General features: G+C 39.6%; 2 protein-coding genes across 3 annotated transcripts in view; both read right to left on the bottom strand.

The window, feature by feature from the left end:
- Nucleotides 1–7,025, bottom strand: part of slc5a1 (solute carrier family 5 member 1) — a 7,878-nt gene extending 853 nt beyond the window's left edge. Inside the window, exons 1-15 of the mRNA XM_031278123.2 lie at nucleotides 6,651–7,025; nucleotides 6,120–6,191; nucleotides 5,792–5,896; nucleotides 4,943–5,002; nucleotides 4,714–4,818; nucleotides 4,500–4,605; nucleotides 4,059–4,139; nucleotides 3,726–3,934; nucleotides 3,066–3,201; nucleotides 2,803–2,910; nucleotides 2,548–2,698; nucleotides 2,288–2,456; nucleotides 373–588; nucleotides 127–232; nucleotides 1–48 (exon numbers count right to left, since the gene is read on the bottom strand). The exon at nucleotides 1–48 is cut by the window's left edge and continues 165 nt beyond it. Coding sequence (XP_031133983.1) covers nucleotides 1–48; nucleotides 127–232; nucleotides 373–588; nucleotides 2,288–2,456; nucleotides 2,548–2,698; nucleotides 2,803–2,910; nucleotides 3,066–3,201; nucleotides 3,726–3,934; nucleotides 4,059–4,139; nucleotides 4,500–4,605; nucleotides 4,714–4,818; nucleotides 4,943–5,002; nucleotides 5,792–5,896; nucleotides 6,120–6,191; nucleotides 6,651–6,788 — 1,810 coding nt within the window. The 5' untranslated portion in view covers nucleotides 6,789–7,025. The remainder of the gene's footprint in view (nucleotides 49–126; nucleotides 233–372; nucleotides 589–2,287; nucleotides 2,457–2,547; nucleotides 2,699–2,802; nucleotides 2,911–3,065; nucleotides 3,202–3,725; nucleotides 3,935–4,058; nucleotides 4,140–4,499; nucleotides 4,606–4,713; nucleotides 4,819–4,942; nucleotides 5,003–5,791; nucleotides 5,897–6,119; nucleotides 6,192–6,650) is intronic.
- A 26,016-nt stretch (nucleotides 7,026–33,041) lies between these two features.
- gnaz (guanine nucleotide binding protein (G protein), alpha z polypeptide) lies at nucleotides 33,042–65,691 on the bottom strand. Of its 2 annotated transcripts, none has more exons than XM_031277915.2 (3): nucleotides 65,412–65,691; nucleotides 46,400–47,732; nucleotides 33,042–35,040 (listed from the first exon to the last, which is right to left on the bottom strand). In XM_031277915.2, the coding sequence occupies exons 2-3, from the start codon at nucleotides 47,120–47,122 to the stop codon at nucleotides 34,696–34,698; spliced, it is 1,068 nt and encodes a 355-aa protein (XP_031133775.1). In that variant the 5' UTR covers nucleotides 47,123–47,732; nucleotides 65,412–65,691; the 3' UTR covers nucleotides 33,042–34,695. The 2 variants fall into 2 exon arrangements, with proteins under 2 accessions (XP_031133775.1, XP_031133776.1); XM_031277916.2 differs by lacking the exon at nucleotides 65,412–65,691 and adding an exon at nucleotides 50,056–50,148.
- Nucleotides 65,692–72,089: the final 6,398 nt, after the last annotated feature.

Raw genomic sequence — 72,089 nt, 5'->3', positions numbered from 1 at the left:
AGAAGGACATCACCGCCTTCTTGCACCAGCCTGGCTCCTCCTCGGGCTCTGTGATGGAAGATCAAGGCAATGAAGAAAATCTGCTTGTCTGTCTGCATATGTTTATTTTGTACGTCTGCTGCTTACCTTCTATGTCCATATTATTGGACTCTTGGTTATCAAGCCAATCATCCTGTTCAAGGTCCACCCTTTCCTCCGTACAGTTCCTTAGGCTCCAGCACAGTCGATACAACTAGAGCAACAGAGCAACAGAGCAACACAACACGTGGGTTGAAACAAATGATCTATACAGTTGGTTATTGCATTGTCCTTCAGTGGTGTTTGGGAGATGATTTTTTTTTTATTCAGCCTTATCTCACTGCTGTCACGTACATGCTTGTCGTCAATGGGTTTGGTCATGAGAGAGACTCCCACGATGATGATACAGGAGGTAACAAACAGGATGATGGAGAAGTAGAGGTAGTGGACTCCACATATGATGGTTGGACAGCTACTGGGGTTAACACAGCTGCCTGTCCCATAAGCAAATTCAGCAATCATCCTGGACAGGCCAATTAACAGGCCAATCGTGAGGCCATAAAACGCACCCTGAGGAATGAAAAGGGTAGGACAAGCTGTCAGTATACGGATTAGATAGGAGTCTTCGGCAACATGCCCACATTGACAATGCTAACATGCTGATTGTTAGGAAGTATGATGTTTACTTTGTTCACCATCTTAGTCAAGTACAGCTGAGGCTGATGGGAATGTCAAAAATAGTTTTACACCGTACAGGTTTTTGGTCATAAACCAAAGTATTGGACAAAATAATAATCATGATCTGATAATGGTGCTAGATGAAAAGTCATAGGATCACCTAAATTATTACAATTTGTCCAGAGGGGGACGTGAATGTGTGTATCAAATTTAATAAGAATCCATCCAACAGCTAACAAGAAACCAGGGCAGGAGGAACTAAAGCTAGAGAAATGAGCTGAGACAGTAATAGCAGCAGCATGAGTGAGAGTGAGTTTTTCAGATTATAAAATCCTCCGCACTGGCTTGTATAAATGTGACTGGTGATTGTGTGAATCGGCTGATAACTGATGACGGTTTGGCCTTAACTAATGTGATGATCATGAGAGTAAGAACCATTTTAACATGTGGTCCACATTTACGCCACCTTTTAAAAGAAAGTCTTTTGACCCCAGCAACACTTTTGCAGATCACGTAACCCATGTGCAGTGATTCAATTACTTTATGGTCAGAAGAAAGCACATTACAGAGGAAGCAGTAAAAAGAAAGATAAAATAATAAAAATACCTTTGATCAGTTACAGTAAGATCATTAAAATGGACTGCATTTGACCACACACAAAAGCCTTTTTACCCACGCTAGAGGCATGGCAACATCTGTCGGCCTGTTAGTCGGACCACCACTTTGATCCAGACTGAACTATCTCAATATCTATTGGATGGAGTGTCATGACATTTGGTAGACATTCATGGTGCCCAGAGCATGAATCCAAATGTCTTTGGTGATCCCCTGAATTTACCTCTAGCGCCACCGTGAGGTTCACATTTTTGGTTTTGAGTGAAAAGTCTATTGGATGCCGAGAGATTTGGTGCACACATTCATGTCCCCCTCAGGATGAATTGCAATAAAAAAAAATTTAAATTTGTCCAATACTTTGGTTTTCATCACCCTGAGCTGTACTTTGTATTTTGTGCTAATTATCAAGCATTAGCATGATAAAATGCTAGGTTTGGTTAGGTAATATAGCAAACATTGTACCTGCTTGCAGTAACATCAGCATGTTAAATTTGTCATTGTGAGCATGATAACATGCTAACATTAGCACATAGCCCAAAGAACTGCTGTACCTAAAGTCCTGATTCCACTAAGCAGTCCGGTTCAGATCAGTTTAGTCTGTTACACATTAGAACGGTTATGTTTGATGAAGAGTAAATACAGCAAAAACTGTATCAAGCAGTGAGGAAAAAAGGTTTTCAGCTTGTTTCTCAGTACATGGCTGTCCATGGCTCTTACCATCCAGTAACAACCCTGCCTACATTTAAGAGTGCTGTCTGCAGTGGAAACGCAAAACAGATCTAGTGTTAAGGTACATGTTACTGGTTACGGTTCTAAAGGTACTATGCATGTACTGTGTGTGTTCCATGGAAACGTGGCTTAAGTACACCCTGACAGAGCTGCTAGCATGGCTGCAGACAGGCAGTAGATTGCACAAACGTTGAAATGAACTGACTTGAAATGTGTAAATAAAGAAATGATTTAAGTGGAAACTTACAGTCTCATTGATACGTTTGCAGAAGATGGCAAGTATGAAGACAGCTGCAACAGGTGGTGTGAGGTAGCTGGTGATGGACTGGATGTAGTCAAAGAGCTGACCACTCTGGGCTGACTGCACCACGGGGATCCATGCTATGCTCACACCAATTAGGCCCAAGATAAACACTCTATATATAATCAAAGATAGTGGCATTAAGGCAGGTAGGAATTATCTCATCATCAGAAATCATATTAAACTGAACCCCCAATGTGTTTTACCTGCCAGCAATCATGAGTTCCCTTTCAGTGGCTGAGCGGCGAATCTTAGTGTAGATGTCCATTGTGAATAGAGTACTGGCACTATTGAAGATGGAGGTAAGAGAGCTCATCAGAGAGGCCATCATCACTGACAGCATAAGACCTCGCAGACCTGAAACAGATAGAATAACAGATTAAAATGGGGTAAGATAACTTGACGAAAAAGGCTGCAGTTTGCATTCTCAGCTCACAAGACAAAGGTCTTTAGCCACCCACCATTGGGCATGAGATCCACCACCAGTTTGGGATAAGCAATGTTAGTGCAGCCCACACTGGCACCACAGTATTTTAAACATTCATCTGGATCCACACATGCCACCATATCTAGAATGACATGAATAAGATCAGCAAGATGTTAAGAAAAGATTGAATCCACATTTATGTCTGTTGTAAGTTGTGCATGAGCTACAAGACTTTCAACCAATGAGCTTGCTTAAGTTTGCGCCAGTCACATTACAAACTTAGCACAACACACTCACCAGCATAGAGGATCCTGCTGATCATACCAGGGAAAACCATGAGGAACATGGGCAGCAGCTTCAGGTAGCCACACAAGATGCAGCCTGCCTTAACGTGAGATAAATTCTTGGCTGAGAGGCAGCGCTGGACAATCACCTACAGTAACAGATGGGAAAAGCTTAGTAGTGCCATGATACAATCAGTAAACATGATGGATACATGGATCTAAAAAAGGTTATAAACTTTTAAACTTTTCTCTCTACTTTGGGTTCAACTCAAAATATTTGCTTGTTGATAAGTATTCTTCTCTGTTAATTGAGCAGGGATCAAGGCTGACTACAATGTGTTTATCTCTGTGCTGGATATCAACATTTCAATTAGCATCTTTGCTGAGATCCAGCAATAATCTGCCTGTTAATCTTATCTCAGTCTCTGCGAGTGCATTAAGGTCTAACTAAAAGCATGTCTCTCCTCGTACAGCAGGCCACCTAATGCCGCTTGAGCTGATAAAGGCGCATAAATGTGTGTGCAAATGTCTGGAATCAAATGAACCAGTCTCTCTGTGTGTGTGTGTGTGTGTGTGTGTGTGTGTGTGTGTGTGTGTGTGTGTGTGTGTGTGTGTGTTTATAACCATGGATTGTGGTCATGCAAATGCAGTGTTGCACATTTGCTGGACTGACCTGATCAGTGCACCAATACCACATGGCCTGAATGGTGAGTCCAAACACAAGGCCAGGCCATGGCAGGTCTCCTGTAATCGCATTCCTAAAAATATGGAAGGAGTCAGCCCGAGGCTCGTAGCAGCTCGCATTGATGTTAGTCGTCACAGAAGGGATGGCTGTCATGTAGCGCTGCTGGAAGCTTTCATAACCTCCCACCTCATTGAAAGCTGAGGGCATGTGAAAGTTAGACTTAACTTACAATCATTTTTACTTTTTGATGTCACATGCAGGATTTGTTTTGTCACAATAAATAATAGAAACGAGTATAAGGATAAAAAAGTAGTATATTACCAAAGCCCATAAGGATGAATGATCCAACAACCATGATGATGGTCTGTAAAGTGTCCGTGTAGATCACTGCAGCCAATCCACCTAAGATACAATTTGTGATGTTATCAATCTATGCTTTTTTCATTTTTTTGCCATTAATGTATACAACTGAATTTATTAAAGTGGTCTTTCAGAGTCTTTGTAAAGCTCAAGTTCAGAGGTGTACAAAACAGCAACAGAAGGCCATTTCCTGGTCCATGGTTAATTAACCACAATAACACACCACAGATAAACTAGACAGGAGAGAGACTGTGTATGTGTGTGTCCACATCTCTATATATGGTCTTGAGAGGACTTTACCCCCAGTTGTCGTGCCATTCTGTAATGTAGATAACACTTCTGGCTTTAGTTAATGAGCGAGTACCATAGAAAAGGAAGTGAATGCATCCTAAGGGGACAGACCTGTGACAGTGTACAGTGCAGTAATCAATAGCAGCATGACAACAGCAAGGTAGATATTCAACCCAAGAGCCTGGTTGATAAAAATAGCGCCAGAGAACATGTCTGCCTGAGTGGAGAGGAGACAAGAAAACGCATCATATCAATCAATAATGTACAATACTGGTACAATGTTGGCATAGAGGATATTACTGAGGGTTGAGATGTAATGACTTACTGATATCTTGGTGAAAACATACAGGAAAAGGGACAGCACTGAGAGATAGATGCGAATACGTTGTCCTCCAAACCTCTTCTTCAGGTACTCAGGCATGGTGACCACCTGAACATCCATAATAAATTTGATTTTTATTTGTGTTTGTTTCACTTACTTTTCTCCTCTAATATTGCTGTTTGTATGACCCCCAAGGTGTTTCTATGTCCAACATGTGGCCTGTTCTGTTTACCCCGGCTTTAATGTAGATGGGCACAAACAGCCATGCCAGAATGACGACCACTATAAGAGCCTGAAACAGACAAAAAGACACAACCAATAAAAAAATCAATCCCACCATTTACTCTAAATGTTCCAATGAAATTGACTTCAGCTGTCCTTCTGTTTCCTTCCATCCATGGGTGCATTACGAGACAATGGGCCCCTGGGCACAGACATACAAAAGGCCCCATCATCTTTCCTGCATATGATCAACACACAGACTTTGTGATGCTTTTTCCTCCCTTTGTTGTTGTTTTGTGTCTCTTTGTAGTTGTTTTGCATCTTTTTGTGGTTTTCTGTCTCTTTGTAGGAATTTTATATGTGGTCATTGTATGTCTTTTTGTTTCTCTTTGTGGTAATTTTGTGTCTCTTTATGGTCACTTTGTGTCTCTTCATGTCTCTTTGTGGTCACTTTGTGTGTCTTTATAAGCATTTTGTCTCTTTGTGGTCACTTTGTGTGTCTTGTGGTCATTTTGTGTCTCTTTATGTTTTTTTTGTCTCTTTGTGGTCATTTTGCATATTTTTATAGTTATTTGGTGTCACTTTGCAGTTGCTTTGCGCCTCCTTGTAATCATTTTATGTTTCTTTGTGGTCATTTTGTCTCTTCGTGTTGGTATGTGTCTCTTTGTGGGACATTTTGCAGATGAAGGCCAGGGGGCCCCTTACACTCTGAGGCCCTGGGCCTGTGCCTGGTAGGCCCGTAATTTACACTTATCAGCTCACCTGGCAGAGATAACTGATAATATATGTCACAGGTTAGAAATACATTTGCGTGAGAAGTGATAATGGTATAATTGGCACATCAGACATGATTACTCACGTTCCATTCAAATCCACCGATGGCTATTCCTGAAGCTGCAGCAGTCCCAGCGATTCCTACAAAGTGGCCACTGCCAATGTTGCTGGCAAACAGTGATGCTCCGATCTGTGAAGTGCATAGAGTAGTTATATTTATAAATAATATGCATAATTTCTAAGATTCTCAGCTGACGTTGCTTTTATGGTCCCTCACTCAGTATTAGTAGTGATAGATGATTTACACACCTGATTACTCTAATAACACCTGCTTAAACACACTGCATCCTATTTTATACTACTAATTAGCACGAAACAATAAAAACCTGTTATCAGTATCAAGAGATACCCACCGGCCACCACACCATACTCCTCCCTGCAAGGAAAAAGCCACCAACTGTGGCTCGGTTGGTGCGGACCATAGCCTGCAACAGGAGAAGGGCACATTTTAGAAAACCCATAAATACATGTGTGCAAAACAGCAACATACTCTGTATTTCAACAGTCACCTCATAACAAATATGAAGTCTCTTGAAAATATCAAAATAAAAAGATGATTACATTTCATTTTATATAAGGTGCTATAAGAGTGATAAAGAGTGAAAGAACATTACTCATACATTTAGATATGTGCAATCTGATCTGCAATAAAACAATTGTAAACCAGGTTGTTGAGTAAGAGGCTGTGATTGCACAATATGACTCCACTCCATTATGTATAATTTACTCTAAAGTGCTGCTGTAAAGGTGCTAAAACAACAAGGCCTTTATTAAAGTAAACGTGAGATGCCTCTTATATCAGTATCATCTTGAATTCTCCAGCATCTAAAAACATAAAAATCATTATATTTTCCCGTAGCGAACTGAAAGACTGAACAACTCACCCATACTCCGACAGCCAAGACAACCAAAAAGTAAATCACAATAACGGAGATATCTGCTGCGTTGTTAACAGCCACGGGGGCCGTGCCGTTTCTTGCATTGCTCCTTCTCCAGGAGAATCCAAAATAATCCTGAGACATTTTGCTGAGAGTGTGAACAGAGAGCAGAACTGTTGCTTCAGTCAAAGAGTCGCTCCCATTTGACTGAAGCACCTGCACAGACACTTATGTACCTTTGGCTGAGGTGTGTGTGTGTGTGTGTGTGTGTGTGTGTGTGTGTGTGTGTGTATTTGTGTGTGTGTGTGTGTGAAAGATTGGGGGTTGGGAGGGAGAGAGTGTGTTCATCTAATATATTACCAGATATTGTAATTGGTTGAAAGTGTTACTGGATGCACAAATAAACCTTGCTGATACATGACTTTGTTTGTGAAAATGAATGTGTTCAAATTTTTCAGCAAATCATTTTTTTTTGTTAATGATCAAGCCACAAGGAAATACCAGCCAGTGGTTCTTCCAATACTGCAGCTAAATTCAACTTCATTCATTTCAAACCCTAACCCTAACACTTTCCAAAACCAAAGCAGTTTATTTTAATTGAAAAAGAAAGAAAAGAAAATTATATTTCTGTAGATTAAACCATTCAAACTGTATATAGTTAAACTGTACTCCACCTCTAATATAATATATAAAATAATATAACTCTCTGAAAGGGACCATTCTGCCCAACAAGTACTTTTACTTATTATTATTACTTATTATTTTAAGTACATTTTGCTGTTATTACATGTTTTACTTACAGTAAGTGAAATCTTAAATGTAGGACTTTTACTTTACACTGTGGTATTGCTACTTTTACTTAAGAAAAAGATATGAGTACATTTTCCATCACTGCTGCCTCATGATAGAAATAAGGCGATAGGTTCCCGAATGTTGACCCATAAGAGATCTGTTACAGTACATAGTCCTCTCACTGCCCCCTCACACTGACTTTGACACCTCTGTCAATAAGTAAAACAGGACTATCCGACAAGTAAATGTACAGCTGTTGATTACACATCTCACTGATATTTTAAGTGTCGGAGGACATTTTTGGCCATTTATGTTTACACAATAGCAGAATAATCCAGAGAGAGGCACAACTGACTAACTGTAAATATTATTATGAATCTTATAATGTATTTTAATCAAAGCGAAGCCTTCATTTTTTGATCTCTAAATAACTTGGAGGAAATATAAGGAAATACTTTCTCATTTACTGTAAGTCTAGTACAAATAAAAGGAACTTAACCCCGACTTCACTCCACCCACAGAGAACACTTAATGTTCTCCTTCATACTTAAAGAGATGATTGTTTATTTGTGTGTTAATTATTCGTCTAAAGGCCAATGTTTGAAGGAGGGCACAGCAGAGACTGAAAAATAAATGCTCATCAGTTGCTACACTTGTCATCAACATGACAACACGCTCCCAAAAAATGTATGATTCTGAAAGAAACGAAAAAAAAACATCAATGTACACAAATACAAAAAAAGTACTATGAGCAGCCACTAGGTGTCTCTACAGGACAGTGAAACTAGGATTCAGGTGACTATGAGCTCCTACAGATATTTAAGGGTACAGTATTATATTATTATTATATAAAAAATGTTTTATTCCCCAATGGTGGAAAGTAACTGAGTATATTTACTCAAGTACTGAGATACTTGTACGTTAATTTTTTTACTACTGTATATTTCAATTTCTCTACATTTCAGAGGGATATATTGTACTTTTTACTCCACAACATTTATTTGATCATGTAAGTTATAGTTACTTTGCAGATTTAAAATAACAATACGAAATATAATCAACAAATCAATTCTGATGTATTATTATGGATTAATTAATAATACAATGTATATTCTTAAATGGGTCAGTCTGCATAATGAGTACTTTTACTTTTGATACTTTAAGTCTAATGTTGTATTTTTACTTATGTAAAATTTTAATATTCTTCCATCACTATTTGTTCCTCATTCCTTAATTTGCATAATTTTATTTTGAAAAACAAAATCTTCAGAGGAACAGAACAGCCACCTTTATATACTGTACTTATATACTATTACATTTTTACTAGTTTAACAAAGTCAACAACAACAACAAAAACACTTTTTATATGAGAGTGATGTCAGTTTTTTATTTTTTGTTTCATTTGTTCAAATTGAGGTTTTAAGGTGTGTAGCAGTAATGTAATGACAGACTGGGGAAATGTCCACTGAGCGCTACCAAACAGACACAGATCACCTGTAACAAATTGCGTGATTAAAGATTAAAGACCCATTTAGGTTTTAACCCATCTATAGCTGTGTACTGTATACATAGGCTAAGCAAAATGACCTTATGGTAAGTGCATCTTACCCTAATTATAGCCTAATGTAATTAAGAGAGTAATTAAGTAATTAAACCCTGCAATTAAATGGCCTTGAGCAATAATTACCTAAAAACCCACCTAGTTTGCACTCAGTAAGCAGTGATTGGTTTATTGAAGGCTTTTTTATTGAATTGCATTAGGTGAACCATCTTTTAACTCAGTGTACAGGATTTAATTATTAATTAGAGTTAATTTGCTTTACTCTTAGCAGATGTGTTCCAGACACGTAATCCAATTTGCACTGTATTTCATGCACCAACCTACCCTACCCTCAACATTTGTGTCATCTTTCACCACCTATGTCCCAGTGATTCCCCCTGCTTCGAACCAGTGAATTGCTGCTCACAGCTTTATCTTTCATTATAATGTTGACATCCATAGCCAAGATTATAGTGCTCTGTCACAGCTGATGCTGTGGGGAAAGAGCAGATGAGAAAAATAAAAGATATTAAAAATGGTCCGTTTTTGTCAATGCACTGGCATAAAGGAACATGATTGGTAAATTACCTCAAAATAAAATAGTGGAAGTTTATATTGGAACAGTACATCCAGCACAGTGCTGTAGAATTATAATCATTATGAACTGCAAAAAATAAAGACAAAGTGTGCATTATTCTCAGATCAGAAGGGGGGCAAGGGTATCAAAATTAAACACTTGTTTTGGATGTATTCAATAAGGATAAAGAGGGAGCCAAAGCTTAAACATGTAATTTGTGTTGTGTTCCACATCAAAAAGGCTAAATAAAGATGAAGAAACGCCATACCATTACAGTGACCACCACAGCCTTCTACAGAAATGTAACACCCTGATGGTGTAGAAAGGTAGAGATGTAAGGGAGTACATGGGGAGTTATCAGACTGGTACTGTAACAAATGGCTGCTTGAAATCTCTAAATGGAGACAATCAATATGCACTTGAATGAGAATCAATCACTGGAATGAGGCCAGTTCTGTGTGGTGATTAAGGCTTGGTCACACTCGCTGATTTCAGTGTTGATTTTAAACCCGAGAGAAGCCTTTGGCCTTTTAACGTCTTCAGACAGGTCAACATTTCCTCAGAATTATTTGATTTTGTGTGGCAGTCTATTTCAATGTTCACCAAGGCTGAAATCTGATCATAACCCTGGCAAGAGCTGGTGTTTAAAACAAACACTGCAGAGCTGATCACATCCCAGGGCAGCAAGACCACAAACACTGATTAGTGCAACAAATTGATCTCTTGCAGGAGTTCAATCCCCGTAGTGGTCTGCATTGTGTGGGAAAATACTTGTCATCTTTCGCAAACAGAGCAGTGTTTGAGTGTAGTTTACCTGCGGTAAACAGACACAATTGGGTCTTATAAAACTTCTCCTTGTGTCTACAGATCTATGATTCAGGAAACAATGGCAGGGGGCCCATGGACTGAAACATGGAAACAAACCCACAGGCCTTCCCTTAAAAACAGACTTTTGGACAGTAATTATCTTGTGGCTTCACATTGCCCTTCTCCCCCCCCCCATTTTTCCATGTCAAGTAAACTGTGAAACAGGGCACTGTTACATTGAAGGACAGAACGGACCCAAATGCAAAGTTCAACAACAAAAGGTTTATTTAACAAATAAAAATAAAGGGAAGGTGGTGAGGGGAGGAGAGGAGGACGCCAGGAACGGGGACACGTGGTCTAGGGAAAGATGGGGACTCGAGGACTGGGGTAGGATAGCAAGGGTTGAGTGGGCAGAGGTAGGACGGCGAGGGATGAGAGGGCAGAGGTAGGACGGCGAGGGATGAGAGGACAGGTAGGACGGCGAGGGATGAGAGGACAGAGGTAGGACGGCGAGGGATGAGAGGACAGAGGTAGGACGGCGAGGGATGAGAGGACAGAGGTAGGACGGCGAGGGATGAGAGGACAGAGGTAGGACGGCGAGGGATGAGAGGACAGAGGTAGGACGGCGAGGGAGCAATGGGGAGCGCGGGGAGACCGGGGCAGAGGAAGCCGAGGAGTTCTCATGCACTTGGTTCATTCCTCTGCAGCAACACTAAACTGTGTTCACGTTGAGCAGTCAGCCGTGAGGAGTAATATTGTTTACTCTTTTAATGCCACCACTTCTCTTGTCCTCGTTCTTCCAGCTGTCAATTGTTTGTTGGGCATGTGTTGAAGGCCGCTATGCCAGATTGTACCGCCTCTTCAACAATAATCCCCTCTTCTCGACCTGTTGGCTCCAGCTTTCAGATGATGAAATCATGTCGGAATTAAAAACAAATAGATAACTTTATGAAATATTATATAAAACTTAGAAGCCGAGGAGGAGGAACTGGGAGCCGGGGTAGCCTACCGAGGAGCCGAAGAGGGGAAGACTGGAGCGGAGGCAGGGTGGAGCAGGGAGCCGTGAGAGGGGGACCGAATGGTGAAGCCAGCTGACTGGAGGCGGGAGCGAGGCGCGGAGCTGCTGACTGTGGGGAGAAACACAAGGAGAGGTAAGGACAGGCACAGGATAACGACAGGTAAGTCTACAACTATTTGAAGCGAGCGCTTGTAGCGAGTATCACCAGTGAATCCAGCGAAGATAGTGAGTGGAGCCGGAGTTTAAATACTGAGCTTGATTGTAGATGGCAGGCAGGTGTGCGTGGCGGGAGAGCGGTGATATTGGAATGATGAACAGGTGTGCGCAGTCAGCTGGCAGTAGCAGGCAGGAGCAGGCAGGAGGAGGGGGAAACACAGGAGACACAGAGGCAGGGCCAACAGAGAACACACAAACGAACTAGAGAACTGAAAACAAAAACCCCAAACCACAACAGGGCACAATGCTACCGCATTTACATGATCATTTTCATACCATCCAAGTTTGCTTGTTTGTCTCTTTCTAACACCATCACATGAACACCTCATCCAGAAGGTTCTTCAAAACAATCCGTACTTCTAATCCCATTAAATTAACAACAACAAAATAAATCAGCTGGTCAAGCAAGTTTAAAGTCTCTGCAAGTGTGTTGACTTCCATTACATATTGATAACATACAACTACACAACTATTGGCTGCTTTAAATAAAATGACACAACAAATTAAAAATGCTATGTCATGCTTTGGTAAAACTTCAGTTTCAGGGTCTAGGTATTATACAAGTTGGTTAACTGTCAACACTGCCACACTGCCATTGCTTACTTGGACACCGGAGGCCTGTACTACGAAGCAAGATTTGGCGTTAACGAGCTAACTTCAGGTTCAACCCAGGGTTTTCTGTACTACGAAGGTGGATTAGTTGTTATCAGGTTCAATCGCCGTGGTAACTTATACTGAACGCCTAACCTGAGAGACCTACTTTTCCTCCTATAACAAGTCAAAATGGCTGCTGTGAAAACATTGTAGGCACCCAATTATATAGAATATGAACAGAATAAGATAGTATTATGTTTCAGCTTCTCAGAAAGTTCAGAAAAAGAAACCCCCGATTCAAAGAGTGGAACAGAAGCCTATGGAACAGAGAGCATATGCAGTTTGTAGTAAATGGCATAAAACATGGAAAAGAAAAAAAGACAAAACACATATAGTTATTTTACCGCAAGTGAAAAAAATAAGATTATGCTTGAATTGAATGTGACCATAGACTGTCATTGTTTTGGTGTTTGGCATCCAGTCGTCACACATGTCATAGTAACATGTTTCAATCAATCATTGGTATACAGCTAAAAATGATAGCACAACATAAAAATTTTGTGTATTTCATCAATGGAAGGACATTAAAAATGTTTAGTTAAGTTTCAATTTAGTTTTTTTTAATGCAAAAACATCCTCTCAAACTTTTATTTCTGTATGTAAAGTGTATTTTGTAATTCTGTCATAATGTTAGCATTGTGCTGCATTATTTGTTTTTCTCATTCAGTTTGGGGTACTGTTGATTTCTAATTATGGACACAGGGCTGAAATTTTCCAAATTGGGCCCCTCATTCACACACACACACCTGTACCTCCCCCCGTGACAGTGGCCTGCATATAGTCAGTTAAACAATAATACCCCATAAACTTTTATTTAAAAAAAAAAATAAATTCAGTGCCCCCTGGGCATATCCAGAAGAATCAAAAGGTGTCTGCATATCCGTTAACATGCAGCTGGACGTTTACATTATCTACTGCCAATTGAAGTCTGTTTAGGATTTCACTTTTTAACACAAAATAAAAAAACACTTTAAAAGAAGCAGATATTTATCAGTAGATTGACCAAACTTTTGGACTTATCTACTGTGCAGTCAATAAACAACAACCTAGGATGTGGCAGAGTTCACTTGTGTCCAGCATAATTGATGTGCATTAGTTCAAGAGTTGTAATTACAACACTCCGGGGCACAGTTCCATATTCAGTAACAGAGGGGCATTGTAGCCACAAGATTGTGGGTTTTTAACCCAGGGAGCTGTTGATTTCAATACAGGGTTGTAGACACGGGTGAAAGGAGTGCTTTAAGGTGATCAGCTGAAACCTATACACAGGCCCCACGGCAGTCGTTATAGGTGAGGCTCCCCTGTCCATCAAAACCACAATGCTCCCTCTTGGGTTCATGTGAGCTGAATATGGGAGCTGGGACGAGGCATCTAATGCCCTTCTTCAGCTCCAGCTTTTTCACATCAACTAACACTAACCACTCACTCTCAACAGTGAGGGTAACATGAAAGGGAGGAAACAACTCCTTAGAGCAGTGGTTCTGGGGGCGTTTTCACAGCGGCCTACTAAGATCATTAATTGCTGCATTGAAAGGGCCATTGTTAATGTTATTGGTTCCACTTGTGCCTTTCCTGCTATAAAAAGTCAAAATGTCTGCTGTGAAAAAGTCCTATGAATCTAGCTGATTTGGGAACAAAAAGCTTCGATATTAGCAAGACTACTGCAATGCACTTCTTACTGGTGTTCCCAAGAAGACCAAAAAACAGTTGCAAATCATTCAAAATGCTGCTGCTAGAATTCTGACTAATACCAAGAGGAGAGAGCACATTACTCCAATTCTGAAATCCTTGCACTGGCTTCCGGTTGCATTTAGAATCAATTTCAAGGCCCTTCTAATTGCCTATAAGTCTTTCAATGGTCGGGGCCCTAAATATATTGCAGATATGTTTATTGAGTATGAGGGTAGGTCTCTCAGATCAGCAGGTACTGGTCAGTTGGTAGTGCCCAGATTTCTTTCCAAGAGTGGTGAAACGGCCTTTAGCCATTATGTTGCCCACTGCTGGAATTGGCATCCGCTGGATCTGAGGCAAGCACCAACTGTTACCATTTTTAAATCTAAGTTAAAGACTGTTCTCTTCTCCAGAGCTTTTAATTAGTCTCGTTTGACGGTGCTTTTAATTATTTTAATTAATTTTTGTTTAAAACTTTTTCTTACATTTATAAAATGTTTGTCTTTTCATGTATCTCAGTATATATTTGATGTTGTTGCTTTTTGCCTGTAAATCACTTTGAATGACCTCTGTGTGCTCTATAAATAAATTTGCCTTTGCCTTTGATTGTCACTATGAACCTTGTGTCTTTCGGTGTGTAAACAATCAAAGTTTAACTTGCAAATTCTATTTGCACAACTAATTAGAAGAAAACTCTTAAGGATATGTTAGCCACAAGGTGGCACAGTAGTACAACACTGTAGAAAGGGTGCATTACTGTGATGTGAGTAAAGAGAAACTGAAACAGCACTGGCAGCACAAAAATTAGATTACAGAAAATACTCTGAGGTTGGTGTCTATATTTCTAAATGTTGCCTTATGTAAGTAGACTGTATTTATATAGTGCTTTTTTAGTCTTACTGACTACACAAAGCGCTTTTACATACGCTTTCACACATACGCTTTCACACACATTCATACACTGTGGCCGAGGCTACCATACAAGGTGCCACCTGCTCATCAGATAAACATTTACACACCGATGGTGGCACCGGGTTGGCTCAGTTGGTAGACCAGGCTCACGTATACATAGAGATTTAAGCCTCGACGCAGAGGTGCAGGGTTCGAGTCCGACCTGTGACGATTTCCTGCATGTCTCGTCCCCCTCTCTCTCGCGTAGCTGTCCTGTCCATTAAAGGCGGAAAAGCCCAAAAAATAATCTTAAAAAGAAAAATTACAAAAAATAAGCCCAGTTGATATGTGATATCTAACACCATGGTGTGAAAACAAATGAACTGATACCTTTTCTAGCCTGAAACAGTTTTCGTTCTGCCTGTTGTACCTATTCATAACAGCAGATTGCGTGAGTGAGCCGGTTATGCTTCCTCAAGAGACGTAGTTTGTAGCTTTAATGTTGCTAGGCTAACAAGTTTCTATCTGTCCAGCTGTAGTTTATCTGCTAATGAGTCCCAAATGTTTCCAGTAGGTCCTGTTTAACATACAGTGATTTTGTTTTGCTCGTTCCTGTTTTGTTGCCAAGAGGAAAATCAAATGTATAGCTAGTAGAAACAAGTAGAAAACGTCGCCCAACAGTAAAGTTAGTCAACTGTGAAGCAGGGGCATGACTGCCAAGTATTGCATCCACCTCGCCGGCAGCAAAATCGGCTAATCTGCTAGTCAAGGGTGTCCCATGCCTTTTCCCTAATGTGTGCTGGGAGACTTTCCAGCTTGCTAGTAAGCTACCATTAAAAGAATGAAACTATGAATGTTTGATTATTCACCAGTCAGAAGAAGAAATGCTAACTAGTGATAATAAAGTGGCCAAGGCATTTCTTTGAACTGGTGGGTTTTGGATTTGACCAAAGCAGATGTCCAATGGTAATTTTAATTGGGGCTTTTGATAAAGATATCCCATTAACCATATATTAATAAGTAGCCCTTATATATCAAAAGCCGTAAGAGCACAATGTTAAAGGGTTTTGGGGCATAAACCCTCTTATTGTGAGATTTTAAAAAGAATCGATGAATCTAAAGGTAAATTTTTTTTTACTTCAGATCATTTATCGCCATGGATGAATCTGACTAAGAAGACTATATTGTTTTTGAACAGTACTTAAAATCATTAGTTTTCCCTTGTGGATGCAATTCCCGACAGCCATGCAAAACTCGGTATAACACCTGTTAAACATGGAGTCACGGAATGTCATGTTAGTTAGAGCATCCTAATGCTAACAGTTTAACAAAAGCTTTCTGTTTTTCACAACGATCCGCGTTGTTCTGACAGGAGAGGCCATGGATGAAATACAGACTAAAGCCTTTAAGTTTACAAGGACAAGCTACAGAAAGGCGAGATTTAAAAACACCTTTAACTCTGGCAATGCCAGATTAGAAACTAACCTAAGATGTTTGAATGTCTAGCAAACCTAATTTTTCATGTCTGCTGTTTTGTGCTGGATACAGGTGGCATACAGTACAATGGATTTTTTCCACTGAAAACAAGTGCTTATATTACACAGTTGAGTCACAGTTAATAGTAGAAAGTATTGATGAAAATCTGCTATAAGCAACATAGTATGAAGAAGTAAACCTTCCATAACAAACAGGGGATAACTTACCTTATACCGTGGTCTGGGTGAATACTCAATTCTGATTGGCTGCAGGGTGTCCATAAAAAAGTGTTATAGGACACATGATAGGACACTGACTAAAGGAGTTCCGGTGAAACTGAATGTTTTACCGTTCTTCATTAGCGCTACATTAAAAGAAAAAGAAAATGTGAATCTGTTATTTCCAATACATCCATTGTTATTTCCAACACTGTGTAGTGCCTCGTCCTCTTAACACCACAGGATGCCGCTAACACACAAGCTGCAAGAAGTCATTTGCACTGCCCTCTGAACTTACTTTGTTTCACAGCAAATAACGTTATCTCACATCGTGTTTGCTGTTTGCTACTTCAGGCTGTGGCCAACAGTAAACATGGTAGCAGTGGCAGGCAGCGCTGCCTGGAAGAATCAGAATCAGAATCAGAAAGGGCTTTATTGCCAAGTACGTTTTTTGCACATACAAGGAATTTGTCATGGTGTTGTTGGTGCATGTCACACATTCTCAAATATAAGAAGGATAAAAAGACTATAAACAATATAAGTATAAACATATACACACAGTATGTATTAATAACGATAAAATAAATGTAAATAAATAATAAAATAAGTTAAACAGTAGTAAAAAGGAACGCTACAGCAGAGTAGGTACAGTGGCATGTAGAGCCAGAGGTGGAGTGTAGAGAGAGTCAGGGTGGTTTCCAGGCCTTGTTAATAAGGCGTGAGGTTGAGTTCCTGATGGACCTCAGCCTCCTGCCAGAGGGGAGTGGCTCAAAGAGTTTGTGGCCGGGGTAGGAGGGGTCAGCCACAATCTTTCCAGCACGCTTCAGAGTCCTGGTGGCGTATAGGTCCTGGAGCGGCGGCAGATTGCAGCCAATCACCTTCTCTGCAGACCGAATGACATGCTGCTGTCTGCCCTTGTCCTTGGCAGTGGCAGCAGCGTACCAGATGGTGATGGAGGATGTGAGGATGGACTCAATGATGGCTGTGTAGAAGTGCACCATCATTGTCTTTGGCAGGTTGAATTTCTTCAGCTGCCGCAGGAAGTACATCCTCTGTTGTGCTTTCTTGACGATGGAGCTGATGTTCAGCTCCCACTTGAGGTCCTGGGAGATGGTAGTTCCCAGGAAGCGGAATGACTCCACAGTGTCAACTGTGGAGCCACAGAGGGTGATGGGGGCAGGTGAGGCTGGGTTCTTCCTTAAGTCCACAACCATCTCCACTGTCTTTAGAGCGTTGAGCTCAAGGTTGTTTTGGTTGCACCAGGTCACCAGGTGGTCAGCCTCCCACCTGTAGACGGACTCGTCTCCATCAGAGATGAGTCCGATGAGGGAGGTGTCGTCCGCAAACTTCAGAAGCTTGACAGACTGGTGACTGGAGGTGCAGCTGTTGGTATACAGGGAGAAGAGCAGAGGAGAAAGAACACAGCCCTGGGGGGATCCGGTACTGATGGTCTGTGAGTCGGAGACGTGTTTCCCCAGCTTCACATGCTGCTTCCTGTCAGACAGGAAGTCAGTGATCCACCTGCAGGTGGAGTCAGGCACACCAAGCTGGGAGAGTTTCTCCTGAAGCAGAGCCGGGATGATGGTGTTGAAGGCAGAGCTGAAGTCCACAAACAGGATCCTGGCGTAGGTTCCTGCAGAGTCCAGGTGCCGGAGGATGTAGTGGAGGGCCAAATTGACTGCATCGTCTACAGACCTATTGGCTCTGTAGGTAAACTGCAAGGGGTCCAGGAGGGGGTCAGTGATGGCTTTGAGGTGAGAAAGCACAAGGCGCTCAAAGGACTTCATAATCACAGAGGTCAGGGCGACGGGTCTGAAGTCGTTAAGTCCTGTGGTCCTTGGCTTCTTGGGAACAGGGATTATGGTTGAGTTCTTGAAGCAGGCTGGCACGTAGCATGTCTCCAGTGAAGTGTTGAAAATGTCTGTGAACACTGGAGACAGCTGGTCAGCGCAGTGCTTCAAGCTGGATGGGGAGACAGCATCCGGTCCAGCAGCTTTGCGGGGATTCTGTCTTATGAAGAGTCTGTTGACGTCTCTCTCATTGATGGAAAAAGTCGTTACTGGGGTGTGAGGGGGGGTGGAGGTGGAGACCATTAAAGAGGGCATTGGTGGGGGGGCCCAGGCCCCTGCTGAGGTGGGGGAGGTGGAGGTGATGCACAGGATTAGGCAATGGTTATGGTTAGGGTTAAGGTTAGGGTTAAGGTTAGGGTCAGGTGCCTTGAAGTCAACGGTCGCAGCGCTGCCTGGAAGGAGACGTTGGGGGCTTAAAACACCATTGAGCGTGTTATCAACAACCAGTTTGACAGCCAGGCCGGGTTGCCAGATATACCTGTAAAAATGTAAACCCGGCATTTTATGTCATTTCAACATTCATGTACTCACATTGAATTCTATCTAGAGTACCCGAGTTGGTTACTCGCAAAAACAAATTGAGACACAACCAGTAAAGTGATCCCGACTGGTCCTGGCTAACGCCGCCATTCTAACCCTGCTAACATTACCGGAGGACCAGGCAAGCGGGCCATGGCTGTTTACAATGTGTAGCCTGTTCAGCGGCTGTAGCCGACAACGGTGAGTTATTTTAAGCCAAGAGAGGGGGGCTGTAAATTGGGAAAAGAGGACCGTGAGTTTGTAGTGTGTTTAGCGATTGTTGCCGTAATTCTAAGCCAATAAAGTCGGTTCAGTCGGGTGTAGAGGACGGCAAGGTAGTGTTATTCTTAGCAGTTTCTACCATAATTATAAGCCTAGGAAGTGTGGCTGTCCATCAGGTTGAGAGGACGGCGAGGTTGTTGTGTTTTTAGCGTTTCCTACCGTAATTCTAAGCCGAAAAAGTATGTTTGTCATTTGGGTACAGAGCTCCGTGTGAGCATGGGCTTCTATGACTGTCAGTATAGCCAGCATCTAACGTTAGCTACTCCGCTGTGCTGTGAAGTAATGTCTGGCTATGTGAGACAAGCGTCTAGCAACATTGTTGTGGATGCTCCTTCAGCGCGCTTTGGAGGAGGGTCTGGCAAAGCGAGACTATGGATGCTGCGGTCTCAGCCTGGCAACCTCCGTGAACTTCGAGTCTGGGGAGGAGGGGGCGGGGGAGACGACTCTCTCCAGTATTTTGAATTTGTGCTGCAGTAACTATTTTAAACACTAGCTGTCAGTATTACATATTGCACCTTTAACCCTTACATAACGCTAACGTTAACGTTATGTCGGAGCATAAGAGTAAGTCTGGTAAGTCAGTCTCAATCAGTCTGTCAACTGTCAATTTCAGTCATTTATGAACGCCAGTAACATTTTCTTTGTCCACTGCTTTCATGTAATTTATGTACCAAATCTTGTTTATCACCTGCCATTTAAACTCTTCTACTTAACAATTTTTTATATATGTTTTCTACCATATGTAGTGAAAGGTAATCTCTGCTATTGTAACCTGTACCAATGAACCTTAGCTGCTCTCATCTGTATTTTCTCTTTTGATTGTACAGAAATGTAGATTTGTTTTCTTTTTGATAAATGAGCCAATTGCACCTTTAATTTAATGACCTGAAAACTCTAATTTATATAGTCCATTAAGCTCCTTTTGTAACAACCAACTACATAAAGCTTGTTTAGTTTTGTTTTAAACATTTTGTTCAATTGAGCCTTTCCCATTTGCTGAACAGGCTGATTAACAATATACAATATTACTAACAAGAACATCTTGTGCACAATCTGATATCTGGATTACAACAAACAAACATGAAAGGGAACTGCAGTAGGGCTTTGTTGATTGTAATGTGAGAAGCCTGAAACATGATAATCATGTAATAAATAGGGACAGTCCAGCAACATGTAATGCACCTTTTGAAAAGTATTTGAGATCCTTTAGAATTAGTCAATCGACTCATGAAATATGTAAATATACATTTGACATGTTTTTACTTGCTTTCATCTGAGAAGTGCAATATCACAATATTAAAAAAGTCAAAGGATATTACATTTCTCTACAATTCATCATATGATTAAATCATTAAACCAAAGTAGCCATTGCAAAAACTGCATGGCCACATTAATGGGACCCAGCTGCAAACCTGATCCTCCCCTACTTCTCCCACTTCTTATGTACACTGTTGCCATCAAGTACCCGCCAGTAGAAACAGCAGACTTTACATGCCAGCTTAATTATAATTTTTCTAGAACCCAAGAATCCAATTAGTTCCTCTAATCAGTAGTCCTACTTGACCCCAAGTTTGCAACACAAAATTATCTAGGAACATGCACCATCTGAGCACAACATTACACAAACTAAAATAATAAGATTAGGTCATAATGCAGGAGCCACTTTAAGGCCCTTGTCATTTCAGTTAATATTGTGCTGTAGTGGTGTGTACTCCCAGACAAATAGGCCTTTTTCATAGCAGATGTTTTGAGTTGTTGTAGCAGGAAAAGCAAGGGTGGAACCAATACTGTTAATGACGGCTTAACGATGGTGCCCCAGTAAACCCAGCCATTGAGTGAGCGTGCAGGACTCACTTAAATGGAAATGCAGCCATCAATAATGTTACTAGTTACACATGTGCTTTTCCTGCTGTGACATGTCAAAATGTCTGCTGTGAAAATGCCCATTTGCTATTCATTTAGTTAAATTACAACAGACCAATTGGCACAGTGAACCTTGGATGACTGGGACTCCGGGACAGTAATCCCTAATGTATTGTGTGTAATCGATTCATGGTTTGGTTTATAAAATGTCAGAAAAAAAAAGAAAAATCCCTGTCATAATTTACTCAAGTCCAAAGTGACCTCATCAATTGCTTCTTTGTCTGTCAGTCAAATATATTTCATTAATTATCACATAAAACAAAGAAATGCAGCAAATCCTCACAATTGAGAAGGTGGAACCAATGAAAATTTGACATTTTTGCTTGAAAAATTACTTCAACAGCCAACTTGATCTCCTCTATACGGGTGACGTAATGACACTTGAATGTATGTTGACTGTGCTTTGATATTACCAAAGCAGATTTCCAATGGAAATTATAATTGTGGTTCTTGATAAAGACATCCAATTAACCATATATTATTAATTAGGCTTAATATGTCAAAAGCTGTGTACTGTAAGAACACAATGTTGAAGGTTTTTGGGCATCTTATTTTAAAAGGTTTTTTTTTTTTTTTTAAATGTTTAGCTCTGCCACAGTTTTGAGTGGGAATCTGAAATAAATGCATTTTTATTATTAGAAGAGGATAATTCAATGCTAAAATTATCAAAAAGGTTAGGTTAGATCATTTTAGTAAGAAAGCATTAGAGGTATTTTAGACTGGTGTAATAAAGTATGGCAGGAGGGCAAGTTGCCCAGAATTTGGAAGCCAGTAAGCCTATTAATTATAGGTGGATTGCTTCTCTGAAATCGTATCTTTTTGAAGTAATGGAACATATAACAACAAAAGGACTTACAGAGGCAGAAAATGAAAATGAAGTGGGATCATGAAATGAAGGGTCACCATGGAAATGGAGATAAATAGAAGATAAATTGGAAAATAGTTGCAGCTGCGTTCTTGAGCTGGATGAGAATTAAGATTTACTATATAAGGGTTAGTTATTCATCAAAAACAAGTGATTCACAATATCAGATATTGTATATACCAAGACACAGGAATTTGATTCTGGTCACTCAGTTTAGGAGAGCGTATAAGGAATTTTTAATCTTCTATTTTGAGTGGCAATGTATTCATAGCTGACCAGAAAGGTTTCAGAAACCTACAGTTCAAACTATATTGCTGCCAGTGTGACTAGGACTAGTATACCTTGCCCCTCTTAAACCGTAAAGAAACAAAAATACATATACTTTCTTCTCTGACTTTAAGCATCTGGTGATGTTCTATATTTTTCTTATTGTCAACAAATCAAATGAAAAGACAAAAACCAGCAATGAAGCAATGAACTGATCCTACTACTGTAAGTATTGTCTGTGTATTTTAAAGCCTGATATAGCTTATACCGCTATTGTTGTACAAAAACAAACATATATTAATCCACTGCTGAAAATAGTCCCCAACAAATGCACTGTTTACTTCTGTTTGAGTAACATTAACTAAATACTAATTTGTTGTGCAGTACCACAGTTTTCCAAGTTGTTATAGTAAATAATTGAGGCTTTTATTTTAATATATAAATCAGTAAGTATTGCGAAAACATTGCTGGTTTTGGTCTTTTTGTGGGATTTGACAATTAAAAAAAATTAGAACAACACCAGCCATATCATTCAAAATGGCAGCTGGCTGGAGTGATGCATTGATTTGGTTATTTCCCAATTGCAATAAAGCAAAATTAGAATTGTTCAAACACTATATAATATATTTGTAAAAGTATGCAAAAAAAAACAACAACAATAAAGCAAAATTAACCAAACAGAAAGTATAAGTAGAGTTAGATCAAGAGGGAGGATGAGTAGAGTTTTGGGGTGAGTCAGAAGTCCCTCAGCCAGTCAGGTCTTCATCTGGATGGCACAGTTTTTAATTTGGCAACAACTAAAGGAGAACCATAATTCTGACTAGGAAACCTGTGATTGATGCAGAGCAACTTTCGCTTCACACCCTAACCCCTCCCTGAGCTGTATTAACAAGGACAGTCCAGTGATTGGATTTTATGTACATCGATATGTCAGTCAGTCATGAGAATGATTTACTAGAGGACCAAAGCAAATCAGGGTCATGCTCATGGAAAAGTGAAACTAGAGGTCACTCACAGAACAGAACATGCACAGAGCCCTACAGTCTGTCAATAAGGGAAATACAGTGTGTTTGTGCATGGTAGGCAGCACAGGAAATGACTGGTGGAGTTAACTAAAGTCAGTATATTTTTACTCACCCTAATAATGCCTGCAGGCCTTTCTGCCAGCATTCAAGCACCTGAAAAGTGTAAATATGTTACAGTAATTGCTACAGACAAGCCACACATTATGGCAATGAAAACATGTTTTTCCTTCACTGCTCTAAGAGCTGGATAAGGAATTACAGTTAAATTCAGAGCACTCTGTTCATCAAATCACTTTGCTAAAATTAGGCTTTTTACAGTCTTTATTTAGCAAAAATAATAGGCTGGACTAAAAGCAGTAGTGAGCATGACAAGGTACACCCTGTGGAAGTTGTGCACTTTTTATTTGTAAAGCCACCACTACAAGTTAGAAAACAGAAAAAATATTGAGCTTCAGATACTAAATTAGCTGCCAACCAAAAGGCACGCTGTCCTGAACCCATGATTGGCACACAACTTGACCATAAACTGCAATGTACTATACTGTAACTCTGAACCCATTATCTACAAACGTTACTGCATAACAGTGACATAGCATTATCTGTAGGACGTTACTTGGATGCTCATTAATTTTTCTGTACATTTATTTAATCAGGTAGTCTCATTGTGATAAATATCTATTTTCAAGAGAGACCTGAGAACAAGAAACATTCATAGATGGACATCCACATATCCAGCTAACAGTAGAATCAATGAATATTGACTGGAGTATTTACAATAAGAGAAATAGCAATACAGATTTGGTGCTCTATCTTTCTAGAGCTCAATTCCTATTGGCCATATTGGTTGTGGCGGTGCAACTGCTAGTACACTCTAAGTCTCTTTGTTTGTCTCTGTCCACCAGTCTGATAGTTTCTTTTCCAATTCCTCACTGAAGATGGCACTTAGGTGGGACTTGTGTTGCAGGCTGGCAGGTCCATTTGTGCTACTGAGGGTTGGGGGTAGGGCTGGGTATTGTTAAAAAATTTTCGATAACGATAACGATACCAATACCGTTATTTACCAAAGATACCGGTTCCTAAACGATACTTTTTTTTATACCAATTTTATAAAACAAAAAGAAATTACAACATTACACATTATGGCACAAATCTTTTTATTTATTTTTCAGCTCCTACTACGTGAGCCCCGTCTCTATGCGTAACGTAGAGTTTTTCCTGCATGTCTCTATGACGTGTAACATTAGACAGCCAATCAGCAGCATTATTAGAGCTTGGTAGAAGCATGCTGCATGCTCATTGGCTCACTGAGTCTGATGAGATTTACTCCCAAGTTATTGAAATTGGGTATTGAACGACGAGGCATTTTTCGATCCTCGATCCGAAGCAATTCGGTTGGTGCCTAAAAAGTATTGAATTCGGTTCCCAGCCCTAGTTGCGAGTGTTAGTTTATGTATTTGCTTGTGTTTCTTTGTGACTACTGCATTATTAAATTGTTGAATCAGTTTCCTAATTTGCGTGTCTTGCAGTCTTTGTCTGCAGTTGTGTTTTCTTAAGCTGCTACCAAAATGGTGGGACTCAAGATGCAGTTAAGTGTTGTGTTGGTCTGGCATACTGTTGCAACATGAGAACTGGCACAAGTTTATGTTTTCAAAATTGAGGAAAGTTGATCATGTGGATACCACTGAAATGAATGGATTTCTGTCTGAAATTTATAAACACTGGTGTGGCCGAGCCTCAACCCTCTGCCTTATTTTTATGATTCAGTCTGCATTTGCCGGCCTCGTGCTATTACATTCAACCTCTGCTGTTCAAAATCAGTCACATTTATACACTTGCTTCAGCGCAGGAATGTTGGCCCAAAATGCACTGTGAGGTGGACTTAATCATGGCTTTAGGCATCTCCAAAGGCCTGGTAAGGTAGGCCCCTTTTTATTGCATTCAGGCTACATCAGTGCTGGTTTTGCTCCTCATAGCAGCCCAATACAGTTACCTTGCTAGGCCACACATTGTTCTGCTGTTTAATATCAAAAGAAATATTCAATCTTGAGCTTACTCGACCATAAGAGAACAAGAAGTTGTATGAGGACTTGATGGAGAAGTGCTAAAGACAGAGGTTATGTTCACTATACCTGTAGAGGAAGGCTGTAGAGAGTTCACTTGTCTTGTCTTGTCTGCAGGGCCTGCACACTCCTGGCATATCCGGCTGGCACAAGAGGAGGGCTAATAAAATGTAGAGCCCAACCGATAAAGGATTTTTAAGGCCGATATTGATATAAATATTTAAAAATCCGATATTCCGATATGTATTTTTTAAAGAAAATTCCAGAAAAGCGTAACAAAACATAAACAGATTTCCCTTACATTAGCTATTTGTAGTTATTTATGAGTCCTCACTAAAATAATATGATAATGCAGTTTAAAAATAATAAAAATAAACTTTGTTTTTATTGTCACAACAGAACAGAGGAACATCAAAATATATTAAAGTTCTGATAAATGTATAAAAATACAAACTTAAGATATGAAACTTAAAATCTTTTGAACAAAAACACAATAACAAAAACAAAAATCGAAGTGTTGCCACAGGGACGTTGTAGAGTGCACTCTGGTGGACAAACTATGCAACGCCAACAGTCATAACATGGTTGAAGGGTGTTTCGTCCGTTTTTATATTATTTTTTAAATATTCGTTTATCGGCCATTATAAATGTTGAAACCGATAGTTTGGAAAATGCCTAATATCGGCCGATAATATCAGCCCGCCGATGTATCGGTCTGGCTCTAATAAAATGACAACAAAGCCTGCAGAGGGAGCCTCAGGGATGAACAGAAATGATTTCAGCACAACACATTTTTCTGGGATTGTAACATTTATGTGGATTTACTGGCAGACAGGAACATGCATAGATAGACATCAAAAGGTGTTTGAGCACCTGCCCTTTTTCTTCCTCGAGAGAAAATGCCATTTTTTCTGGATGCATGTTTATTTTTTATTTTTTTATAATAAATATAGCCTCTATATATTCCTGTTTGCACACAGCTTCCCTGTTAAACAAATGTATTTCTTGAATTAAAAAATCTAAATATCAGATTGGGAGATTAGACTTTGTCGATCCCTCTCTCTCTCTCTCTCTCTCTCTCTCTCTCTCAATTTCAATTTCAATTTGCTTTATTGGCATGACAAAAAAATACATCTGTGTTGCAAAAGCATAAGAACAAACATACATATAAACAACAACAAGGAGTAGATACATCAGATATAATAATACAAGTGAACAGGATAATTATGATATAATTGCAGATACTAAACAAATTCTGTGCATGTCCCTCAAAAGGGTACGTTGAAACAATAATAAAAAAAGAATAGAATAATAAAAATGATAATATACTCTCTCTCTCTCTCTCTCTCTCTCTCTCCATGCGTCTCCTCGGGCGCACACACAGACACACACACACACACACACACACACACACACACACAGAGGCAAGCAGGCAGGCAGGTTCCAGACCCTTCCAACTCCTACCCCAGAAAGTTTTACTTGCCTTGTGTGGAGGTGAGTAGTGATGAACAAAAGACTAAGCAGCCAGTGCCTCGAGTTTACAGCTAATTAGCCGAAAGACAAAACAAATAGTTAACTTCTGTCTTGCTAACATGCATGCGCTACTAGCTTATGTTAGCTAAAGTTTAGCTGAGGCATCATGTCCCTACAGACTTAATGTACTGTATGGACTGGAGACACTCAGGTGAACAGGTACAGTAAAATCTGTGTCTAATAACGTCATCACAATCGCCACATTGATATGCAAATCAGACATTAACTAATTAATATGCGCTAATATGCATTCATTTGACAAGGTACTGCAGGTAAACAGGATTAACAAAATAACTCAAATATATCAGCACAGAACTTCCCCAGTTAATGAGTTAAGAGTCTTTGCCCCTTAAATGTTAGGTTTAAATATGTACATTCATTTAGAAGAAATCTACAGATGCAGCCTTTATTTCCATTAGAGTAAAAGAAGACATGAAAGCAAAAGAGACCAACATCTCTAAATTGACCACAACATGTAAAAACTGTCTTACATAAAACCGTAACTTCATCATTTTGATCGTAGGCTCCTCATCTAATAATAACCGTGTTTTTTTTCCTGTAAAATTAACAAAATTGCAGCAACATCCTTTTTCAGTTTAGTGTGAAGAATTTTGTTGAGATTTAAAAAAAAAAAGTGTTATTTATTCCAATGGCACCAAAAGAATTCAAATAATGTATTGCCATTTGCAAAATAAACAAAACTATGTCCCTCTTCTTGGTGCAGTAACTTATTCTAAAGATATACTTGAAACTAGTAGTGAGAAAACATGCACATTGTGGCAGAGTTTCCTTTGCTGTTTGTGATTAACCTGGTAAATACTACAAAGTCTCTGTGTGAACTGATTATTTTGTTGAGTATTTATTAAATCTATTAAACAATTGTGTAAGGTAAATAAGAAAAATTGGGAGTTGTGTTAATATATTTAATGTTTTGTTTAAATTTTAAATAATTAATTATTTATTAACAATTAGGCCTTTTTTTCCTTGAGCCCCTGCCCTCCACAATGTCTGTGCACATCCCTGCTGGCAGACAACAGTAACCTTTGATATTAAGTTAATGTGGCCATTAATGCGTGTAATCTTAGCAAATCAACTTGAGGTTTCCTGTGGATTGTTAGATATCTTTTTTAGCCTTGATTGCAGCATTGCTTGGCCTGTCAGTTGGTCTGTCTGTTGGTTGGTTGGATAGTCAGTCTACCACTTTGGTCCAGACTGAAATATTTCAACTACTATTTAACTAGATTGCTATTGAATTTTGTACGGACATTCGTGGTTCCAAACCGATGAATCAATGACTTGATCATGACTAAGTGATCCTCTGACTTTACCTCAAGTGACCACATGAGGTTCACATTTGTGAAATGTCTCAGCAACTATTGCATGGATAAGCATGAATTGTAATAACTTCATACTTTTCATTTAGTGCCATCACCAGGTAAAGTTGGTAATTGGTCAATATTTTGGTTTATAACCAATACCTGCAAAACTACCGACATTCCCATCAGCCTCAGCTCTACTTTGTGCAAATTAGCTAAAGTTAGCATGCTTATACGCTAGCATTGTCATTGGGAGCATGTTAGCGTGCCGATGTCAGCATGCCGATGTCAGCATGTAACTCAAAGCAACGTTAGTTTTGTAATTTTCTGATAAATTAAATATAAGGTTTTAAATAGTTATTTAACTTCTTTTTAACAAATTACATTCAAAAAGCCTGTTAACAGTTCTTACTCATTTTGATTTTGCTTCCAAATTGCTGATAAAATATTGACTACACTTCAAAGACATGTAGTGGTAAAAACAGCTCACTAGCCACTGTGTCATTGCATTTTTAGCACAGGGTTTTATAGATTCCTTTTAAAAAGCCACTAATCTGGACTCTTGCACGTAACTAACTTTAACTAAACTAAACTAAACTAACTAACTAATTTCAAATTCAATATTTTATGCCTGTAGAATACAAGTTCAGTTTCTGAAGCAAGAGAGCCAAAGAAAGGCTTGAGTCTGCAATGGATGTCAGATGGGTCAAGAGAAGGTTTTGTTAGGAGAACAGTGGCTCTAAAAGACAGATGGTTCTCAGCCAGATGTCAGCGAGGGGTTGATGATATCTGTCAAGAAGTAGAGCAGATCAGCAGCGGTGGTCTGGTTGGGGGAGAAGGGGGTGGATTCAAGAGGGCAGAATTTAAGTCTGCTCATGGGAATTTTTTTAAGACTTCATTTAGGATGACTTGAGGGAGACATTAAGCTCATGTTAGAGGGGTCAGAGGAGGAGAGGGTGACCAGAGAGTGGCCCGGAGGATGAGCCTCAGCTGTCATCACTCTTTTTGTGGAGTGACCAGAGGAGGGAGGAGTAGTGCTGAGACGAGAGGGTAGAGACGAGCTTCTGTAGGTCAGAAGCAGAAGACTGGAAGTAGTAAATGTCAGATTTGCTAGCGGAGAGAGAGGAGATGAGATACTAATACTCTTCCAAGAAAACCAGATGGAAATAGGAATTTTCTTCCAGCTGCCTAAAGGCTTGACCATTTGATTCAACAGGGTGGTTTACAGCCAAGGATCAGGTAGGAGTGGATAGACAAGCTTAGAGGAAAGGGGAGAAGATCCACAGGGGATAAGAGGCCAGGTATAAATGTTGAGGTCACTGAGGAGACACAGGAAGGAGTCAGCTAGAGGGAGTGACAAGAGAGGAGCTGAGGACAGTGGGAATCAGTGAAATCACAAGATATACAAACATACTTAGTGGTGGGTGATATGAGGAAAACCAGTTTAGAAGAGATGGTATAGAGAGGAGTGGAGAGGGAAATAAGGTGCTGGTCAACAAGAGAGCAAGTGTCAAGAGATGCTAGAGGGAAGGGCCTTCTTTTCTCTCTTTTTCTTTTAGAAAAATGTCTGAATGATTCAGGAGGCCTAGAAATAGACAGGGGCGTGGAACATGCCAGCGATCATAGATATTTATTGTTTCAGTACTGTCATCATAGGGCCAAGAATTTTTATTTTTGCCCGTGGTTGTTTGTGAACTACTTTTTTAGAAATGCCCTCAATCCCTTTTCCTTATAAGATATTGGATGTCTCAATACAGATGACAAATGTGAGTTTGGCATGGCCCCAGTTTAAATCTTACATCTATGGACAAACCTCTTTTGACATTTCCAATATCTAAAAGTATAGACAGAAGTATTTCTGTTCAGGGCTCCTAAACATTATACCAACCTTGAGAGAAATTGCTATAAGTCAACTTGGATAAAGATTGAAAATAGACCAATCCATATTTACAAATCTGCTTATGATTTGTAAAATAAATATCAGGACATATTGCAAAATGCAGTATGACAAAAAGACACATGATATCTTTATCTGTTTTACCATATCTCATTTGGCTGTCTGTTCAAACAATTTGAACTCATTTACTTCCCTAACTTTCTCATACAGCATTATGACATGTGACCCATGTTAAACATTATGTTATACTGTTGAAATCACAAAATGGTGAGAGCTTAGATCATTTCTACACCAAAAAAAAATATTTTAATTATCTCATTGTCAAATAAACTTCCATATTTTCAATCTTATTCCTTTACCCCCTTTTTCTGTATATGTCACTTTGGTTACTTTGTGCAATTTATGCTGTAGTAGTGCTTTTTTCCTTTGTATGTGCAAATCTTTAGTGAAACTGTAAATTGTTAAGTTGTCTTGAAATGTATTAGGGATGGACATTTTAGGTAATTTACATATTGGAGTACTCACATTGCAATATTACAGTACTCGAGCACTTGCAAAAAAGATGTAATGTAAGAATAGGGTCTGAAATGAACACCCATGTGAAAATGCTGGTAGGGGTTAGGATTAGCCTACCTGTGCTGCACAGACTTTAGAGATTAGCCTACATAAAGAAAAGCATATCAGGGTTTTCCCTACCATTATAAGGCTTAGGCACAGCATCCAAGCCGTTTTGGGCACCACCTAAGCCGAATGAATGTTAAGTTAATGTGAGCATCAAAACTAACTAAATGACTTTTCTCAGCTCTAATGATTGTAGTTGGTCCCCAGTGGACTTCTTTAGCAAGTTTAGTCTTTAAGCTTTTTGAGTGTTATTTATTTATTATCTGCTCTAGCTTTTACAACATTTTTTTTAGACATTAATATATAATAGTCCAAAATGATGTGAAATTGCATTTTTTTATTATTATTGAAAAGCATAAATTTTCTTGAGAGAGGACTCCTAAACGCCAAACACGTGCACCTACAGTAAGTCTTCCACAAACCTAGGGAAAAAACTGCATATCATCCACAAACAATAAGATGTTGCAAAACATTTTTTTTTAAATGTTAGATCGAGTGATGTCTGACTGCGCAGACCTATCATTTATATGATCCAATAAATGTAAACTTTCAATGTAGAACAGGCCAGGGTCAATTTAAATTATTTGTAATGCATATTTTTTTACAAAGCAAAATAAAAGTGATTATGCTATACGATTGAACTAATTCCACAATCTGTCAATAATTGGCAGTACAATTGATATTGATATTGGATCAATGCAGATATTGCATTTTTCAAGAATTGAAAAGGTGAGTAGGCTACTCGAGTGCTTATGCCCATCCCTACCATGTACGCCAGTTTAATGGGAATCCAGTCCTACACATTTAAATACTATGTGCACTGTGCACAGTGTGCTTTTGGTCCAGATGATGTCCTCTCTAACCGACCTTGTACAACTTTTGAGCTGGAATTCAGCTGGTTTTCAGTGTATGGCTCCTTTACATGTAATGTTTTGCCCATATGTTTTTAGAATATGTATTCTACAGTAAATATTAAGACTCAGAGGTATTTCAGTTACATTGTAATATTATTGTTCTTATGATGTGTTACAGAGGATGTCTATCTGTATTAGGTTCCCCTTTCTAATAGCTGTTTAATTTTGACAAGCTTAAATAGGAATTTTAGCCCTGCCAATGGGAGATGCAGTATTGGTCAAATAATATTAGTATTTGTACTTCTGCGTTGCTGTTTGTGTTAATTCCTAGCAATTTCATTTAGAGTAACTAGACTGCCAATAAGTGACCCATGTGAAATTTTCCCAGGCAGTGAATTTCCAGTCAATTACTTCAACATCAGCTGCTTAGCACCACCTTGTGACAACAGTCCTGAGAAAACCCCAGCCCCAACCATGTTTCACTTGAAGCCACCTCCTCATGATTCGAACAAATAAATAGAGAACATTTCTATAACTCCCTTGATTTGCTATTCTCCCATTCTGAAACTCGTTTTTTAATGTTGGCACCAACTTGTACCACATGACAGTCACAAGGCATGATTTCGGCTCCCTTCTCAATAGTGGATTTTAATTTATGTTCATCTCTCAAACAAATTCCCACTGTTGCTTAAGTCAGTCCCCCATGACCTGAAGATGATTTTCACATAGTGATGTATGGTACATTTTAAGCTAAACTGATAAAAGATGAGATGAAAAAACCATTAGCCACACAATACTGTCATGTTTTATGTATGGTCCCCAGTCAACACTTGAATGGTGTTTAAAATTTTTTTTAAATATTCATACCACATGAGCGTAACAGGGAGGTAACAAGATAGCCTGCTTGTTGGAATTGAACCCTGTTATAAGTTTATATCAATGTATAATTTCTTGTCTAAATGTTTTTCAGAAGACCCTTGTCATGTGTGTCATGTGTAAGTGTTCTACGTAAGACATTTTCAGTTTCTAAAAAGTGGTTGAGGTTTGCAAAATCTTCTCTGCATTATTGCATTAAACAAAATCTAAATTGTATGATAAATGGGATATTCAACTCTTTAAAGACTAAAAATTGCAAAACAAAACTTTTATTTTGGGACAGACACAATAGCAGACATGTTGGCTCAACTGGGGTTTATACACTAATTAGAGTGGAATCTGTACACTGTCACCCCATCACACATAGGCCATGTTCATTCAGGAGTGATTTAATTGCATACTTCATGTCCGAATTATTCTTGCTCCAGCGGCTTCATTGTATGGCGAGGACAAACACTTTTTTGTCATGATTTTGTACACTGAGGATGGGAGCAAGGACTTCGGACAGCACATCCTCTTCCAGGTTGCAAGTCATTTGATGCAGCGTAATTATGAAAGAATAAGAAAGATGTGATCAGTTCTCACCCCCAAACACATTTAAAGCACTTTTGACACAACCACCACCCAAAAACACATTTACTACACCATGGAAATTTGCATAAGTTGTTTTATTCATAGTTATTGTCCTCTTTATACTTCTTTTTTAAATGTTTTGTCTTTTGTTGAAGTGGACATCCCGTAAAGTCAAGCCTGAAGCCCTTTGTTGAGTTGTTTGCACATCACCCTCTGAACTGAAAAGAAAGGGTAAGAGGAGGAGTAGAGTGGGGTTGTCCTCCTTCTCTTTCTCTCGCTCTCTCTATATCTCACTTACAGTATCCCAACTCAACCTGTATTTTCATTTGTTTGAACAAAGAGTGTACCTTACAGTATATTTACACATCATACTGACTGGCTGTTTAACAATTTCCACTTAGATAATGCAAGGAAGATTGAACTTTCAAGATTTGCTTCTTCGTTTTCATGTTTTTATACAGTCTTGTTCTCCTTTGATCCACGTTCTCCTCTCACGCTAACTTTGTAGTGAGACATTATTGTAATCATCACCACTATCATCATCATCATCAGTCAGCTTTTTCATCATCATAACATCATATTCACCATTATTATATTGATATAACTCTTTTCAGTAGATTCCTCTCTGACAACTGTACAATCGTACACAGTGTTTGACTTTTATATATATTTTTGGGAATATATTATTTAAACCTAAGAAAAGTGGAACGTAATCCCAAAGAAAATATATTAGTATCCCAAAGTAACAAAATCATGCATGTTTTAATGTATTTGTCCATACAAACAAAACAAAAATGGCCGTAATGAATGGGATCTGGTTTTATTTACAAATTGATCTTGGCACTGTTTTTGTTGTCTCTTGCTGGAAACTGGAATGATCATAAAGAATACTTTTGACTTTACTGAGCATAACACTCTCCTGGTATTATAAGTCAGTGACCTGCTATAAAAGGTAGGTTTGAGAGACATATTCTTTTTTTAAAGCACAAAGAAACGATAAAAGAAAGAGGGGAAAAAAACAACATCAGAGAGGCGACCAGGGGGCAAAACAGAAATAGTGTGTAGAAAACATATTTCACTTCAGCTTTACACTGTGGCAGTTTCCTCTTTTAGGCAGAAACCCTGTGACATCATGTCTACTGACATTTTTTTTTTGTCCTCAAAAATGCAGGCTCTCCCCACGTCTCATCAGATGCACTCACTGGTTACCATTGTAAGGGCGAAGATCCAAAAGAGAACATTGATTCTGTCAAAATTCTTCTTGTGAAGCAGCATTAATTGACTCTGGCAAATAAAATAAAGGAGACAAAAGTAACCGAAAACCACCAGTACAGACCTACTACCTCAGGTTTGGCAGGCAGGTAGGGGTAGCTGTCTTAAATTTATCAGTGTTGCCTTGTCGAACAAGTGCTTGACTGTTGATCCAAAGGTATTGTGTGTGAGCAAACATAAGGATTTGTGTTGGTGTGTGTGTGTGTGTGTGTGTGTGTGTGTGCGTGCGTGTGTGTGTGTTTGGGTGTCTCTGCATACTCATATTCAGTGCAAACACATTGGGTAAAAATCCCATCTTGACCATGGCCCATCAGCTCTTTTGTTTTCACCTGAAACATCTTACTACCTCATTTCCTTTGCAGGTCTCTGTTGCACCTCTTCAAATAGATAAACTGTCAGGCAGACCGGCAGGCCTTTTGTTTATCCAGCCTGATGCTCCCCCCCCCCAGCATCAGGTCCTAGCATAGCCCAATGTATTTGAGATTGTTCTGGATGATCACGTCCGTGACAGCGTCGAACACAAACTGGATGTTGCTGGTGTCAGTGGCACAGGTGAAGTGCGAATAGATCTCCTTGGTCTCCTTGTTGCGGTTGAGGTCCTCAAACTGCCGTTGCACATAGACAGCTGCCTCCTCATAGGTGTTCTGACCTTTGTAGTCAGGGAAGCACACTGTCAGCGGAATGCGTTTGATCTTCTCAGCCAACAGGTCCTTCTTGTTGAGGAAGAGGATGAGCGACGTGTTGGTGAACCAATTGTTGTTGCAAATGGAGTCGAACAGGCGCAAGCTCTCGGCCATGCGGCTCTGTGCAGATGTGGAAAGAGAAAGGAAATAAAAAAGATCAGACCATGAGGAAACTATTTTACAGCTCAGAAAAAGGTAGTGTATACTTTGAAGCAACAACCCAAATCAGCCCAATTTATCACCCAGTCAGACCTCATTCACATAAACAGGATCATGTAATTTGGCAAAACCTAAGACAGACAATTAGACCACGTAAGGCAAGAAGTAAGGATGAAAATGAAGACAAGTTAACTGACTGACTGACAAGCCAAAAGTACGGCTTCTCTGTTATGTCAACAGAGACTTGAGACTCAGACAGATGAAGACCTGCGTTTGAACTTTCACACTCTCCTCTGAAACATCTGATTACTTCTTTTTACAACTACTCTCTTTCTCCAAGTCCAAAACTCTGAAACGATCAGTCACAGAAGATGTGTGTCAGTTGTTTTTTTACTCATCACAGAAAAATCTCACTGTTGTGATGAATAGTTGTAAATATTGCAATAATTGTGATTTATCAACATTTGAATGGATCAGGTGGAGGCAGTGACAAAGACTGTGTCGACCGGCTGTTTACACTGATGACAGACTGTTCTAACCTTCTCTTCTAAGACTCTGCAAGTGCACCATAACTGCTCTGGCTCCATAATATTGTTTTCTTCATTCAGTTTTATAAATTAATCTTAATAAAGGTCCAAATGTTGATGCATTATTATTTTGTTTTTTTTAAACGTTTTAAATAAATAAGATAATCATTTATAGCCAGAAGGATCACATTGGGTGTCGCATTTCTTTTCTCCAAAATTAATTATTAAGATTTGTTTACCAATTCTATTATGGAAATCATTGATGTCTGTCATGCCTTGCAGATATACGAGTTAGTCATAAGATAAGGGAAGAGTACGGATGAGTAGCAGCAAGACATTGCAGCAAAAACAAAATATTTGTACTATGTTATGTAACTTGTTTATCATTTATCATTTTTTTTATTTGATTCCACTAGATGCAGGACAAGACTTTACAAAAATGTATTAATTATTTACATTTAATTTGCAGAATGGTAAAATATGCTGGTTTTTGTACAGAAGAAAAGGTCTATGTGTATCTGTGTGTATGTGCATCCATGCATATGCTTCTGTACAGTTTGTGCTCATGTGACGAATGTATAAGAGAAGAAAATGAAAAAGAAAGTTGATCTGTTCATGGCAGCTGCTGGCATGTGGCGACTGGCCAGTAGCTTGTGACTGGGAGGTTGTCAGATGGAAGACTGCTGTTTAAAAGGTTACAGAAACAGCATGGTGCTCTGAGCAAATCACAAGATCTGCACAGCATGAAAAAAATATACTATGTGGAATAGCTAAAGCATGAGACAATCAAACTGCAGATTCAAAGTAAAACCTGATTATTCAGTGTTGTACTGTGAGTGCACATTTTTTGGGATTATGATGAAAAGGCAACAGTTATGAGAAACCAAAGTTGCATGTTTTTGGTTTTCTATATAGCGGCTAATGTAGGTTAAACACACTATGGATTATGTGGAAGCGAACATTCTTAATATTGTTATTAGCTATCATATTATTAGCACCTCACCTCTTCCTGACAGAGTAGTCCAAAGGTGCAGGCCTTAATTAAGCTTAAGTATTAATGAGGAAGTTCAACACTTTGTCATTGCTTTGTTTCCCATAAATACAAATCACTTCAGTGTGCTGCCACCCCTTCGTAATTCATTAAGGTTCATTTTAAATGTCACAGCCTTACAAGAAAGGGTGCTTTGCTCGTATCTAATGAGATGATTTTCTCTGTCACCATGTTTTTGGCTGCTGTATCTGAAAATGACATTATTCAGGCTGCTCCCTTTCTGCTCTCCCTCTCTGTTATAAGAACTAATGTCTCTGTTACCGTGATGTTTGCATTTGAAAACAAACAAACACATTACAATTTTACATTATTATTCTTGCGCTAAATTCTCATCAAAATCACATTTTTGATTATCCGCTAAGCACATTTGAATGACAATTTTGTGTAATTGTCTGTTTATGTTGTAGATTATGTCCAGCTGAAGGTTGCAGTGGAAGTGTTCTAAGTTCAAATTTGCTGTATCTTAATTCTTTTAAAATATGTAAGAGAAAATTTCTGTATCCACTATCATCTAAACCTAAAATTATGACAATAGCTTTGTTCTATAATGAGGCATAAGGTGAGACTACAGTAGTATGGAGGAGCGATCTTAATACTACAAAGATACATACATAGACTACATACACTACATAGATTTAATATTTACAGTCTATGCAGTCTATGCAGTTTCTCTCTCTCTCTCTCTCTCTCTCTCTCTCTCTCTCCTTCCCTCTCTCCCCGTGAGGTCGAAAATCAAGCTGTTCCACTTAGCTGCTACATGTAACATGGATAGTTGTGTGTAGCACTAAATTGCCAGGTAAAGAAAATATTGGCAAAGAAAAAGCATGACGCATTTTTTAAACTTGGCGTGTCCTTGAACAGTCTCATTCCTTTTTCAACACACCATTATGTCATATGAACAAATTAAATTACATGATAGTAGTAATGCCTTTGATAACCCATTACGCAGTTAAGATGCTGTAGCTGAGTGAGGGAGAATGTTCCTGAATGCATTTTGATACAACAGTCTGACACCTTCCTCTGTGTTTCTGAAGGGACGTGATGTGATTTAAAGTCACCGTTCAGGGAAACTGTCATTTTACATTCAGACCAGTTCATATTTGTCAGTTCATATCAGTTGTCTTTCATGTGACAGGTAATAATTGAGACAATAGAAATAGAGCTGACACTGCAGTCAGTGTCTGCCTTGATGTTTGGCTAGCACAAGCTTAAACAACCGCTAACCTCACGTCTAGGCTTTTCAGTTGCTTTTCACTGCAGTTGCTGAGCCTCAGCCATTGCACATAAACCTGCACTACACATTTATAACAATGCCCCCACAAACACTCATGCAGGCACACAATACATACATGCACATATACACCTCATATCTATTCTTTCCAGCAGTGCTGTTTGTTGTAACCCCCCACCCACCCCCTTCTTCCGTCCTCTCCCCTTCTCATCCTCCCTTCCCTAGTCACAGCTCACTGTCAACAGCGCAGGATTAGGAGCATTTGACTGGCCTGTTACTAAGCAACAGTAACCAAGGCAACAATTCATTATCAAGACAGGGATGGGACAGGGAAAATGCATCAGGGAATGGGTTGATGGGTAAATGTTGTACTGTAGTTATTACAGTGTATTTTCCGTCTTGTGTGAGCTGGTGCATTGAAACTGAACTGGTGTCTATCTGGTCAGACGGAGTTTGTTTTCTGCTTGTGTGACATTGTATGAATTGCTTTGAAGGTTTAGATCACTAAGATGATCACTGGACACAACAAGCCATCCAATTTAAAAAAAACAACAACAAAAAAAAAAATTTTCTAATGAGGAACCTTCAAAACAACAGTTTTGTGTACGTGTGACTGTTTTCCGGAGCCGTTAATCAGTGATCATTATACATACGAATGCACATAAAAACTGATGATCAATGTCTCAACGAACACTGAGCTTTGCCACGCTTGGGCGTGTCATTCAAATTTCATAATCCCTGTTTTGTTGTTTTCCATTAGATAAGACATAATTTATTCAGACATTCTCATTAACAAAGCGCTGTGCTACTGTGGTTCTAAACTAAGAAATAGAAGTCAGTCAGAGTTGCTCTTGAACTAAAATTGATGAGTCACCTCTGGTCCTTCATCTCACAAAGGCTTATTTCACATAACTTAATTAACTGTTTCTCATGCATATATAAAAGAATACATTGAACTTATTGACTCAGTTGTGTTAGGGTTAGCGCTAAGGTAAAGTAGGTCATAGATATCTTTGCTGGCAGGTACACGTTGTGCTTACATGAGGACAGGAAGGTCTGTTAATTAGATGTCAGCGTTTTTATTGAGTCAAAGAGTAAATATCACTGATGCTGGAGGGAAATTACCTTGACTGCTAACATTACAGCTCCCCCTTAACAATGCAGGAATTGGATTTTAGTTGTAAAACATTGATACCATTATTGTAAAAGAGGCATTAATTAGCAATCAATGCATATGCCGTACAACAGCTTTACTGCAAATGTATTCAACAAGGTTTGAACATATACATGTGACATAGGTCATGCCTCTACAGTGCCTTCTGATATTGTCACAGCTGTTAAATCTAATTTGTGTATTGTACAACCTAATAAATATGAATTTCAGGTTAGGTTATTTTGTTAAAGGTTAGCATAAATGATTTTGCAAAAGGTTAAGGCAAGGATGTGGTCATGTTTTAGTTTTTTGTCGAAAAATCTGTTGAGTCTACACAGATCAAAACTCTTCTTTTTCGTACAAGCCGACTTATGTGAAATATGTACACATTTCCCCTGCTCTGGTTAATTGTCATTATTTGTTTTCTGGTATATTGAAAAATGTTACCATGTCTGTGTTTGGAGCATGTTAGCCGACATGTTTTTTGCTATTTAGACAGCTATTAGTGTGTTAGAAGCATGTTTTCTGCCTAATATACTGTAGGCTTCTGGATATATTTGAAGTATTTTGTTTGTAGGTATTGTATATTGGTTTGTTTATTCTAAAGGAATAATATTTTGTCCGTATATTTGCTGAATTTATTTTTCTTTTCTTTTCTATCCTACTGTAGCTTATTAGTATTATTCTTTCTTTGCACCCGAATCAGGGTCAGCTTAATAACCAAATCCTTGACCCTCATTTACTACTGAGCTTCATTCTACGGAGCACCTAACTTAATCTTAAAGCAGCCATATTATGCTCATTTTCAGGTTCATAATTGTATTTTAAGGTTGTACCAGAATAGGTTTACATGGTTTCATTTTCAAAAAACACCATATTTTTGTTGTACTGCAGTGTTCTCTCTCACTGCTGCAGATCCTCTTTTCACCTGGTCTCTGTTTTAGCTACAGAGTGAGACCTCTTTTCTTCTTCTTCTTCTGTACTATCTTTGATTGCACTGCACATGCCCAGTAGCTCAGATGTAGATCATGTCAGCTAGCTAGCTCCATAGACAGTAAAAGAAAGGCTGTTTCTACAACTTCGGTCAGTTACAAGGCAGGATTAGCTGGGAGACTTCTAAATGAGGGCGCACATGTAAGTAGTTCTTTTGTAGATTATGGTGAACTTGTGTGTGTTGTAGCAGTGCTTTGCTATTGAGAACGAGGTAGCATGCTAGCGTTAGTATGCTAGCGTTAGCATTAGCGTTAGCATGCTAACGCTACGAGCTAATGGTTGCGGTTAGCCTGCTCGTTTCGGTTTGTGACGTCACAAGCCGTGCCGATTTTGAACAGCTCACCCAGAGACTGAAGGCAGGACACATTCAGAAACCATATCTCACTCTAAACAGCATGGATGGATTTTTTTCAAAGTTTGTATGTGTGTGGAAGCACCAGAGACACAACATAACACCCCAAATCCCAGAAAAAGTGATTTTTTCATAATATGGGCACTTTAACTTAATCTTAACTGATGCTTAACCCATTTTAACAGAAACCAAATTGGGTTTCACTGCTGTTATATTCGCCATTAACTGATGTATTGTGTAAAATATGTAACCAGAGACACATACAGTGTACGGATACAAACACTCTTCTCTTTCTCACATTGCAGATGTATTGAGCATGTACTATGTGTTAGGTAACAGCTGTTCAGCAGTGTTGTGTCAGCTGACAGTGTTTATGGAAGCAGGCGGCTCCAAAATGCAGGAATTTACTGAGGAGCTTTCTGTAGATGTCGAAGGAACCACAGCGACATTCTTGCACTTAATCCAGTAACATTAAGATTAGGTGTACACACATAATGTGACATTTAGAATGTCTGCTGCATTATGCTGTCTGCCTGATGGTCCTTAGATTTCTGAGGGTGTGGCCTGCTGTCCTGTATGACCACCATTATGTGGTTTGTATGCTCTCTTTAACAAACCTGCATAGGGCTTTTGTATAAATGTTCAGCCTACATTATACTAAAAATGACTAACATCTAAACATCTAAAACCACCTACTGAGCAATGTGATTGCAAGTTATATAAGGTATAACCTACTATTTTCAAGGCTGGCTTCACATGCGCCCTACAAAATGTAATTTTTTTTCCTACTTTCTTAACTTGATGATACTTAACAACGATATGTTTGTTTTAATGTCTTGGAAGTCATGATCATACGATTTTGGTTTATGTGCTATTGCCATCAATATAGTGACTCATTGATTTTAGCATAATATACACACAGCATTTTAAAACCAACTTGTATGGTGGCCAACAGGGGCAAACGCCCTGCAACTTAAGAAAACACACGCAAATAGACAAAACACAAGCAAATTAAGAAAACAACTTCATTAATTTGACAACACATGCGCAGCATTCAGCAAACACGCTGCAAATACCACAACACAACCAAATACATAAACGCACTGCAAATAAAAAACGATGCAAAAAGAAAAGCACGCAAACCCCGAAAAAAGAAGCGATGCTAAAAGAAAAACAACTTCATTAATTTGACAACACATGCGCAGCATTCAGCAAACGCGCTGCAAATATCACAACACAACCAAATACATAAACGCACTGCAAATACACACAACACAACCAAATACATAAACGCACTGCAAATACACACAACACAACCAAATAGATAAACGCGCTGCAAATATGAAACGATGCAAAAAGAAAAGCACACAAACCCAGAAAACAAATGCAACAAAAAAACGCTGCATCCAGATTACACAACGGAAGTTCTCCAGGCCTCTAGAGGGAGCAGCTAGTGGAACAGCTGGAATTTCGACCGTTATTAACCGATATTAAATTCATATTATTATTATTATTAATAACATAATATATTATTAATATACAGTCTATGCTCCCGTCTCATGCCCTCCTGGCTGGTGCTGTCCCCGAGCTTCGGCTTTTCAAAATAAAAGCTTGCGTCTGGTCCGCTATGTGTTTGTACTTTGGTGTGTTGGATGTTTGTGAACTAAACAGTACGACAATCATGCTGATGAATACAATAACTTTTTCAGCAGATGTCTTACTTACAACACGTTGGAGTTAGCAAAGCAGTTTTGTGTTTATATGTGCGGGCGGGATTTATTCAGTTTGATAAATCCCACGGTAAATTGGCTAGTTTACTAACAGGGAGGGACTATACATCCTGTCTGTTTTTTGTATTTCAAGAGCGAATTGCTCCACAATATGAATACAGATTGATCACTTATTTTGTTGGTAACCGTTGTTGTATAATCACAATATTACACTTGAGGAGGCCTACACTTCAGTAATTTCGGACCTCGAAATTAAACCCTCTCATGTAATATGGCTTAAACAAACGTCAACGTTAAACGCTGATGCAGTTTTAAATGTTTTATCACCACGAGTTTACAGACGTCTCTGCTGATTGAGTATCAGCTGGGACCTGAGCTGAGACACACCCACCAAACGAGAGAAAACAGATCTCAAACATAGACTAAATATTTACACCGTCTCTCTCTCTCTCTCTCTCTCTCTGTCTCTCTCTCTCTCTCTCCTTCCCTCTCTCCCCGTGAGGTCGAAAATCCAGCTGTTCCACTAGCTGCTCCCTCTAGAGGTCTGGAGAACTTCCGTTGTGTAATCTGGATGCAGCGTTTTTTTGTTGCATTTGTTTTCTGGGTTGGCGTGCTTTTCTTTTTGCATTGTTTCATATTTGCAGTGCGTTTATGTATTTGGTTGTGTTGTGTGCATTTGCAGCGCGTTTGCTGAATGCTGCGCATGTGTTGTCAAATTAATGAAGTTGTTTTTCTTTTTGCATCGCTTCTTTTTTCGGGGTTTGCGTGCTTTTCTTTTTGCATCGTTTCATATTTGCAGTGCGTTTATGTATTTGGTTGTGTTGTGGTATTTGCAGCGCGTTTGCTGAATGCTGCACGTGTTGTCAAATTAATGAAGTTGTTTTCTTAATTTGCTTGTGTTTTGTCTATTTGCGTGTGTTTTCTTAAGTTGCAGGGTGTTTGCCCCTGTCGGCCACCGTAAACTTGTTTAAACCAAAATATGTAAGCTAATTGATAATAACACAATAGCTAAAAACAAGATTTAGAATGTTCCACATTTTCTACATGTGCAGTAGAGAGAGACAGGCAGGTGACCATGGAAAAGTTAATTAGCTGAAGGACTTTGTTGGTATGCAGTTTTTTTGCAACTGATCCACTATTATTTAGTATTTTATCAGTTGCATGTTCTCATCAATAATTTTGCAGTACAACTATTTCATGTGGCTCAGTGGTTGGCACTGTCACCTCAGCGCAGGGTTAGCTAATAGTACTGATGACTACATGTGAATAACATCAATCTTGTTATGGAAAATACCACTATGCATGTGTGCTCATCACGCACACTGCAACGGTAGCAACAACAGACAACAATGGCATATCTAAAACACTTCAAAGTACATCTTATGCCAAAATGTACAAGATGTACCATATTGGCTCATTCAGCTGGTCTGGTGAGTCTCCAGTGCTAATGCAGTTAATGGGAACATAAAGGCAGGATATTTGTTGAAAGGGTTTCACTTGAATCAGATAAGGCAATATGTCACAGTCTGGCCCCTTAAAATCGCTGCCAGCATTAATGTCAGTACTTCTATGTCACAAGTTTGAGCTGAATAAACCCTGGTGGTGTGTCAAAGAGATCTTTAGTTTAGCTTCACGTGTTAAAACACATTAAAACTGTAAAGGCATTAATCCAACCACATCGACCATTAAATGTCAGGATTTGCAGAGATCTTATTCATAGTTGGCTCTGAAGCAGGATAGCTGCTCTAATTTCTTTCTGGTACTTTCGATCCATTGCTATCTTCTTCCTCTCCTGTCTTAGAATAATAAAAGTTGTTTTTTTCTAGCACCTGTGAACTCCCATTGCTACAAAGTGCCTTCACAATCTGCTAATTCTCACAGGTACAGCCTCACACTTTATTCTGTGAACTCAATTAACACCATACCGCATTTTTCTTCTCAGACTTTATTTTTAACCTATAAAACTAATTGATTTCATGTTCCAACTTGGCACCATGTACTCCGTTTTATCCGGGTAACCCATGAGTTACCAAGCCAGTTCAGTTACAGGAATGACAGCTTCTTCTGTTCTCAAGTTATTTCTTGTGTATAAAGAGGTAAACATGGATACTAGATACTTTAGGAAATTAATGTGAGCATTCCTATGAAGAAATAAAAAAATAGCTAACCCTTAGTTGGTCTAGACTACACAAGTAAAATAGTATCTATTGTTGACCTTCCATTATCAAAAGGCAGTTAAACAAGCTATAACTACCTAACTATTCCAAAACACTCCGATAACAAAACAGATATGTTATGGATAGCAAATTGTTCAAATTTCACAACCATGAAGGGGCGATAACAAACACCGGGTGGCTACTCTCTTCATTCAGACAGATTTGAAATAGCTTTGCTACCACATTAAGGCAAAGTGAATGTGTTTTACCCATGTCTTCAAAATCAGTTCATTCATGCCCCCAGCCAAATAACTTTGGATAAGGACCATAAATTTGGATAAGGATTTCCAAATTATTTACTAAACAAAACTGAATGAACTGTAGAGGAATTACAGTAGGTAGTACTATTATTTAGGATGAGAATAAAATGATGTAAAGGGTGCAGCGAGTGGTCCTGGATGACCTGTGGGGATATTAGGGATATAATAACTACCCTCTGCAATTATGTCTTTTGCCTGTTACATTAGTAAAAGTAGTTGTTCAGCACTTTACAGGTGCTGTAGGTAGGATTGTGAAGATCCAAAGTCCAAAAGTTCAAAACGGTCTCCTAAGCCCCTCCCCCCACAAGGGAGAATGAATGGATGAGCAGTGATTGACACGCAGTTAGACACCCCCCCTGCCCATGATTGGTGCATCTGAACAGGGAGCGGTGGAGTTTTGCAAATCACACTACAGGCTGTAGGTGGTGCCAGAGGAGCCGGATTTTTTTTTTTTTTAAATTACTTGCTTCATGTAGTTCTACCCGAACATAGGGTCAGTTTCAGCAAATATGACAGAAAGTTAGTTTTATTTTATTTTAGTTTTAGTTTAACTATTACCTACTGCACCTTTAATACAGTAAATCCTTTAACAGTTATGGCATAATAAATATCTACCAAAAAAGGGAAGGAAAGTTTTTCTGGCTTGTGTGGCAAACCTCCAAATCAGGTAGCCTTCTCTCCAACAGAAAGGATCATTCATGCAGCCTCTGATCCCTAAATTTGGGTAGACATTTTATTTTTGCACAGAATGAAAGTTTTACATAGTTGCATTCAGTAGCTGTAGACCTGAACTCAAGGTCCCCTAAGTAGTCCACTTTGTAGAATGAACTTTAACACTGCATCTCAATCTGCTTTATAATATTAGTTTGTTTAGGTCTGTTTTCCTACTTTAACTACTTAAACTTGCTGGTAACTTTTCCTACTAAATGATAAGCTGTTCAGCAGTTTGGTGGTTTAAAAATCTTTCAGTGAGTGCGATTTTAATTGTGCATTTGTTCCCACCAAAGTAAACAGAAGTAATTTAAAATGAAAAGGCAGACGTGATGTATTTGATCTTAATGAAATGCTGGGAAAACAATTATATTTTGAATCCCTAGTTGTTAAAGCTGAATTCAACGTTCAAACTTGTTCCTTTGTTTAAATTATTACTATTGAGTTAATTAGAAGTAACCATCAAACAGCATTTTTCAAAAATGATTTTGGAAATACCCCTAATTCATTTCAAATAACCACTATCTTAAAAAAATGGCGTAATCAAAAGAAAAACATGTAATCCCTGTATCTGTGTAACCACAGGATGGTTGAAGATGGGGATGTACAGAGAGGAAATGACACAGCAGAACAGCTGTGTGTTCTTTTTGCTTCTCAGAACTGTATAACCGTTTTTATACAAATATTACTGGTTTAGTAGTATATCACAACATGTCTTTTTTCACTATATGAAAAACAACTGATATGGTAAATAAAAGTATGAAATTAATCTTTTCTTAATATTTCTAGATACCAAGATTATTCGTATCTAAGATCATTGCAGTAAGTCAGATATCTCACATAAGAGATATTTTCACCACTTGAATTATCTCAACCAATTGTGAGAAATAAAGGTTGCACATCTTCTCACGAATGGTGTAAAAACTTAATAAGAGAGCATATTTGTATAATATGTGCTAATTGGGTGGATTTCTGTCTTGCCCCTCTCCAAACTGCTGTGTTAGGGGGATTGGCTGCTCATGGAAGCATGTGTTAGCGCATACATGTCTCCATGTGCATACATTTACTGTGGGCCCATTAAACAGATTTGTCTTACCATCTGGTTGTCCTCATAGAGTTTGAGGTCATAGCCACTTAGCTCGACACAGAAAATGATTGCAGTCACGCCCTCGAAGCAGTGGATCCACTTCTTTCTCTCCGAACGCTGTCCACCCACGTCTACCATCTTGAAGGTGAGTTCCTTGAAGGTGAACTTGTTTTCCACAATGCCTGTGGTCATGTCGCGGGACCGTAGGATGTCCTCTACAGTTGGGATGAACTCAAGAGCAGAGATGCGGTCCAGGTCATTCAGATAGTAGGCAGTGTTGTCCTCTAAGTGGTACTCGTTGGATCGTTGAAAGCACTCCTGGACCCCTGAGTCAGCCCACAGACGTTTCATGACCCCCTGCAACTCCAGAGTGATCTCCCCTTTGCTCTCAGCCGGCCCTGTGAGGGCAAAGAGCTGCACAGCATCGTAGGCGCGATCAGGGTTGTGAAAGTCGATCTTGAGAGTGGTGAGGGCGCGGATGATGCGGGTGAGCGAGTCGATGGCATTGTACAGGATGAGGGGCTTGTACTCCTTGCAGGCGTCCAGGTTGAAGCCTCCACTGTGGATGATCTTCATCTGCTTGACAATGGTGCTCTTGCCTGAGTTGCTGGTGCCCAGCAACAGTAGCTTGATCTCACGCCGCTGCCGCTGACTTTCTGAGCGCAAGTGGCGGTCGATTCGCCGCGAGCGCCGCGCCGCTTCCTTCTCCTCCGAGCTCTGACGGCATCCCATGGTCCTCCTCCACGTGGTGAACACAAAGGAACTCGTTCTGCTGCTTGATGGGAAAGCAAATTATAACAAAGTGGTGACCTAAAAGGAGTTGGTAGAAGAGTTGGAAAGGCTTTTAACTAAACTTGCTGGTGAAGAAGCAGATAAAACTTCACAACAGACCAATTTAACACTAGACAGGAGAGCCACCACACAGAGGAGTGACTCAGGAGTATTTCGTTCTTTTTGTTCAGGGGCAGTCTGTGAGTCCTGTGTGGGCAGAACCCAGACTTGTGGGATGCCCACACAGCGCCTGGCACTGAGGTTGGACTGCCTGCTGAAGCCAACAGAGCTGGGGTTCATAGCAGGGGCTCCCTCTGAGGAGAAGCTCTGGAAGAGGCCTGGGGAACGTTAAGCGTATATCAGTAGACAAAGTATTAGGGCTTGATGCGTGCGAATAGCAAAACCGCTTTACTCTCCTCCCACATGGCTCTTTTGGTACGTTGCCTTTGTGTAGCTTCTGCAACCATCTACCTCAGTTCGTCATTGGCTTGTTTTGCTTGAGCTTTCTGATGAAATCTTTTTTGCTTCTTCTGTGGTGGGATATCTCCTTAGCAACTGAAGGCCTCCGAGTCTGCCAACAGATAAGACAAAGAAGAGACATGAATAGCATGATTAAGACAAATAAGAGCAGTTTCATCAATTTCCATCACATCATTAACATATTTGGTAAAGGAATAGTTTAACATTTTGGAAAAAAAATGCTTCTCTTGGAGAAGAAAGGATTAATACCGTCGGTGTGTTAAATTAGGAGCTGGAGCCAGGAGGTAATTAGCCAAGCTAAGTATTGAAGCTCCCTCCATAGTTTAAAAATATGTTGACCATCAAGCTCACGAGTTAACATGTATCATGTTTGTTTAATCCATACACAAACAGGTCACCTGGTTCATTATCATTGTGCTTGTATAGAGACCTATAGAGAGGCAGACTTGCTGTTTGCCCCTGCTTCTAGTCAAGCTCCACACTTAACACAGTGACATGACAGTAACACCAATTTTCTTAATCTAATTGAATAAAAAAACTGACCAAACCAAAATATCACATCATATACTTTATTCATCAAATCTAAATTGTCTGAATAGCAATGAAAGCATATATAGTCACATGCATACAAACCTGCACTTTTCTCATTCAACCATTGCCATGCTACCTTCTATATACACTGCCTCTTCAGATTTCTGCCCCTTACAATTGCACACTCCAACTCCCTCCCTCTGCAGTCCTTACCAGTTACCATAGACCCTGAACCAAAGTAATCTCAGCTGTCCACGCCTACCCATTTAACACCACAGCGCGCACACACACACACACACACACACACACACACACACACACACACACACACACACACACACACACACACACACACACACACACACACACTCATTATATACACAATCAAGGTCAAACAGACATAGAAATAAGCTGAGATAAACGTCACTATTTGAAAGGAAATGGATGCAGGATTAACATGAAAAAATGTGTTTCCTTAGCATCTTCCGCTATTCATACTTCAGCACATCTGACTATCCTACTCTCAGAGCTGCTCAGCAAAACAGCATCATGTGAAATGCTTATTTACTATAACAGTGGACAATAACAGGTTCAAGCCAGCAGGTGCCTCTCACGCTTTCATACCATTGTAAAACCCCTTCTCCTTGCCTAGACATCTGTGTTGTTATCCTTAAAATTCTATACTGTGTGATCAGAAAAAGAAGAATATCTGGTTTCATACTGCTCCTGCTTTGATACATTTTCTGTTCAGCAGGCAGATCTTTTACTTTAATAAAACAAATATTGAATTATAAGTTTGGGGACATGAATTCAAACTGTCTTACAGTATGTGATGAATCTAGAGCAAAAACAAATTTGGAGCAGTGAATGCCTGTGGGATTTTGTGATAAATAGATGCACATTGAAACACTGCATGCTATTGGCTGAGTAACAAATGTGAAATCATAATGTGGCCTAGATTTGTTGGCGAAACTATACTCTGCAGAACTCTCACGTAGAGAGAGAGAGAGAGAGAGAGAGAGAGAGAGAGAGAGAGAGAGAGAGAATTTATCAGAGCTCAGTGAGTGAAGTCCGCTCTTCAAATGACTGAGAGGACAAACAGAGCAGAACAAAGCCATAACAAAGCATCACAACACAAACAGAGTGGAGAGCATTGTTTCCTGGCTCCAGGCACCTGACTACCCTCTCAAAATGGCATAGCCAGCCAAACCGGTTAATGCACATCACTAATTTTGAGGGCCTACGAAACACATAAGTTGTGTGTAAAATATTTTCTATTTCAGAAATATGCAGCACTTGCATTTCCACACTTTATGAAGTCATACCACTTAAGATAATTGCTAAGGAATTAGTGTGCCAGCAGTGCAAAATCAGTGTATAATATAATCTCATTAAATTTGTTGGGCATTTCTGCCTTTATTCGATAGGAAAGCTGAGATATGAAAGGGGAGAGAGAGGGGGGAAGACATGCAGGAAAACCATCACAGGTCAGACTCGAACCCTGGACCTTCTGCATTGAGAAATAAACCTCTACATATGTGCACCCACTCTACCAACTGAGCTAACCCAGCCACGTTAAATTTATTTTAATAATTTTACCCATGCTATTACACTGTATTGAAGAAAATGTGTTTGTTGCTGACACCCTAACTAAAGCATAACACAGTGGAACGAAATGCCTGGAACTTTTAAAAATTGTCAACAAAAAAATTAACAAAAGTTAATTAGGAAAGCGTCAACAGGATAAAAACATGCTTACTCTTCTAATTCAAAATTGAAATAGCTGTAAATGCAAGCAACAACTAATAACATACCATCTCTGTTCCACATGATGCCTACAGTGTCATCACCTTCACTCAATAAGGATACATTTCCAGGCTTACCTCCTCTGGTAATTTCTAGATATCCTCACATATCTAAAACCATCTTCCAAAAAACAATGTAGTGAGGACACCTGTGCTATCCAGTTGTGCTATCACACAGTTGGCTCTAGTACGAAGAAGAGACGTGTCACTTTAAGAGTAAGTGAGTAGAGGTAGAGCCATGGGGGCCACAGAGAGAGGCCAGCGTCTCGATGCATCATGAGGGCTGAGGTAATGTGATAGACAAGATTAGACTGAGCCTGGTCACTCTCCTGTCTTTCCTTCACAGCTCCTGCTGTACACTGCCATCACTCTCCCAGGTGCCTACCTCCTATTAATAATTGACCATGCTGCAAATAATTACAATCCTGCCCTTTATTAGAGATGAGTACATGTAGTCACAGTGTGTTTCTGTTATATAATAAATTCTTTCCTCCTGCAGTTGTTGAGTCCACAAAATGCTATTAAAATTGGGGTCAATCACATTAGATTGAGTGGTGATTTTAATCCATCAGAGGCACAAAATGTGTTATGAGAAAAATGTATTATATGGTATACAGATGCCAGTGTGTTTAAATAGTGTGGATTTTGGTGTTGTGCCAATTAACACAACACACACAAGATAAGAGAACCAGGTAGTCGATTTTATTAAAAAAAAGCCAGCAAAAACAACTTTTAAAAAAGAGGAAATGAAAGAGAAAGTATGCTAGTTTACCCTCATCTGGTTGCAGACTGAGTGAGCACATCACCAGGTAAGTTGTGATAATGAACTTCCAGGCCAGTACAGCCATTATTAAGCATGAATATAGGACTTTCAATTGTATTTCATAGCAGCTATTTTAGAGAGCTACACAAGCGTGCTAAATCCATTATGTGTTGCTGTGCAATCAATCTTACTGTGTGCCACTGAAGACACATGACTTGAACTAAATTAAATTAAACCATACATAATGTCAAAAGATAAATGAACAAAAAAAATGCATGTGATGCTCTGAAGCAGTGGTTTGTGTGTTTTATGTTATGACTTTTGCTTGTGCTCAAAGATGAGGAAGACCAAATGCAAAAAAGTTATTATTTTTATGAATGAAAAGCAAAAGTGTGCCATGTTAAAAGAAAGGTGAAATGCACAGGTGCACGTTCAGTCATTTTGTAATGCTTTATGAATGAGGCATGCGGGTGTGTGTGTCAGAGCTGTGGTTAGCAGGCTTGCATTTAAAGAGGGATCGGATGAGGTGTTCCAGCGAGAATAAACCTGCCGTGGACAGGCAGCAGGAAGAATACTGCACTGCATAACTGCCGTCTTCAACGGGGGACCAGCAGGCAATCACGGTTCCCATTTATTAACCAGTTACATCAAAACCAACTAAAGCAAGAAAATAGCCCATTCATCACAGCTAAGCAGGCCAAGGACTTTTGAACAGCAACCTGGGGAGTGGCACCTGTGTTGGGAAAGTGACTGAACAAGACTAGGTCAAAACCATAGAAATAGAATGAGAGTATAATGGACATGTTGAACTGTTTGCCATGGCCATTTGACTAGCTCAAGAGAAAATGGCGATTGTGGTTAGTTGTTATGGTGGCAACACACGCCAGTGGGGCGGTAGAGTGTGTCACACTCACTAGTTTGATAACTTCGTATTGGCCTTTATGATTATTATTATTATTATCATTATCATTTGAGGACTTACCAGTAGAAATAGGAAGCAATTAAATCCAGCAATCCTCAATTACTCTTAAGCAAGGCAATGGACATAGTGCACAAAAGACGCCTCTCCATGCTTCGTACTACTCTGCTCCAGGGGTGATTCCAAGATTTATTAAGTGGATAGGATAGAACAACACAATGTAATTCTGCTAAATAAAACATCACATTCATTATTAATATCACTAGTTTTCATTTTAAACAAATTGTATATTCGAATGATATACACATTTTATAAAGGCTCAGTCTGCCACTTTTTAAAAAAACAATTCCAGTGCTGGTTACATGGTATCAGAATTTTGGATAGCCATCATGGAAACATTAATTGGTCATATGACAAGGGCTGGTAAAATTGGCAGAACAGGCAGCCAATCAACAGTACTCTGATCCAACGTTTGTTGCAAAACCTCACCTCAGTGAGTCTGCGACTTTCTCGCAAGTTGGTTTATACTGAAGTTTATGCAGAAGTTAGCCTGCTACAACGGTCAAAGTTCTTTGCAATGGCCACAATACACATAAAAATGGCTGCCGCTCTGACCATCCTGCTATGTTGAATGTCCCTTTTACTCTTATTCTATTTCTATGGTCGAAATGCTGTATATGGCTGTGTATGGTTAATGTGCTAAATTTAGCTAAATTGTTACACTGTCACACACAGTCAGTGGTAGTGTCTATATATACAGTATATCAGGTTGTTCCTAGTCTTGCTTTGCCAGACCTTCCTCCACAACGCTGCGGAGGAGAGTCTGGCTAGTCCACACAGCATTCCGGGATGGGAGAAAAATGTGCTCTGGTTTATTGGCATTTCTTTAAACCAATCAAAATAGTCATGGGCGATGCTAAGCGCTGCACGGAGCCCCAGTGCCGCTGGAAAATAGCCTCAGGAAGGAACTTGTTTTGGTGGAACATGTGTACGTTCAAAAGTTGTTTTAGTCGTGCAACAGAAAACTCAGATTCAACAGATAGTCTAGCTAGCTGTCTCAATTTACCCTGCAGAGATCTGAGGAGTAGTTAACCATAGTCATAAATCCACCGGAGTTTAGAATTCCAACACAAAGAAAGCGTTACGTAAAGGAAATCCGGTCAAAAAAAAGGACATACGGTGGAATTTCTGGCGGCAACAGGGCAATCCCGGAAGTGGAAGGTCGTGGATATAGACTATGCAGTTTATGAAATCTTCACCTACATGCTTTTGTATTGGTCTCATTAATATTTGTTTAAAGTGTACCGAAGTAGCATATAGCATGAAAGGTGCACATAACCACTGCTCTCAGACAAAGGCCACTTCAAGACCTTATGACGCAACCCATACACTGCCATTGCTATACAAACGAAGGGATAATACACATCAGGACAGAATTGCATTAAACAAAGTACACATTGCAGCATATTCTTTTAATTTCAGGGTTTCCCGATGGCATATATATATATATAGGGACAGATTGTATTGCACAAAATCTTCAGTGTCTTATTTTCACTTTCTCTTCATAACATTTCTTGGCATCTACCGGCAATTTGGCGACTGTTTGTGCCTATTTTAAAAGAGCAACAGCAAATAGGGAAACTCCATTACTCTACCAACCAATGGTGTAACTTCATCACTCAAGTCAGGGACAGAGTTTTGCATTTATAGGGTTGGCCCCACTTTGTTGTGGTCCAGCCAAAAATAATGTTACATTCAGTATTCTCATTAGATTACATTACACAGAATAGGCCAATGTAAGGCCAATTTAACCTTGATTATTCAGAACACTATGGTGCTATGGAAATGTGACTCTTTGATGACTGCACAGTAATTCATATCCAGTTGCCCCATGAGTTTGCAGACCTACTGAACTTTTTGTGTCACCATAAGTCATGTATCAACAGACTTTGCATTGTGTAGTAAACACAAATATTATATAAATAGTAATAAAATGCACAGTGTCATCTCTGTCTTACTGATGTTGACATTGCATAAAGAAGTATTGCAGCTGTTAGACTCCCTCCAGCATACTAACATACAGTACATGCACACAGAAAACAAAACTGCTCACATGCCTTATGATCAGCTGCACAGGTCTTATGCTTTCTCATCAAAGGCAGCTGTTTTAGTGGCTAAAAGGTTGCTTCCTGCTTCTGACTAGCTTTCCCCTGGCTGCCTGCCAGAGAGGTTAGTGAAAGACTTGAGACTGTCTGGTCAGTGTCACATAATGACAGAGCTTTACTGGAATCAAGCAGATTGATTCTTACAATAATATCCGAAACCCCATGAGTGAAACAGTAGCTAATCCCCAGATCTGTGCTAAATCCTGCTACTGTGTCAAGATTAAGCAGTTAGAGTGAAACTGTGATCAAACCTCTTTGCCGACTGTCCATACAAACTATATGCAATTTTTCAACAAACATTTTTTTTAAATTGTATAAAAAATTCTTACACTAACTGTGTAAGACTAAGAGGTGTATAGACATCAGCTGATAAAAACAAACATCAAAAACAGCCTTGTGAGATTCCTGGGACGGAAAGTTGCCCTCCGAGCAGAGAAGAAGAAACTCTGCTGGAGAGACATTATTCATTTATGTGATGCCACAAAGGCACTGAATAAGCAATGCATTAGTGAGACAATCTGAGGCGATCAATATGCATGCTTTCCTCAACTACAGTTGTCTTCAACAGCTTATACAGTCACCACAAGGTCACAGATAAGACTTGTATGCACAGAGCTGATGTCAAAAAAGTCAAAAATGGGAATTTGACTAATAGTGGATGATTGCACTAAAAGGTCACAAATTACTACATGGAAAGCTTTAATTCCCAAATGAAGGCATATATAACAGAAAATCTAGTGCTGGGGCAGACTAATCCTCTTTCAGATAGACATGATTGTTGGCATTTCTTCCACACAGGGCAGTGATATGAAATGTACCAGGGAAGAACAGGCAATGTAAAGATTAAAATGCTCTTAAGTGGATTTGCACACATGAATAAGGCACCTATAGGGTCAGCAGACCCTATAGGTGCAGTTCAGGATACATGGGTTTGTGTTGATAATTTGGAGCTGTGTTGATGTTATTGAGCTACAGCGGTGCATCAGCACTACTGACATTTCCATGGGTGTTAGCATTTCTTTCTCTGTTTCAACTGTCAACAGCGTCACAATGAAACATATATATTATATCATCTGCAACTGCAAAAAAAGTTAACATAAGAATGGCACTCTTAAGAGCAGACTTAAGTTTCATTTCAGTGTGACACCTACAAAAGTAAATCACAAAATAATTTCTGTGTGATGGTTAGATATTGGATATATTAGCACTGCTTGGTTAGTCATTGACAAAGCAATTACAGTGTTCAGGCTGTAATCACTGGAGGTTTTTAAATATTTAATCGGGAGCAGACATATTCTAGCAGCTCTTGCCTTTTAATAAAACACTGTAGCTGTAAATATTCCCAGGACTTCCAATTTACAATTTGCTTATTTTGAAAGAGATCAAACCCCTAAGTATTCTTTATTGCTTTGTGCCTGATTAATGGATCAACAAATGGAACCAAAATTGGATTCACCTGCAAACAAAATTTTACTGTTTGCTTGAACTTAATCAAATAAACCAAATTAATAAAATTAGAATAATTGAAGAGAGTAAGAATAACAGTATTGTGTCAGTAGCATCAAACAAAAGCAACAGATTACAACCTTGCAAGAATTAATCTAAAAGTACAAGCCTTTCATTGGAAAGAAATATTGGATTTTACTTTCATTCTAAACAAAAATTCCATTATAGCCTCAAGTCATGAGTTTTCAATCTTTGCAGTAATAAGCTAAATATTGTGGACCAAAACGTCTTTGTGGTTGATGGGCTGCACATGAATCAAATTAAGTCTTTAGAGCTCAAACTCACTTTAAGCCTCACGAGCGAGATAGCCATATGAACGTAATCTGTTGGAATCATAGTGTGAGTTGTATTTGTTTATAGTTTGTATGTGAACATTGTGTGGACATAATTATTATGGCCATTTACAGATTTCACATAGTCCTTATAATATAGGCCTACGTAACATTTTATTATTCAATTATTTGTATTGGTTTCTTCTGAACAAACAAGAACGGAACGGAATGAACACAGAATGAGGTGTCTTGCTAGCAATGATGAAAATGCCAGAGCGTGAGTCTGGGACTGAGGGAGACCCAGATTTCTTCGAGCCACACCAAATATTGCCAACTGCTGTTCTGGGTCTATGGCCTTATTGTACATGAATGAAAATGTCTCGAAGATCTTGTCCCAAAATTACCTCATCCTTGGGTTTGCATAAAATGAGTGAAAGAGAGTTGCTGGGTCCCAGTCACAACGTTGACAGGTTGAATCCAGTTCAGGAAAAAGTTGAGCAAGTCTGCTCCTAGACAGGTGAAGTCTGTGCAGAATTTTAAATTGGATAACGTTGTGTCTAACACAAATAGAGGCTGACTAAATCCCGGCCACAGCCAACCTCCAACTTTCCTCTGAATACCTTGTACCAAAATCCTCCTCCCATTTTGTGGTCCAGGGAGGGCAAGGCCACCGACAGTAATAACTCAAAGATTTTGGATATCGAGTTTTGTTCCCTACGCAACGTTTTCATGGACACCCTGCAGCGAATCAGAATCTAGTATTCACCCAAACCATGGTATGAGTACTTATTTTACCATATACCTACCATATGTTTAGTGCATGAGATACATGTATTTGTATTTGAGTAGCTCTTTAGTAATTGTTTGGGGGTACATGATGTTCTCATGTACTGTATGTACATGAGGAGGAGATTATATTTGCAACACAGCAAAGTGCAGCCTCTAATTTGACCATAGAGCCGAATCAACACCTGTCTGACACATTGTCAACAGAACTAAAATTGACAAAGTATGGATTTATCGCAGGGTTATTGTATTGGACCGCATTATTTACAAGTATACCTTATAAACTGGTGCCTCGTCGTATCTTGATTGGTTGTCAGTGTCAATATTGACCAGTTTGACAGTGTAGACTCAATTATGAAGAATGGAAAAAATAAACTTAATTAATTCTGGGGGGTTTTCGCAGTTGATAGAGGGCGCATATATACATCTAGCTAAAATATTATTAAACTCAGCTGTGTAAACTTGAGATTTGTAATATTTCACCCGCATACTGTATAGCTGCACGTAACATGTAGCAACTTGTTAAAGGGCTGCAGTTACAATTCAAAATAACCAGGACATTTCTCATAAAATAAATGACGCCATAACTGCTATGTTCTTAAAAACATTTATATATTTTACAGACAGCACCATTGTCAGCTAGGAGCAGTAAAAGCAGTTATATAACCCAACCTTTTTTGTACAAGTACTATTTAATCATGCTCTCTTGTTTGTGTTCACTGACTTATCTCAACTCCAATCTACTTGAGGAGGCCTACTGCCTCAGAGTAGAGCCGAGAGGAGTCTTAAATCAGTTAGGCTAGAGCTACTGGAAAGAATACTGGAGATGTTACCAGTCTGGCAAGGTTTCCAGGAATTCCTACATCTAGCATGAAATACTGCACACCATGGGAGTTTTTGATGAAATGGAGCTGGCTACTTTTGTGATTATAACATTAATCTGTCAAAATCCTTTTGCCACCCTAAACATGGGAACCATGAATAAATAAATAAAAGGTCTGTTGTCCTTTAACTCCTTTCAATATGCCTGATAATCTTTTTACCACACCGTATGTACTGTATGACTAGATACATTTGTTCTAACTAAGAACAAATAGGTAATGGAATGGTGAACTGTTTAGTAATAGTAGCAAACAAGGTGGATGTATTCCAGTTCCAAAGGCCAAATACAGAAACTAAGATTGATTTACTGTGATCAGTATTGAATCACAGTAGCCTACATGCAAGCCAGAAATCCAGCTCCACAAAACAGTTCATGTTTATGGTGAGATTTCTGACTTTCCAAAGAACATAAAGAACTGTAAATCATAGGTGGGCGATCTGCAGGGCACTACACTGAATGTTTTTTTGTGTCCATAGACTGGATATACTGCAACAGTATCATTGTCGAATCTGGGACAGAAGACAGACCATCAATTTCATGCTTCTAGCAGCAGAATGATAGATAAATGTCACCCAATGCCTGTTGCTAACACATATCCTGTAAATAACACTATATCATGTGATGCTTTTGAAAAATACACTGTCTTGTTGCTAGTAACCGAAATACATGCTTTTACTGTCTCTCAGTGGAATGAAATAAATTAAGTCTTCCAACCTAGAAGGCCTGTGTCTGTGTGATGAGTCAGAGCTTTGTGGTTGCCACATCCTAGGTCAGAATCATGAGATATAGGTCGCAGGCAGAGTGATCATCATCATCACTTTTCAACAGTTTGCACCACTTTATGCTAGATTTAGCATTTGATCCTAAAAGAGCTGCATCCGTGCTAGCCTTAATGTTTCTACAATAATTCAGTCTATTTTCCAACACTAAATTATGTCTCCTTGTATGTCATCAGTTCTTTGAGAAATAAATAAATTGGACTATAGAATAAAAATTGAACAAGCTGGGGACCTTGTCTTCAGGCTGAACAAGGATCCCTAGTTAACCACATTTACACAGTAAATACTTATAGTAAAACAGTATTTTGTGTTTTTTATTTTCTGTTTAATTATTTTAAATGAGAATTAAAATGAGATGATTCATCTCAAGGGGTTATATTTCTAATAAATACTTTGAAAAAATATTTTTGAAATACACTTTTAAATGGGCTGTCAAAAAGTCTCAAGAATGAGCCTGTCAGCAACTTTGTCTCTAGGATTTCTCAACAAGAAGACTCCTGGGAGAAGGTTTCTGAAAGCCTCTAATATCAAGGCAAGGCAAGGCAGCTTTATTTGTATAGCACATTTCAGCAACAGGGCAATTCAAAGTGCTTTACATAAAACATTAAAGAGCAGTTAAAATCTGTCAGATAGAACCTTCACTTCAAATTCATATGCCAGGTGACATTGTAACTAATGTATTACCCAGGATTCTGGTCACAATTTAAAGTGCCCATATTATGAAAAAATCACTTTTTCTGGGATTTGGGGTGTTATTTTGTGTCTCTGGTGCTTCCACACGCATACAAACTTGGAAAAAAACCATCCATGCTGTTTTGAGTGAGTACGGGTTTCTGAATGTGTTCTGCCTTCAGTCTCCGGGTGAGCTGTTCAAAATCGGCACGGCTTTCTACGTCACTAGCTGAAACAAGGTGGCTAACCGTAGCATGCTAGCTCGTTCTGAATGGCAAAACACTGCTACAACACACTAGCCTGACATCGTCATACTCAGATTCTAGTCAGAATGTGAGTCTGAAACCGCTGTCGGTGTTTCAACCGAACCAGGAAAGAAAATTCCTCTGCACTCATTGGATAGACCTACAACCAATCAGAGCAACGGAACTCAACTCACCTGTCAACAGACGAGACGGTGTTTCGTCTCCATAGCAACCACTCTTTGCACAATGCACTTCCTTCCTAACTCTCAACTTGAAGCTGGATATATCATTTGTTTCGTGTAAATATGAATGTGGATAACGTTAGTGATAGTGAGATGATTGCTACAGTTGCATTTCTAGAGATGAATCGGCGAAAACACGTTTTATTTCTCTGATTCACGGCTTTGTTCTAACGCCGCTGGGCGCTCCCTCTCTTCAGTCTCTCTCTATCTCTCTCCACCATATAGCTAACGCTACCATGCTTTCGGGCGGTTGTTGAGGCTCCGCTCCGTCTAAAACTCTGCCATTTCGTAAAGCTGTTTGTAACGTAGAAATAAAATGGATTATTGATAATTTTAGTTTTTAGCTGACTTTACCAGCTGACTTCTCTATTGGCCGTTGAAACAGGTGACGTCTCTTACGTTCTAAAACCAGCCTCTGTGACTTGAACAGCTGAGTCACAGCGACACCATCAGCTGTGTGTGTGTGTGTGTGTATGTGTGTGTGTGTGTGTGTGTGTGTGTGTGTGTGTGAAAGAGACGTTACTGTTCGTTACTGTATCTGTCCGTCATCGTATAAAGCCAAAAAAAGAAAAAAGAGAAGAGAGGAGCTGCAGCAATGTGCAGTACAACAAAAATATGGTGATTTTTGAAAATTAAACCATGTAAACCTATTCTGGTACAACCTCAAAATACAATTATGAACCTGAAAATGAGCATAATATGGCCACTTTAAATGTATGTTGTAATTAAAGATTGTTTTGCGATGGAATCACACCAGCTGCGACAGGTGTCCCCAGGACCACACACACACACACACACACGCACACACACACACACACACACACACACACACACACACAGACTCATAATTTGAAAACAATACCAGCATCGCGGCTGGTAAATTAAAATCAGGGACCATTATTTGTGCTTGGAGTAAAATTATCCTCCAGAGTCTATGATCAGAACTCCATCCATGGCAACGGTGTGTTATACTTAGCAACAGTCCGTAGAATGCTGTGATTGACCAATCAGAATCGAGTATTCAACAAGGCTGTGTAATAAAGTAAATATTCAAACCTAGTTATTGTAAACTCCTAATTTATTTCTCACAATTGTTTTGTTCAACATTTCGTGCTATCACTTCATGTTATCACTACCGACATGCTGTCCTGAATGCGGCCTTCAGAGAAAGATGCCTGTATACTGTACACATGTGAGGACACTACTCATTCATTATGGAAAACAATGATGGGCAGTGTTCTCCTCTCTACTCCCCCAAAACAGTGGGCTGTTTAAAGGGTGGAGATGGGATTGGGAGGGGGGGGGGGGCAGTCCTCTCTATGCTAGATGCTTTTTCGTGATAATGTTCTGTTTAACGTTCCTGATCTCAATGGCTGTGTTCCCCCTTCTCCAATCCAGCGGGTCACACTGAGTCACAAGGCCAGCCAGTGATGACAATAGCATATTTGTGCACAGGCTGAGCTATGGGTAGGCTGTCTGATGTGAAGGGATAAGATGGCACAAAGTGGACACTAGAGTCTTGTGTGCGTGCATGCATGCGTGTGTGCTTGCTTGCTTGGTTGCGTGCGTGCGTGCACTGGTGTACACGCACATGTGAGTCTTTGGATATCTATCTGTTCAAATCTTTTGCTTCTGGTGCGCACAGATATTTTTCTGCCGTCATGGAGATAACTTCTCACACGATAGCGTTTATCACGTAGATCAAAGCAATTCAGCTTAGTACTATAAGCTGTCTATCCTTTATTCAAACACCCCAACGTTATATTAATTTGGGTCATGACACATAAGATAAACGCTTTCTGCAACAGAAGGAAATTGTGGGTAACGAACACTTTCAGGCTTCTACAACCCAGAGACATTATCTGCAGTTGCTCCTCTGATAACAGGAAAAGGAGAACTAATTCATACTGCAGCACATGCAACAGCCATTAACCAACACTTTCAGCATTGTAAAATATATGCTGTAAGAGACAATGGTGAAACAGATGTAAAAGGAATAATAAAAAGGAAACTATCTTACATATTGCAGTGAGGCAGTTTGCCCTTAAAGTGATTTTGCAAGATGTACACCTAATGATGAAATCACCATCCAAAAAAAGTCACAACTATATATTTTAATTAAATTCTGTAGCCTATAATCTCGCTATATTGCCAAGCCTCCAACAGATGCCAGCCAACAATCCCAGCAGAGTTGGACTGTATGTATTGTGTTTACAGGATGAATGTGTGGGGAGATATGAGAAAATGTCACCTGTTCAAACAGGGAAAGGCCATTATACTGCATGTTAAACATTGGAAATCTGAATTGATTTTTCAACAAGACCACAGCAGTGGACTGAAGGAGTCACACCACCAGCTTCGCTCCACTTTCAGGTATTTTCTTGGAAAGGCAGACCTGCATGCCCTCATCAAAACAAGCTAATTGTTGTGCTATAAACTTTGATTTTTTTGGCTGTACTCCAGAAAGACTGAAGTAATATTGCAGAATGTACATGTAGATAAATACATGTAGGCATGCACACACACACACACACACACACACACACACACACACACACACACACACACACACACACACACACACACACACACACACACACACACACTCCTTTCATTTCTTTCAGTATAGACCAACATCCCTCAACAGTGGGTCAGCAGGCCATACACTCCCTCATCATCCCCCCCTCCCTCTCTTCCACCTCCTTGTTGTCATATGACCGCTGTTATGTGTGTGCAATGGAACACAAAGTTGCTCTGTTTGTCCCCTCGGCTTTGCCCTCTCAGATTTGAGTGCTGGAAGGAAGGCTCTCTCACTCGTCAGCCTCAGGAAAACAGACAGGCCCCTGTATGTGACTACCAGCAAAGATTAGAAAGGAGGGCAAAGAGAAAGAGAGGGATGAATTGAGCTGACGTTATTTCATGTAACACCCAAAGATAACTTAATCCTTACTCATTCAAATAGCCCCGCCCAAAGATTTTGTTCGATTCAGCTGACAGCTTTCCTCGCTGATGCTTCACTGTTAAGTCATTTATTAGTCCTCTATACGTCAGCGCCTGTCTAAAAGAAATGGTTGCCAAACAGTCTTTCACAGCCGTGTGGAGATGACACTTTGTCCCAGTACCTGGCAAGGATTAAAGAACCCAAACAAACACAAATGCTGAGCTAGCTCAATCAGAGCAATGCCCTGTCTGAACATACAAAGTGACAAAGCAGACCTGAACTTTTATGGGCACGTTATTTCCTCTATGGTTATATTATAGGATATTTATTGACTCTGTAAGATCAATTTGAATGTTCATTTTCACAACTACTAAATGTACAAGACTCGTGGTAATTCTGGCACTCCCTCTCCAGGAAAGAAGTGACATGTTAGATTAATCATTTTATTAAATAGGCTGCCGAGGGAACTACTGTACACTTGGCCCCCTTGGTACTTAACTGTAATAGAGCTGAGTTTAATTGTCCAAGTCGTCTGTGTACTTACCTGAAAGGTTAAAGATGGCTAAAAGTGCATTGGACGGTGGCATTGGCCTCCTCAGTGCAAGAGCAACTACCTCAACAGCCTCTGTCACTTTAAAACCCAGTCTGTCCCTGCTGTCCCCTGCCATTATGTCACCCAGTGGAGTGGATGTAGGAAGTAACAAAGGAGGTGGAAGGAGGTCAACTCAGCATAGGTTTTGTCACACTATTGCTCTCGTTTTATATGCATAAAGGTTGCTTGAATGGCAGCATAGTGCATTAATAACCATTGGAACAAAGAGAACAAAAACATTAGCTGTTGATGCTGTTGGAAGGGGCTTTATGCTTAATTTATTCTGATGTGTATTCTACTGGTTTAAGAATTCATCTTTCGTTTTGTGTATTTGGCTTAACAAAACCACTTAGTCAATATCAGAGCAATTGTATTTTTTCCAATATTATGTTAAAAAATTCTGAAAAGAGTATGGTGACATTTTTCAGTGTGTATGCGTATGTGTGTGTTTGTTTGTATAAAACCTAGCAAATGTCCATTATGTAAGTGTGTGATTAACCTTTATATTTTGCAATGGACCTCCACATCTATCCTTTCAAAGCCAACGCCATCAGTGACCTCTTGACATTTTTTTGACAGGTTGCAGAAGAACTGACATTTTTGACGAAATAATTAGGGTTGATTAGAGCTTTCGTCACAGTGGATGTGATCTTGTTTTGTCTTCTAGTGGTCAACAAGTGACTGAGACTGTAGTAGTTGGTATTAAGAGGAGAACAAGATCACACCTGGACAAAAGCATCAAAGACACTCTGAATTATGGGTGCAAAACACAGACACCATCTTGCCTGCAAAATGTTGTTTGCATGCAAAACATGTATTGTCATGCAACCAGTTCTGACTCTGGCTGTGATATTATAGGCCACCGACTTTTTTCTCACAGTAACTGACATGGAAGCAACATGCATCTTCCCTTGAGATGGCATGATGAAGAATTAAGTATCGGCACATTTTGGTAACCACCCTAAATCACAACTCAGACCCTTTGAAGTTTTATAGAAACAAATACTGCTCTGATTGCACTAACAACACTACATCAGTTGCGCTTTAAATCATCTATAATATAATCTATATTGAAAAACACATGGATGTTAATTCATTTGATTTATCAATAATGGTCATATGATATCAGAAATAGATAAAACATGATGCATCTTAGCAAATGGTGAGTTACACATCCTGAAAAAATATGGTTTGTTTGCTGCAAAAACAAATTATCTGAATTCCAATCTGTCAGCAGTATACTATGACAGCGATCAATATTCCTATCCAGTTTTGCGTTTTCTCGCAAACCCCAATCAGGCAACATTACACAGGTTTAGCAAAAGTATCAATCTAATATTCCTGATCCATTTTGGTATCAGTAGTGCTAAAGAGATAAAGGCATGGTGGAATTTATCCTCCATCTTTGCGTTTGATTCACAGATGTCTTCGGGCCTCGATGTGAGCCGCTGCTGGAACTATCACAGACACATCCAGCATTCTTTTAGTGTCACATGCTCAGAAAAGTGCTGTCTTTCTACCACCATGAAATTATCACAGTCTTCCCCCGTCTCTTTCATCCAATCTGTTCCAAATCTTCTCTTTCCTTCCTGCTCTCTTTTGCTCTCTGCTGCATCAACCTCCGCCCCTCTGCCCCATCTGCCTCACTACTGTTAAAGCCCCCCCCCCAGCCCCTCAACCCCTCCCTGCACTAGTTCTCTCTCTTTCTCAAGCATGTAACATAAACACATATACAGTATGCACAAATACATATGTTCTCCTGATGCTGCACATCAAATTCCAACCCGCATTGAAAAAACAGTAACGCTCTGTAAAAAATATGAAATTTGGCTTGTTGAAACTAAAAATGTAACAAATCATACTGTTTTGCCTGCTGGGTAATGAACATGCTCTGCTCTCTCCTTCTTTTCCCCTTGCACTCTTTCACAAGATTTACATTCATAAACGGACACAAACAGACACAAATTAACCAATAAATCCCTTCTCGAGATTATTAATGAATGCCGATGTAAATATCCCATGAGAACAACTGACAGAAAGCTTCACTGGCAAATCCTACGTTCCTCTGCCGCTGTCAGGCCAGAATTTGCCCGCTTATTCCAGTGCCCGCGAGCTCCGTAGGAATTATACACCTCACACTGCAAATTCACATTCAATGTCTGGTAAAGCCAGTTGTAAGTACTTATCGTGTGCTTTTACTCTTTCATTTGCCCTTTTTCAATTTCATAGCTTATGGCCTGGACAGAGCACAGACACATACACCGCAAACACACACACACACACACACACACACACACACACACATGCATCTTTGATGCATCCTTCACTTGTCCAACATACAGTAATTACATGAACTTAGCACTGCGTTCAAATAAAAGCATTCTATAAGGATCGAGGATGCTCTGGGGAGATGATGAGTCAAATTGCAAGCATATGATAGCAGCGTCCGTTGGCACAGAGCTAGCAGGGTGGAGGAGGGGATTGGACAGGCTGCCTGCCTTGGTGCCATCTCTGTACATCACCTTCCCCATTTTATTAAGAAAACACGTTCATCCGCCACAGAATGGCTTAAATGAAATAGCATCTTGCCCCTTCTCTGTGTCCAAACAACATCAGCCTTGCTGTGATAGAAAAAAGCTTTGTGCCTGTTTGAGAATAGTCAGTCTTACCGTGTTCACAAGCAAGCATCCATTTACAAAGGATACTGCAGACAAGCCCTTGCAGGGAGAGAAAGGCTCTGTGCAATCCACCTTTAGTCCTGCTGCTTCATCTTCATATCTTTGTCATATTCACAGGGTCACACACACTCATGTACATATCTCTCTCTCTCTCTTTCAGTGCCCCTCTTTCTGTCTTATTAACGTCTGCGTTCTATATCCTCTCTTGTTTGCTCCAAGGCAGTTGAGACACTGCAGCGATGGGGGTGGAGGGCGTGTATATATGTGTGCGTGTGTTTGAGTGTGTCAGAGACAGAGAGGCAGAGAGAGGGAGTGCAGGACAGAAATGAAGGGAGGAGTCAGCAGGGATAGAGAGAGAAGGGGGAAATGATCAGGATTAAATCATGAGAGTAACAGAGAGAAAGAGAAAAAACAGGCTGTGATGGGGCAGCTACATCATCCAGTGTATCTTTATTTCATGCGTTAATGATAAAATATACATTGGCCATTATGGAAATGAGCCCTGCCCGCTAGAATGGAAGTGATACAGTGAGTAGATCTGTTTCTTAAAGTATTATATGCTTGCTGACTGTCTAGCAGCAGGATTGGTTGTGATTTCATTGATGACTGAAAAAACATACAAGATAGGGAGAGAGGGAGGAGGAGGAGGGGACTGGAGAGGAGAGGAAGGGAGGGGATGGGAGAAATGACGACAAAGGAATGGGAGGGGGATTGGATGATGGTGTAATGCGTTGTTTCCGTGCCAACTGTTTCTGTGACAGTAGGACCACTTCCTTTATTGCTATTGGCTATAACCAAGAATTGATAGATGCTTGGACAAATGAGGCAGCATGCCATGGGGTGTGAATGGTATGGGTGTTTTATTTCTCTTGCACTTCTTGTTAGTCTCTGGGAACAACCAAAAAAATACATGCTTTGCCTTACTGCACCCTCAGAGAACACATGCATAAACACATGGAAACGTAATGATCGCACTGCTGGAGCATGATGTGAATTATCGCTTTGTCATTATGGATGCCACCAATGTGCAAAAAGACTCCTCCCTTCCTCCTGACACACACACACACACACACACACACACACACACACACACACACACACACACACACACACACACACACAGGAAAAACATCCCAGATCAGGTTGCTCAGGGTGTGTAGTGTAATGTAATTGCCTGGACACCAACCTTGGTATCATGAACCGTGAGATAACTAATCCGCTATAGGCCAATGCAAGCGCACATCTGGTGGGGGTAAAGAACTTTGCCTCTCCCTGACCTTTCATCTAGCCCTTTTAATCCGGTCTGGCAGGCAGGTGGTGTATTGTCCCCATTCTTTCTACTTGTCACTTTCTCCCTCACTGTAATCATTAATTACCTTAAACAGACGCTCAATCTCAACATACAGTCTCTTCCTCTTTAGCAGCCATTTAATACTGCAGAAATGTACATTTTCTCGGTTTCGCTGGTAGTGCAGGGTAAACTGTCTGAACTTCTCAAAAATGAGAAATGGCAAACAAACAGAAACCTCCGACCAAAGTGCACATAATGTTAAGTCAGGTGCATGAAACCGACACTTGACACAAAACCACCAAAAACCCCACACTGGGATGTCCCTATCCGTATTTAAACACATCTGACAGTCAACATGACACCATTTCTATTACACATAACATACAAAGAAAGTGCATGCTCAGAGAAGACGAGTCACGTACAATAGCCTTGGCTCTGAAACTAGGTTGTTTCCTCTGAAACTAGGTTGTTTCCACTTACCATAGCCTCAATAGCTGTTGTTTCACCTTCAGATGTCAAACATGTGACCATCTACCTGACCACATCATACAGGACATAAAGGTGCGATAGAAGCATTACACATTTTTTGATGTCCTTCAATATAAAATGTATCAATCTCTGTCCTGAATGAGAAGATCTATTAGGCTGATAGAAATACAAAGCAACAATCAGTCCTGATGGTTACAGGCGATGATGATATGCCATTTAACAACCACTTTACCTCACTTTGGTAGCTAGCTTACAGACTTTTATTTTGGTCTCCTATTACTTTAAATATGCTATTGTCCAGTGAAGAGCACTTTTGTAACAATCACAAACCTCCCTTTTGACAATAGAATGACTTAACATGACTAAAATATTTGTAACAACTAGCCTCACAATTAGCAGCAACATTAACCCTGTAGAATAATAACTAGGATGTGACATTGATTCTGATATTAATGATAAAGGTGTTCAGTCTTTGCTTCCTTCATTTAAAGTGCTCATATTATGGTCATTTTCAGGTTCATAATTGTATTAAGAGTTTGTACCAGAATAGGTTTATGTGGTTTAATTTTCAAAAAACACCATATTTTTGTTGTACTGCACATTGCTGCAGCTCCTCTTTTCACCCTGTGTGTTAAGATCTCTGTTTTAGCTACAGAGGGAGACATCTCACTTCTGTTCCATCTTTGTTGGGAGTCACACATGTGCAGTACCTAGGTAAGTACTGCTAGCTAGTTATTTGCAGAGTATGAGGACGTGCCATGCTAGCAGCTAGGCGAGCATTATAACGTGTTACAAAGTGATGCACGTTTGTCACGGAAGTAAAGGCTGGACTACAATAGAACTGTTTGGAGCAGTTTGTGAACAGTGTTTTCTGTTGGAGATGGTAAGTCCCTTTGGGGTGGACTTTGGGCTTTTTCACTTTGTAAACCTATAACATGCACAAAAAGGAAATAAAGGAAAGGGAAAAAGCCAAAAAGCATAACATGAGCACTTTAAAAGCCATTTCCTCATGTGGTGACCTTAAAAACATTATCTGTGCCTTTATATGTTTACATTTAATCTTCTATCAGATTCCTTTTCCTGTTTGCAAAACTGCAGCAGCAGGGTTTGTCTCCCGGCTACATATCAAAATTAACACTTGATGAGCTGCAGCACAGCCTGGTCCTCTGGGAGAACTTGGTTGGTATCAGAAGGTGGCAGAAGCTCCCACAAGGTCCAGCCAGAAAAACTAAAGCTGCATTGTCTTTTAAAAAACTCCAAAAAGAGATTTTTTACAGAAAAGACTTTTTTATAACGTTCTTTTGATTGTACTTTTTGTTCTACTTATTAGTGAACTGGTTTATTTGTTTTGTAAATCTGTCCACTGCCTGTATTCTGTCTTTAGTTTCTTAAGATGTTCTCTGCCAGGGCCCTATGACCCCTCTGTCTCCAACATTTTTCCATCCCTTTCACTCTCCATAACCCTCACTATCCATTCTTTGTCTCTCCCAGATTGTCTATGTGCCTCTCCCAGCTTCCTGTCTCCCTAATCCTTAATCCTGTGGAAATCGGTCAGGCAGAATGAGCCAGCTTTGATCAGGCTCTCATATCAGGCGTGCTAACAGTGTCAGCACACCCGGATCCCACAGAACCCTGGAGCCCAGGGGGAGAGCTTCAAACAGGCATTCACCCCCTGACTCTGCTTGAGAGGAAGGGGAAAGTGAAGCTGCAGAGTTCCTGTCTCAACTGCCAGCTACAGATTCTGTCACCAGCCTCTCTCTTTTCAATTCAGCAAACATCGCGATTTAACACCATTTATCTGTGACGGCACCTTTTGCTTTTGGATTTGGCTTTTTACACATGAGCTATACTTGCTGTGGGAAAAGAGATCAACAGCCAGTGTAATGCCATTTGAGGATCAGTGCACAGCACAGAGATGTGAACATCACTTCTGCTTTTGTCAGCGGTGTCTTTGATAGTAATCATGGAATCTGTGTCACTGGTGTTTGAGTATTGTGTTCCACGGCCAGGGATGATACCTGCCTGAGTGGGAGGCATGTCACAAAAACTCTGGTGATCTTGTGGCACAAATGCATCATGCAGGAAAATGATTTAAAGGTCAACTTTAAAGAAAGCAACAAAAAAAAAGAAATACAGAATTGTGCCAAAGCGATTTGTGCTTGTGCCCACATTTTAATCCAAACATCCTACCCTGAAGATATGTTTGGAATTATCACTGCAACACAATAACTGAAACAAACCTGCTGCTTTCACTTCAAGTAAGTGTTTAAAGGGAGCAACCTATGTAAAAACATGCATTGACTGACTTGGAGTAAGTAACACTGCAAATATCAGAGTAACCAATTAAAACTTTGTGTGATAATATCTGTGTTCATAAACACCTCCCACACAACCTGTTCATAGATGGTGCAGATATTCTTAGTGGAAATGTTATCCTACATTGTTAGATTAGAATCATGTTCTAGAGTAATTCACAGAGCCTACGACCTTGCAGAACCAACAGAAATGGTACATAATGGTTTTTGCTACTCACAACCACATGACCTGAAGCTTGGAACTCTCTGCAGAGCTAAGACAATACTGACAGTGCACTCAGTCTCTCCATTGAGCCAGTTCAGATGTTACTTTAAATCAGATAAAGAAATGAAGCATTTAGCAGTGCCAGTCTGTGTACACAATGTGAAACATCGTACATGTGTAATGCGCTCCATTCCTCAACTGAAGACGACTCTGGCAAAAAGAGTAGAAATACCTGGAAAAAAACTGTTGAAGAATGTTAATAGTCTTTTTCTTTTACAACTCTCTGCCTTTGCAGGACTTTGCCCTCCTGTGTATGTCGTCCATGCACCTTTCTCAAAGGAAAGGCTGACATCTAGTGGCCAAACTGTACTGTGCTACACTGTTAAAAAGGAACACTTTGTATTTGGCAGCTTTTTCTTTGTTTGTTTTAAGCACAAAAATGTAAGAAGTAAGACATGTTTTGAATTTTTAACAGAAATCCCCATCAATTCATTCTCAAATTAAGGAATTTCGATGCATGTGCAACGGAAACTAAATTGAATTTGAAAGTGAAAGACCCAGTAATTTGTGTCAAATGTAGTTTCTGAATTGTTTAAGTTTTTTTTTTATTTACTTAATGATGACTACGCCTCTGTACTAATCTTGAGTGCACTTAACAGTAAGCCAGATAATGTACTATTATCTACATTTTGTTACACCTTTTTTATTTACACTTACATTACTTTAACACCTACAGTACCTGTAGCTGTTATGTATCATCAATATGAGATCAGCGCACACCAGATTGAGTAATCTGAATCAGAATGTCATCCACTTGAAGCTTATGTTCAAAACATCCTGTCACCAATCAAGACTTGATTAACAACCTTTATACTTGCTCTTATTATTATTGTACAGTTGGAGCCAGAATAGAATCTTTTTGTTGCTATTTCAGACTACCGCTCATGTTCAGACAGCTATTTCAAATGTGTGGCTTCCTGTTCTGTGTTTCTACTCCTGCTTCTATGAACAGCTTTTGGATACAGCTAGGTTTTGTGGTCACAGCCGCAATAAATTCTTCCTCCTGGCATCTTTGTAAAGTTGTGACTTCTCAGAATGTAAATAAAGACTTTTAGAATAGATATATCCAACAGAGACCAGTGTTCTTCGCAGATGAGCTACTTATCCAACAACATGGTTATCATGTGCACTAAATTACATAATTTAGGGGTAATGTGATATCTTAAGTTAGTATTAACTACATATATTAAGTAGTTGTTATAAACTCCCCTCTTCAAACCCCCAGAACATTTAGCTGTTGTTTGGTTTTGGTGTTTGGTGTTTTAAGACCCCAACTAGGATTAGGCAATGGTTAGGGTTAGGGTTAGGGTTAAGGTGCCTTTTAGTCGACGGTCGCAGCGCTGCCTTGAAGTCGACGTTGGGGGCTTAAAACTCCATCGAGCATTGGTTTTAGGCTCAGAGTGATGGACACTAAATAAAACTCAGTTAGCACTTGTATTGTCTCACGGTAGCTGATTGCAGGATGCTGCAGAAAAACCTTAGTTGCCCTTGACTGAACAAGCCTTTTAGTTAATGCTGCTCCTGTTTTTTTAAGAATATGTGGTTCTGTTGCTGAGAACAGATTGTACATAATCTTTAAGAACATCAGCTCTTTGCAGACTTTGGTAATCCCCACACTCTTTGGCAATAGGGAATCCCATTGACCCCTTTCTAAACCCTAATGCCATCTTTATATCTTTATACAGGAAAGACACTGTCTCCTCTGGCATCAGCTAAGCCCTTATAAGAAAGTTTTCTATTGTCAAGCACAATAATTTATTCCACTGGGCTCGATTCAGTGTGTAAAACGTACCTCAGATCAATACACATATTTAACACTGGAGATGGTAGAAAGGAAAAACAAGGCTTTCCTGCACTTTTTCTTTGTGATTCAGACTTAATCAGGACGGGAAATTAAAGGCTTTGCTAAGTTGTGCCTGCAGCTGTGTAATGGTCGACTTTCAATGAGAGGAAAATGATCGCACATGATTTATAGCATTCTCATGGGTTCACATGGATGGTTTTACAGCCAAAGCAAGAGTCTGCATTGTTTTATTAATGTCACTGAACAGCATTAGAATAGACACTTAGCCTACAGTAAGCTGTGTCTACAACACATGGCAATAGAAATCAGGCTTCTTATTTGTCTGGCCTTTATAGCAGGGATGTGCACAGACATTTGGGGGGCAGTCCTAATAGTTAATACATCATTAATTATTTTAAATTTAAACAAAACATTAAATATATTAACACAACTTCTTAGTATTTACCAGGTTAATCACAAACAGCAAAGGAAACTCTGCCACAATGTGCATGTTTTCTACACTACT

This window comes from Sander lucioperca, chromosome 1 (assembly GCF_008315115.2).
Source record: "Sander lucioperca isolate FBNREF2018 chromosome 1, SLUC_FBN_1.2, whole genome shotgun sequence".
Lineage (NCBI taxonomy): Eukaryota > Metazoa > Chordata > Actinopteri > Perciformes > Percidae > Sander > Sander lucioperca.
This window is presented reverse-complemented; position numbering and strand designations above follow the sequence as displayed.

Excerpts from the sequence above, each read along its gene's own strand:
- gnaz (XM_031277915.2), bottom strand. The coding sequence starts at position 47,122 with ATGGGATGCCGTCAGAGCTCGGAGGAGAAGGAAGCGGCGCGGCGCTCG. Across the intron at positions 35,041-46,399 it reads TCTATGAGGACAACCAGATG|AGCCGCATGGCCGAGAGCTT; the intron begins GTAAGACAAATC and ends ACATCTGCACAG.